This window comes from Hippopotamus amphibius, chromosome 5 (assembly GCF_030028045.1).
Source record: "Hippopotamus amphibius kiboko isolate mHipAmp2 chromosome 5, mHipAmp2.hap2, whole genome shotgun sequence".
Classification (NCBI taxonomy): domain Eukaryota; kingdom Metazoa; phylum Chordata; class Mammalia; order Artiodactyla; family Hippopotamidae; genus Hippopotamus; species Hippopotamus amphibius.
Window position 1 is genome coordinate 2,801,841 of NC_080190.1, and position 63,875 is coordinate 2,865,715.

Below are 63,875 nucleotides of genomic sequence, written 5' to 3' on the forward strand. Positions count from 1 at the left end.
AGGTGGACCCTGGTGCCTCTACCATCTTCTGCCCCCACCCTGGAAAGGGTGTCCCCAGCTATGAAGGGACAAGCTTGGTCCCCCAGCCATGGGCCTCCCCGGGACTCCAACTGCCCTTCAGGCGGACAGAGCCAGCTCACGTAAGGGCATCAGGTCTCCGCTGACACCCGGGAGATGGCTCTGTAAACTCTCCAGCCCAGCTAGGAGGGTCCCGAGGTCACCCTGGGCCAGCAGCCCCTTGTCAGGGAGACCTGAGTCCCTCTTGCCATGACCTCAGGCTGGCAGAGGGCGATTCCCAGAGAGGGCTGACCTGACTGCAGCAGCTGGGGGCATAAATCTTCGCACCCCAAGAGGAGCTGGGGCACATCCTGGCGTCGTCTATTAGGACGGCCTGCTAACGTCACCTGCACGAGGAGGCGCTTTGGAGGACGGCCAGAGCGCCCCACCAATCATTCTGCAGGCGTGAAGAGGGACGGGCAGCCCCGCTGGGACGGGCGTCACCCTAGTGACCATGGCCTCACCCTGGTATTTAGGGACCGAGAACAAACGCTCACCTGATGCAAGCACACTCACCGCTCAGGCCGTTCCCGCGTGCCCGTCCTCCCCCTGGACTTCTCCCCATCACAGAGGGAGGCCAGAGGCTACGGTCGAGGGATGTCAGCCCACCCAGACGTTGGCAGTAGCAGCTCTTCACGCCCGCACACTGCGGCTTGACCTGGGGTCCAGTGCTGGCTTATCACACATGCTGATGCATTTCCAGGTTAACTGGGGGCTCAAGGGTCAATGCCAAAGAGGATTCATTATTTCCCTTTTTTGTTTTTTCTTTTTTTTTTTTGGCTGTGCCTTGCAACATGTGGGTTCTTAGTTCCCTGACCAGGGACGGAAACCAGGCCTTGGCAGTGAAAGTGCTGAGTCCTAACCACGGCACCAACAGAGAATTCCCCCCTTATTTTTTAATTGTGGTAAAATACACAGACCATAAAACTTACCATTTCTGAATGCACACCGTATAAAGTACGCTCACAGGGCTGTATCACCATCACTGTAATAGGCGGGGAGCTTTGGATCCTATTACAAGTTCATCATTAAAGGGGTGCTGCCGATAGGCTTACGTTGTACATCATGGGCCACCTCTGGGAAGGAACCCTGCCTCCCAGGTCATGAGCACGGAGCTGAAATACCCTTAACTCACAGGAAACATCCTGACCAGGCCCACCTGTGAGGGCTGCTGGACGGAAGAGATTAACCCACCCCCTCCAGAGTCTGACCAGAACCAGGCTTTCCGCTCACCCCCTTGAGTCCCGAAGAAGCCTGCATCCTAACTCAGGGAAGACGGTTCTCGGGGACACAAGTCCACCATCTTCTCGGTCTGCTGGCTTCTGAGCACAGTCCCTGTTCCCACCCGGACAGCCGGTCTCTTGATTGACTGGCCTGTCGTGCGGCCAGCCGTACATGCCTGGACTTGGTAACAAAACCACTATCCATCTCGATAGCGTTCCCATCCTGCGAGCCTGACTCTCTGCCCCGTTAAACACAAACTCCCCACTCCCCTCCCCCAGGCCCCAGCACCAACCATCTACGTCCCGTCTCCATGAATGTGACCATGCTAGGTACTTCGCAGAAACGGACTCGTCTGGTTCTCGTCCTTCCGTGTCTGGCTCAGCTCCCTCAGCATCATGTCCTCCAGGTTCAGCCACGTGGTAGCCGGGTCACAACTTCCTTCCTTTTAACACTAGATAATATTCCACTGCGTGGAGACACATGGGTTTTTAAAACCAGAAAGCAGTCCTCAGCCTCCGAGCCTGCCTCAAGGCCAGGAGGGTCCGATGGGACAGGCCGGTATGCGGGCGGGGCCACAGGCCAGGGCGGCCGTGACCTTCGGCTGGATTTCCTCCTGCTGCGTGGCGAGCTGCCCTGTCCCCTGGGGCTGCGCCACACGGGGCCCTGAGAGCAGCTTTCACACTAATAAAAGCAAATGGAGCTTTCGACGGCTCCTGATGGAGTCAGGGAGCCTGGAGGGAGACGTTAACTCTGAAAGATGGTGCTCATCTCCCGTTATCCTCTCAAGGGGGGCCGCGTGGCTCTGGGCCCCGGCTGGCTCTGCTGATGGGCGCGGGGGTGCTGGCGCTGGCTCTCACCGGCTGGCCCCCCGCCCGTCGCCAAGGCCCGGCACCTCCTCTGGGGATGAGCTGCCCGGCTGCGGGAGGCTGCAGGACACCCACCCAGACAGAAGGGCACTGCGCCCATCACAGGCAGGCACGCCACGGGCTATGAGGGGAGCAGCCGGAGGCGGGACGCGGGGAGGACGGTTTACTCCTGGGGCCTCCACATTTTAAAAGCCCCACAAACCAGAGCCCCAAGTCCCCTGTGGTGCACTGAGTGTGAAACCCTTGAGTAAGACTATCTGCACACAAAAACTGAGCCTGAACGGCACGGGTCACTCAGACCCCGGCCCCACACAGATGCCACCCCGATCCTCCGCACACCGTTCGTGAGCACGGCTGAGGGTTCGGGGTGGGCGGGGACGACTCCCCTGCACCAGCCCGGGAGCCAGGCTGCCTTTCCCGCTCATGGCATGTGCAGACAAAGCTCTCGGCCTCAAGGAGACCGCAGTGTCATAAGAAGAGCCTCGCTGCTCCCTGTGCTCACTCCATCCATCCACGTGGACACGCTGGAGTCCACAATCCCCGTCCCCCAACCCCCACGCCATCCTGCCGCACAGGGCAGGGTGTCCGGTCCTGCCCAGCTCCCCGGACAGCCCTGGACAGGCCGCTCTCCTCCCTGGCATCAGTTTCCCCTACACACCCTGTCAAATCCAAGACCCTGTCCTCTGTGGCCCCACGCACAGACGCTCCCCTTCCCTCAGGCCAGCTCAGGCCACTGGGTGGTGAGTCTGACCTGGAAGGCGGGCCCCCCTCCCAGGGCTGAGTCCGGAAGGGCCACCGCCTTCGCGGGATGCTGCAAGCACCTCAGAGGGGGGAGTGCGGCTGCCCTCACGTTCCAGGCGAAGAATCACCACCCCCTCGGGGACATGGCCCTCTGCGGCCGAGAGCATCCCACCCAGCAGGCCACCTGCTCAGACTCCCTGCACTCTCAGCTCAACCCCCAAACAATCTGGAGGGGCCCCTCCGCGTGGGCTGCCCAGGTCTCCCTGCATGCAGAGCCGGACCCCCAAGTCTCCGCACACGCGGCAGCCACCAGGGAGCGAGTGACCTGTGCTCTGCCCGGCCAGCACCTGCCCGCCCAGGGACCCTCAGCCACCTCACCTGCAGGCTGGCACCTGCTCCTCCAGGTGGGACCCCTGCAGGCTGCTCTCTCTCGGTGAACAGCAGCTCTTACCCCAACCGACAAAACCCTTGGGCAGCTGCTCTCAGGGCCCTGGGTCCCGTCCCCCGGCCCCTCCACCCTGGACCCCAGAGCCCCCGTCATGGCTTTGATAGTATTTGCTCTGCCTAGGAGGCCCTGCCCGCCCCCCGTACTCCTCCCTGCGCCAGCCTACACCTCTCTGCCCACATCCCCGGCTCGGTGCCGGGCACGCTGCCACCCTGCCCCGTCTCAGCACCCCCCGCCCTCGCATGGGGGCCTCCACCGCACCCCTTCCTGCCAGCCCCATTTACAGCTGAGCAAACCGAGGAGGCAGGAGGCCGGCAGTGATGACCAGAGCGGCACAGGTAAGGACTCAGCTGTGCAGAGCACAGCTGGAGATGGGGGTTCAGGGTCGAAGCCCAGCTAATGCTAAACTCAGCCTCTCTCATCTTCATCCTGTATGTGGTCTCCCTTGGGGATGCACGTGGAGAGTAGCACGTCACGGGTAAGCAGGTTAATTCTCCCCACTTCACAATTTCCTGCAAATGGAGTTATACAGCGTGTACTCCCTCATATGAAGCATCTTTCACTCTGCATGTTTTTGATCCATATTGTCATGTCTATCAGAAGTTTGTTCCTTTTGTTCTGCCGTAGCTGGAGGGAATGGGGGGGGAGTCTCCCACATTCTAGAAACAGCACTGCTTGTCATTGCTTTGAATCATGGGAACGTTGGTGCAGAGGCAGGACGGCTCCTCCGTCCCTGGGGCCTCCCTGTGGCATGACGCCCAGACGTCGGGGGAGGGAGCCCCAGGGTCAGAGCCCCGCTAGGGGCTGCCCGCCCTGCACCAGGAGAGCCTCACATCCGGGGTCCAGCTGCCCCCACCTCCCCCCATCCCCGCTCCTTGGGGTCCTACTACCATCCCAGGAGGCCCTGGGTTCTCTCAGCTCCCCAAGCAGCGGAGGATCCCGTTTAGGAGACAGTTTCCTCCTCTCCCCTTCCCTGTCCCCTTTGTCATCCACCCCCCTCCAGAGCCCCCAACATGCCCCTTCCTCCCCCACCCCCAGCCTTAAAGGAGGGCGAGAGCCCAGGAAGCACAGACATTCCTGGAGGCCACTAGAGACAGACGCCTGCTGGACAGGGCCGGGAGCCACAGGGAGAGCGTCCACACGGCAATCGGCTGCTCAGAACGGCCAGCCACCCCGACACGCAAACACCTTGAAACCTGACATCCCTCTGGGCACAGCGCAACTAAGACGCGATTAGAGCAAAGTGTCACGGATCTCTACCTTCCAGGGACTGCTAAACCCTTCTGAGGCTGCGTGTGACTGTTAGAAAGCTCTGAAGTCTCACTTCTAAGTGACATCCAAACTGCAGAGCGGTGCACTTCACAGAGCAAGCGGCAAGGACGAAGCCTCCAGAGCTCTGCAAGCAGCCGTCAGGAGGAGGGCGGGCCTGCGGGACCACCTGGGCCACAGTCCAGGGTCACCCAGACCACAGGAGCCAGGGCCCCACCGGCAACCCAGTCCTGGGGCAGTGCTGCCTCACAGAAAATAGCAAGTACAAGTTAAAGGGTGTTTTAGGACAGGTTAGCCTTCTATTTTTATTTTTCTTTCTTTTAACTGGCTTCCTTCACTTTATTTTTCTCATATAAAACCATGTGGTGGCTACAGCTGAAGCCTGGGTTCTCTGCACGGAACCTCTGGTGTGGGCTTTTACAAGATGATCAGTGAATTCCCGATACAGAGACTTGGTGAGCACCCTCTCTTCCCAGAGGTCAGGAGTAAGACACCTGCGGGTCTTGGAAATGGCATCAAGGGTGGTCTTGGCGAAGCTGCCCAGGGTGGTGGTGCAGCCCTGGCAGGGACGTAGCAGCCCTCAGTTCTGGCCTTCATCAGTAGCTTCCTGGGCACAAGGGCTGCGACAAGGCCAGGGTCCCTAGGGCAGGGACGAGGCACACCAGCCCAGAGCCACCAGGGCCGGTCACCTGGGAGGGGACACTATGGGGCTTGCCGAGCTCGTTCCCCCAAGAGCCTTGCCGCACGGGCACGAGGGGGAGCTTGGCCAGAACGATGGCCCCACAGAGGGCAGTGGCTATCTGCTTAGAGCACTTGACACCCAAACCGACATGTCCCTTGTAATGCCCAATGGCAACGAGCGCCTTGAGCCTGGTCTGCTGGCCAGTGCAGGTCTGCCTTTGCACAGACAGGCATCATCTTCAAAACCTCGTCCTTGAGGGGTGCCCCCAGGAAAAAGTCAATGATCTCAGATTCCCTGAAGGGCAGAGAGAAGAAACAGATCTCCTCCAGGGACTTGATCTTCTTGTCTTTGACCAGGCGGCCCCGCTCAGTGGTGGGGAGCCACTCCTGTCCTCAGCCTTGCCTCCGCGAGCTCTCAGCCAGGCCCCAGCTCTGGCCCCGGATGCCGCTGCTGAAGCCTCCGAGGCAGCCGCCGCAGCCTCCCATTCCAGGGCCCCCCGGGGCCTCCGGGCCCTCCCACAGCACTGGTGTCATCCACCGTTTGGTGTTTTTACGAAGAAGCAAAATTAGGCTTTCATGTTGATGTTTATGAGAAGCGCGTGTGGGCCGTGTCCCTGACTGGGAAAGGGCACCCAGTGTGTCTTGTTTCTACGTAAACTGGTGATGCACCATCTACTGCAACGTGATGACACTGAAATACGTTCTCAGAGTCCTGCAACTCGGACCTCTGAGCGCCATGAGGCTTTTATGGAAACTTGACCGTGGCAAGCACCTCTGTGGGAGAGATGCTGTCATAGTGCACCCAGGTGTGCCCTGCAACCCCAGGTGGAATTTCCATCCCCACAGTTCTCGGAGAGATCCAAGGGCTGTTTCTAGCAAGAAAAGAACAAACTTCTACTGGCCAAAAATGTGGTTCTCTTTACATTTTCTATTTTGAGCTATATTTGAAATCAATCATCCACATTCCTGCACGGGCAGCGAAACACGTCCCCAGCAGCTTGTCCACCAGCAGCTTGCCGTGGTCACCGTGTTGACTTTGGTGCCGAGGGAGAAGGACGCCCCCGGCACAGGGCTACAAGGATGGAGCGCGCACCTGGTACCTGCACAGGTGATGCCTCTCCCGCGTCCGCTCCGCTGGGTAACACAACACTGAGAGGTAGCTCCCCGTCGTCAGGGTTTGTGGGGGAGCCGGGCGCACTGTTATCCCTTTCCCTGCTTTATATCAAGGGCCTCAGCCTAAACACTAAAAGCAATCCGCTCCCAGTTTTTATTTCCTAATAAAAGATTCTCTCTGCTCACCCTCCTTCTCTGTGCCCGGAGGAGAAAGCGTCATCACCCCCAGATGCCCCGTAGGCCTCCCTCAGCCTCCAGTGGGGTGGACGGGCCGGCTGGGTGATGACCTGGCCCAGGTCAGACAGCTCAGGGCTTGGTCTCCACCGCGGCCTGCAGCGTCCACGGGTCCTGGCATGGAGAAGGTCCCTCCGGAGCAGGCGCTGCACTAACATGTGCTCCAGCAACACTCTGCAGCTAAGAGTCGTGTGCGAGCATCCTCGGGGCTCCCCAAGGCAGCGGAGCTGGACCACGCTCCGTGCAGGGCTGCAGACCCCAGGCTGGAGCCCCCGCCCTGGCCACATCCGGACTCGCATGCTGGCTCCACGAGACGCCCCAGGCTGCGGCAGGAGCACTGACGAGGTGTGCAAGCGGGATGCGTCGTCCCACACAGGTGCCCGCGTACACGCATGGGCACGTGGACATGCACGTGGGCACCATGTACACCCACACACGCACCTGCCTGCACACCTGCACACACGCACGCCTTCTCTCCTCAGACTCTGCCTGGGACACCAGGCCTGTGGTCCGTCACCCCTGCAAGCTTAGCTGCCCCGGGTGAGGAGAGTGGACCCCGGCTCTGCTCCATCCCTGCAGCCGGGCCCCTCTCAGTGCACCTCTGCAGCCCCCACGAAGGGGCAGAGTCTCCCGCTGCCCCTGGAACCCGGGCTGGCTTTGCAGCTGCAGAGGAAAGGACGGGGTATCAGGACCAGCCCGGGCTACGGAGGCGCTGCACACGTCCGCCTGCTGTCTTGGACCCTGTGACCACCATGAGGACAAGCCCAGGTCAGTCGGGGGGAAGATGAGGGGCCCCACGGGGCCAGCCAGCCCCCAGCCGACCCCACACATCCCACGTCTGTGAGGCCCTTGACCCCCAGCCGGGAGGCAGGACCAGAGGCACTGAGCGCGGGTCGGGGAGTGGCGGGTTGCTCTTATGGTGGCAACAGTGCTGGCACAGGAGGTGACAGCAGCAACTGTCCTATTTATGTGAAAGCATAATTAACACCAAGCGCTCCCAGGAAGAAGGAGCCGTTATCAGATGGCCAGGCTGCACAGGGTGGTGTCACCCGGCTCCCCCGCTCTGGAAACCAGCGTCCTGCTGTGATCACCAGGTAAAGGCCGCCCGTCCAGGTGTCGAGGAGAGAATCACAAGGGAAACAGGACCCTGCTCTCCTCCTCTGAGCTGCACGGAGGCGCTCGCAGGGGTCCCGACCTGAGGCACGACACGCCCTTGGCCCGGAGTGGCTGTGAGGACTGCCCCCTGGGGTCTCCCCTGTGACCTGGGCTCACACGAAGCCTGGCCTTTACTCTTCCGTCGCCCCGTCCACAGCCGCGTCCAGCCCGCCTGCACCTGGACGCCTGCCGCAGCCTCCCAGAGGGCAGCCTCCCCGGCACAGTCCCCTGCCCCCCCTCCCAGGCCAGTCATCACGGAGCGGAGTGTTCGGTCCCATCGCTGCCGCTCAGGGGCCTGCTGGGGCTACCTGTGCCTCTGCGGGTCCCAGTCCAGCCCCACACGGGTGACGGGTGGGCCTTCAGCCGCTGCGCTGATGCCCCGAGGGGCCTGCAGGACGAGGGGCCTGCGTGGACGCCAGCCGTAGACCAGCCGGACACGCTCGTGCCTCCGTGGAGCCTGCGCGCGGGAGGAGGGGAGGCTGCAGGAGAGAAAAAGGGGGGACCCTGGAGGTGGGGGGAGAGCGGGCACCGCTGGAGCAAAGGCCCAGGGGTGGGGGCTGACTCGGGGACGCCCGTCTCATTCCTGTCCCGTCCTGCAGGCGGGGGGGGGGGGGGGGGGGGGGGGAGGGGGAGAGAGAGCCCCAGCCCGCCGGGCAGCTTGGACTCAGCAGCTGCACAGGGCATCACGACCCAGAGCCTGGAGGCTGAGCCGCGGAGGGTCCGGGGATGAGGGAGAGCGGGGAGCGCGAGGGATCTGGCTAGGAAAGCTGCCACTGGCCGGGTGCGGGGAGGGAGGCGGCCGCGGCCACAAAAGGGCAGCAGGGGGAGGCCTTGTGGTGACCAGGCTGCTCTGTGTCCCGACAGTGGAGGCGGGCACATGAGCTCACACACGTGGTCAAGCTGCAGAGAACTAGAGACACGCACGTGCCCGCACGCACACCCGGGGCACACACGAGGGCACACAGACTGGTAGGACTTGATGGAGGCTCGTGGACGGTGTGGCCGTCACTATGCCGGCTGTGACCCCACACGATGCTCCTGGGGGACCCGGCTGAGGGTGGCCAGGCCTCCTCTGCTATTTCTCACAACCGCATGTGAGCCTACAATTACCTCACGTTTTGTCACAGTCCCGCCGGCCGGCACAGGGACGAGAGGCTAGGAGGAGTCCCGACCCCATGAGGACGAGCCGATGGGGGCACATCAGGACCTGCGGGGGCTCAGGGCCGCAGGAGGGCGCGACCTGGGGAAGCGAGGACGGCACGGCTGCCGGGGCTCCGAAGGGAAGAGAGGGACCAGCTCCCCCAGGTGCCCCGCATCACCCCCAGGCTCTGGGCGGAACTCCCCCCAAACAGCAGAGGCTCAGATGGAAGTGAACCAAACTTATAACTTCGACAGGTCACCTGAGTTTGCAAACGAGGCTAGTTTGCCCAAACGATTCTTCCCTCTTTAATTAAAACCCTCTATTAACTGCCAAGCTAATACCTTCCCCCAAGACAGACAAGATAATGAGCTCACATCCTTCCGCCCAGGCGGGCAGCCCTCCAAGCAGGCGGGGCGGGCTCGGGACAGGGGCCAGGCCTCCACAGACATGCCCCCCGGGCTGAGGGTGTGGCCCAGACCGGGGTACGTTTCCCACCTGGAGCGTAAATCACACCTGACCGAAGACCCCTGCAGGGAACTGGGTCCAGCCCAGGGCTCTGCTAGGCCGCACTGTCCCCCAAGAGTTGCTCTGCAGGCCAGGGCGGGGCAGGGCCTGCGCCCAGTGGGGGCATCTGGAAGGGCAGGGCCCTGGTCCAGAAGGTCCCAGACGTGCTCTCCGTCGGTGCCGGCTGAGCACGGACCCTGAGTACCGCAGGTTCTGGATGCCACGGGATGTCCCGTCTGCACCCCAGGAGCCCTGGCTGTGACCACATACAGTGAGAAGGGGCGGGGACGGCCATCCTTGCCACGGGGGCACCACGGGGACAGTGACTGTCCAGCAGCCTGGCTCGGGCCCTGGATATAGGCCCTAAACTCACCTGCTATTCACTGCATTTGAAACGTTCCAAACAGACAAGGATAGGGTCCCACATTACAAAAGCCATGCACAGACCACAGCCTTACCCAATCTTAAACCACGCTCCCTCCTGCCCTTCACGTGTAAAATAAATACCCATGACTGCACACTGATATAAATATGTTATTGGAAAAATAAATAATAGGGAAAAGCGATAAATCCCCCCAAACCTCTACGTGTTGATAGAAGAACTCCAAGTAGTTTGTTCGATACTCTCCCTAAAGTTGCTCCTTTCGCATGGGCGGTGCAGTGACTTCCTCCCAAAGAGGACGCTATGAACGGGGGAGACGGGGACTGACAGTGGCCTGACAGGGGAGGCACCTGACAGACAGACCCCAGCAGGTGCCCACGGTCACCATCGGCAGGTGAGTCACGTGGCAAGTATGGCCCACCCCCCTGGGCAGGACGAGAGGAGAAGAGCCCTTTCCTCTGGTTAGCTTCCCCCAAAACCACTGCTCCCGTCTGGTCACAACAAAAAACACATCTTACAGAACACCTGGCCAGCACTCAAACTGCCGAGTTTATCACACACAAGCAGCGTCTGGGAAACGCCCCAGCCGGGAGGAGCCTCAGGAGACAGGGCCCCTAAGGGTCACGCACGGTCCGGGATGGGATCCCTGGGACAGAAGAAAAGACCTTAGGCAGACACTGAGCAAATACAGAGTGTGGACGTCAGCTGATGATAACGGATCAATATTGGTTCATTAATTACGATAAAAACCAGCCACCCTGGCGTGAGACGTTCAGGATATGGGAACCGGTGTTGTGGGGACATGGAGCTCTCCGGACTTTGTGCCCCACTTTCCTATAAATCTAACACTAGTCTGCAAAATCAAGTCTATTAATTTTTTTTAAAAAACTAACCCCTGATTTTCCCACTGTCCCCCAAGGTCCCTCAGCTCCCCGTTTTGGGGACACTGAAGGTTTACGGGGGTTAAAACGCAAAAGACGCGGGCGGGGAGAGGCCTGCGTGCGCCGGGGCGCGGGGGCACGGGCCGGGCGCTCGGGACCAGCAGGGCCAGACCGCCGCCCCGAGAGGCCGCAGGACCCACCGCGTGGGCCGCGCGCTGCACGCGGGCGCGGCCAGGGCGCCGGCTGGGCTCCCGGCCGCAGGTGTCCCCCCCGCAGAACCGCAGAGCCGGGCCGCGGGCTGCGCCCAAGCACGCAGCGGGGCACAGGTCTCGAGGCGCCCGCGCTGCGGGGGCCCCCTGCTCCGCAGACACGGCCGCCCGCGCCGGAGCGGCCTCCGAGGGCGCAGACGCCGGGAGGGAGCCCCCCCGGGCCGGCCTGCCGGGGCGCAGCGGGGCTGGGGGGTCCCGGGCTGCGAGTCCCAATCCCGGCGCCCTGGGCACCGCGGCCTCTGCGCCCTGCGCGGGAAAGGGAGGCCCAAGGTCGGGCCCAGGGCGGAACCGGGACTCGGGCCACGCCGTCCCCTGGCACCTGCCCAGGCGCGCCCGGCGCCCTCGGGAAGGCTCGGGCTCCCGGTCCTCCCCGCGCGCACGCGGCACGGCGCGCGCTCCCGCACCGCGGGCCGCCTGCCCGGCGCGCCCCGGTCTCGCGCGCCCCCTGGCGCCCGGCAGCCGGCCCTGCAGGCGGCGCGGGCCCGCCCGAGAGCGGCGAGCAGCGCCCCCGCGTGGACGCGCGCCGTGCCCGCCCGCCCCGAGGTCCGCGGCCTCCACGGCGCCGCAACGACCCGAGGGCGGGCGCCGCGGCCTGGCCCCTCCGAGGCCGCCCGGGCCTCTGCCGGGCCGGGGCCCTGGGCGTCGCCGGCCGTCACCCGGCCCTGCGGCTGCAGGCAGAGGGGCGCCGCTGCAGACCCCGCGACCGCGGCACGCAGGAGTCCACGGCAGGACCACAGGCGGCCAGGCAGGGCCGCCCACCGCTCCGACCGCGGCTTCCGGGGCGGGTCCTGCGCGCGTCCTCCCCGGCCGTGCAGCCCCGGCCCGGCTCGGGGGCGGCGCGTCTCCAGGGCGAGGCGACCCCGCGCCCGGCGCAGACGCGCCCAGGCAGGCTCTTCCAGAAGGGGGGGAAGCACGGGGACCCACGCCTCCAGAAGAGGGGCGCAGGGGGACCCACGCCTCCAGAAGGGGGGCGCAGGGGGACCCACGCCTCCAGAAGGGGGGCGCACGGGGACCCACGCCTCCAGAAGGGGGGCGCACGGGGACCCACGCCTCCAGAAGGGGGGCGCACGGGGACCCACGCCTCCAGAAGGGGGGCGCAGGGGGACCCACGCCTCCAGAAGAGGGGCGCACGGGGACCCACGCCTCCAGAAGGGGGGCGCACGGGGACCCACGCCTCCAGAAGGGGGGCGCAGGGGGACCCACGCCTCCAGAAGAGGGGCGCAGGGGGACCCACGCCTCCAGAAGGGGGGCGCACGGGGACCCACGCCTCCAGAAGAGGGGCGCACCGGGACGCAGGCCCTCCACAAGGGGGGCGCACGGGGACGCAGGCCCTCCAGAAGGGGGGGCGCGCCGGGACCCACGCCTCCAGAAGAGGGGCGCACCGGGACCCACGCCTCCACCGGGACTTACCTCGCCACAAGTGGGGTGTGCTGGGGTCGACCCCTCCAGAAGTTTCGGCGCATGGGCCCAGTCCTCCGGGAGGGGCGCGCGCGGATTCTGCGCTGCCCCTCCCCGCACGTGCTCGGCACGCCCCTCCCCCGCCTGGCCCCGGGAGCGCACACCTGCTGCCCGCACGGCGCTGGCTGGGCCTGCACACTTCCGGGCACCTGGGCCCCCGAGGAGGGCGAGGGGAACTGAGGGGGGTGTGGGGCGGGCCGGGAGGGCGAACTGCCGAGACCCAGACGCACTCCCAGGGGGCTGGGCGTGCTCAATTCAAATGCAGGCCTCCGGGCCATCAGCAGGGTGCAGGTCATGGTAAGAGGACACCACACATTGTAACGTTGTTCGCTTGATTTAGAAGGTCACTGCACAGAGAGTGGGAGGCTTGCTCCGTGAGCACCCCAGGCTGCCCCGGGGTTACAGCGCCCACCCGGGACCCACTGGGCCGGGAAAGGGCTCCCCCGCCCCGCCCCAGCAGAGGGGCCGCCCTGCCGACCGCACCCGCTGAGCGAGTCGAATGGCTGCTGTCCCCCCATCCCAGCCTGAGCGCAGCGCTCGCTAAGAATGACCGCTCGCTGGGATCGTCCAGGACATGCGGGGACTTGGAAGCTCAGCCACCTAGGTGAGTGAGTGACTTTGTCAAATTTCTGAACCTCTTCCCCCCAAGACGAAAAGGGCACCCCTGACACCCACTCTGCTGGGTCCTTAGCAATTTCTACACAAGAAGCACTGGGCTTCCAGCAGAGCCTGGCATTCAGCAGACGGCAGCTCCCCTGATGGGCAGGCTTCTCCCCATCGCCACCTGCTGCACCAGCCCTCTGCCCTGCGCTCAGTGCCCTCTGGCCACTGGAAACTTGAATGGCCTCCCTGCAAGTCACCAGGGAAGGTGCTGATTCAGTGACTCCACTATGTATAGGAGGAGCTCTGGAGCCAGGTAACCCAGGACCAAATCCCAGCTCCACCTGGTACTGTGTGACCTGGAGCAGGTGGCTTAACCTCCCTGTGCCTCTGTTTCCCCATCTATAAAATGGGGTTGATAATGCTCGCCTCATAGGGTTGCTGTGAGACGTGTGATCTACTGTGTCAAATACACAGGACAGTACTGACACGTCATCAGCACCGGGTAGGTAGGGGTTAGCTGTTCATCACTAACACAGGAGTGCGTGCAGAGCAAGGACTCGGGACACTGTGATTGTGCTGAGGGTACTGTGCACGTTTCCCTAGGGAACGGTTTTGGTCAAGTTCAAAGAGAAGACTCATTAGCAGGTCAGCAGTTACACTAAGCAGTTCTTCAACAGGACCTCTAGGAAAGGACACCAGACGGGGCTTGACCTCCCCGCCCCCTCAGGCCACACCCTCGAGGCTTCACGGGCCTGTGCAGTGCTGCTGGCAGGGCCCCCCCTCAGGGAACCCACGCTGTTCAACGCGCCGCTGTCACCTTGAAATTCATCACTGTATCTTTGGACTTGGGTTTGGTGAGGTCCTATGGGACAATGTGCGTGCCCACCTGTCCCCCACCTCCCCGTTCACACACAGCACAGACTCCCAGTGCCCCCTGCATGGGAGGCCCCCAAGGCCCAGGGCAGGCACAGGTGAGGTGTTACACCTGTGAGCCAGCAGCAGGGAGCCGGCAGCCCTGAGGGGCCGTGCTTTCCGTTCAAACCACAACTTGCTTCCTACACAGAAAGAAGGCAACAGTGTTTTAAGAGCCACACCAGAAACCTGGTGTGACCAGGAACCCTGTCTGTCCCTCTGCTTTTTGTCCCTCATGCTGGCCGGCCACCCACACTGAAATGACAGGAGGCAAAGATGGTCCCCAACCCCCCCCACCCCCATCCAAGAGAACCTGCACCCAACGAAGGGAAATACAAGGCTGGACTTTGTGTTTGGCATTTCCAGCGTTTGGTAACAAAATGCACAAGCTGTGAAAACGGTGTCATTTCACATCCTCCACCTACAAGTTAAATGCCCTTATATTTGCATTTAACGTTGTCATTGCACGATACAAAGAAAACTGGACTCCCGCTAATAATTTAAATTTTTAATTTTTCTTTACTTAGAGCATTAAATAGCAACATTTTAAAACCATGACATAGAGAATGTAGAGGAAAAATCTTTATGTTTTAGCACCTCTAAGGGCACTTTCTTCCTGCTCTTTGAACAAAGGGCTGGAGTTTTCATTCTGCACTGGGCTCAGCGCTCAGGCCCCATCCGGGTGATGCAGGAGGCTGCCTCCCAGGGGAGGGAAGTGCCCTGAGAAGCATTCTCTTCCTTCCAAACAGGCATGTGCAGAGCACACACACTAAGGGGACGGAGGGACCGGGTGTCAGACGCGGAGGCTGACCCAGAGAGCCCGGAACTGCACTCGGGGGCCACCTGCTGCACTGCCCCTCCTCCACAGAGCCTGACAGCCAGACCCACGCCCCCTGCCCAGCACGACGCACTGACTCTGGGGTGAGACCCTCAGGACACACGACGGACAGGAGCCCTGGACTGCTCCAATCCTGGACCAATCTCCACTGCAGGCCTGGAAACAGCTGGGGCCAGATGCCCTGGAACCTTCCTCTAGAGGGAAGAGGGAGGGAGGGAGGGGCTCTCTGAGGGCATCCAAGCTCCTGTTTGTCATCGTGGCCCCTTTTTAAAACACAAAACCAGAGCAATGGCATAAAAAACTCTGTTAACTCCTGTAAAAATACCACGCTTCTCTTCTTCCTGAATAGACTTCCATATCTAGGTTCAAGGCCTGGGTTTGAAGGCTGGGCTGTACCTGCGTGGAGCACAGGCTCCTGGAGACAGAAACCCAAACCCCAGGCCATGTCACATTCATCCCCCAGGCAGCCCTACAAAGGGTCAGGCTCTCCTGCTAGGGGTGTGTGTGGGACTTCCTAACTTACTCAAACGAAATGCGTTGTTTCAGGAGATGATTAAAAATTATCTACAAATGTTAACCATTTAGATGAAGGTGGAGGGGCACAGGAGAGGCCTTTTTGGTCCTAAACCCTGAGTCCTGGCACCTCATTTTTAAAAAGCCACAGTACTCCTGATGGATGTAAAACGCCTGTCATTCTGGAAGCCCGAGACCTCAGGCTGCAGCCGTCGTGGCGCAATGCCCAAAGCACAGTGCCCAGGGCTGGAGTCAGTGTCCCTCCCGGTTCAGACCCCCGCGGCTAGCCCTGGACCCCTGCAACGTGACTTAGATGCCTTCCTTGGAGGATGCTGCGGCCTGGGAGAGCCGGTGCGTGGCAAGCCTGGGCACGTGCCCAGCACACACCCTCCCGGTTGGGCCCCTGACTGCCCCAAAGCCGGCTGAACTCACAGCTTCCAGATCTGAATGTCTCTGAACACTGGACAAAAAAGCCCCTAGGATTCTGAAACCTGAGTGGGGTTACTAACTATAACAACCTGTCTTTGAACTTAACCATTTCGGTGAATGAGGCACCAACCCATACCCATTCCTACAACTCAACATCTGAAATGTGATATAAAAAATTAATTTATCTACAAAGAACCAAATTGCTTTTATTTAGGAAAAAAAAGTTTGTAACAAGTACCTATTGTCAAGTTTAAGAAAACTGATTTTAATTCGAACTTAAATCAAAAATCATGCTTCGTATTTGTCTTAAGCTTTGCACTTCTAACCTGGCGATGCCATGGGTCTTATTTCTGTAACTTCTTCCATGAGGCAGGTAATGATTACCCAGGTCAAGTCCTTCACACGAATTACAGCTGTTTCAGACGTCAGTTAAACTTTGCATGACTAGAATGTCGTTTTAAGTTAATACAATGAGATTTTCTATCAAAACATGCTTCCTATTTTAAAAAATTAGTCTCTATTTCAAACTCATCAGTAGGTTTTTTGTAAAGTTTGCAAATGGAAAACCATTTTTTCTTCCTTCTTGAGCAAATTAATGATGTCAAGATGGACAGGGCCTGAAGCTCCTGACAGAGGCCAAGACTGTCCTGCGAGGCTCAGCTGACCCGCAGAATGACACAAAGTCTCTGTCACCAGCAGGGCAAGGCCAGCCCCCCCATCCTTTTATCTTCCAAGGGCCATTTACATTATTTTAGCAAGTCTCAACATGGCTACCTACTAGGCCTTCTTCAAATCAGTCCTTGGAGTAACAGGTGGTGAGCAAGAAGGTAGGATGAAGTGCCCTCCCCGATGCTCAGGAGAGGGTCAGCCCTCAGCAAGAGCTGAGTCCTGGCCAGTCACCCCACATTCCCCTATATTACAGCCAAAAGGCAACTTACATCCACACACCGTGATGGGGCGGCCTTGTGGAAGGGCAAGCCTCAGGTCAGGGAGTCACGTAACCCTGGATAGAAACCCCAGCCCAGCTGCAGCTGCGCCCCGAGTTCCTCACCTGAGTTCCTAACTCCTTTCACTGGTTTCATTTTTTCTTTCCATTTCTGGTTACAAAGCAAAATCAGACTTTGGGTGGGGTTTTGTTTCTTTTTTTAAAGTCCATTCCTGCAAGCTACTTCCCCAAGTGGATACCAATCCCCTAAGAACACAATCCCCTAAGACTGGACGCACAGTCTTGAGGAGCTGCCCACCCTTCCTCTTGTGGAGCAGTCACTTCTGGAAGGATGACCCAGATGACGGGAGGTTGGTCCCGAGGGTTAAAAGCCAAGGTCATAATGGCAGCCGGTGCCAGCATCCCTGGCACCCTGCACGGTGACCTGCCGCTCCCCGCCCCAGGCCCACCCTGAGCCCAAGGTCACAAGCGAGCCCAAGCACAGGGAGCACGTAGGCAAGGAACTGGCACAGCTGGGCCGTGCTGGCCCCTGCCCCCCAAGAGACGACAGTGCTTCTCGGCCCTTCTACCCACACACACACCCCTACTCCCCCAAAACATCCGAACTCGCTAAAACCCTCACACGGCACCTGCCCCAAGGCTGCTCCCAACAAAGCTTGGGCTTAGGCACCATCCAAGTGACATCCTTCACCTTCCCTGCTGACCATCTCACAGGTGCCATGAACTACTTTGTCTCCAGGACTTGTGGATCACAGAGATTATAATCTTGATAAAACGTTATGACTAGGGCAGACTCGGCTGTTAGGAATTTGATCGGGGATTACCTATGGAATATGAAGTTCCACTGGGCACAAGAATCACCTGCCTTACTCGTAAAACAGCCAGAAAAGTCAGTGAGGAATGGCTAACAGTTTGCATGAAGGCCTCTTGGCCTTCCCAACGTCTAGCTGGAAACACCTGCAAGAGAAATCAGCCCCACTGTCACTCCAACATACCTGGGGCCAACGGAGCCAAAAACTGTCAGAATTCAAGAGGACAACCTCACGTTCAACACAGGGTCAGTTCCCGAACACTCTCAACATTCAGAATTCAAGAGGACAACCTCACATTCAACACAGGGTCAGTTCCCGAACACTCTCAACATTCATCCCAACTCAAACCGTGATGCCCAACCAATGACAATAACTGTCGGTTTCTCACCACGCAGAAGTCCCCTGAAGGAAAGGAAAGCTGTCCTAAAACACACGTAGCATCTTACGTGATCAGGGCAACACCTCTGGCCAGAAGGGTGGTTCCCAAACTGGAGGTCAGCATTTTTGTTAAAAGTTATGCATTCTGTTTGCTTGAATATGCAAGAGGGAAAAAAAAAAAAAAAAAAACTACTAAAGACACGGTTGTGATAGCAAAGATATTGTTGCTTGGGATAAGGTGAGGTTGAAATTTGACTTAGCAGAACATTTAACAGGGCAGGTAGCACTTGTGGAGAGAGCAGCGATCACGAAAGCGGCGTGCAGAGATTTAGGTTTGGGATAAGCACACAGGAAATCAGGGACCCCTCCATGGGCCACACACATCCCTGAAGCTTAATAAAATTTCAGTCAAAATTCCATTGCCATCTGCATCCTACAGGTTTGTTTACAGTTATTTTATTTTGAATGGAAAAATGTAGTTCATAGACTAACGCCCAGAAGAGCCGCATCTAATTACACGCAGTGGCCAGAAAACCCACCATGACGGGTGTCCTCTCCTGGCAGGAAGCAAGGCCACGTCCACCTTCACCATCTCGTGCAGATGCCCTCTGTAACACACACCAGGGCATCAGCTGTCTCCTCTCTACACACCCAAACAGCAGGGAAATGGCCTGTCGCTCAAGACACAGGACATGCCAGCATCCTGGTGAAGGGCGGACCCCTGCGAGAACCACCCGCATGTCCTCCTATTTCTCTTACCTAAACTGCTGGCTTTGGCACCCCTTTCCTTACAACCACCAGACCATTTTGTGGAGCCTCACCGGCCCAGATGAACAGGCTGGGAAAATTCAACAAGGATAACATCACCAGGTACCACAGCGACCAGAAACGTTTAAGTGCCCCGGCAGCGGGTTCCGCCTTCTGTTTAAGGCACGCCTGGCACAGGCCTAACGGAGCAACTGCTTCTTCAATATGTTAGATTCAGGATCAAAAACACGATTGACATGTTCATGGAATTTGGAATGTTGTCAGCACACTTAAGGGCTAAATCAATACTTGCAACACAATGGTAAAGTAAGCTGTGACGTCTACCACGACCCACCTGCAGCGTTCTGCTCTCTGCCAAGCTGCCCCTCCTCGTACCAGTTAGGAAAGAAGCCTTGCTGACACGCACGGAGAAGTCACCTTCCTCTCAAACGTCTCCTGGCACTGCGCTGCTAGGGCTTTCCGAGACAGGTCCTGAAGCTGCAGACGCCCATGCTGCCACTGCAAGCTCAGCAGGGCCCAGCTCAGTGCTGCTGTCAGAAACAGGACTGCAGCTGAATTTTCTGAGCTGTAAAGAGATCTTTGGCCAGTGAGGGGAGCCATTGCTTTGGTCTATGAGTGGCTCTAAATGCTGCTGTGGTTCACTCACAGTTCTCCACTCTCTGAAGACTGCCTATTCCTTAACTGCTTCAAGATGCCCACATATGATGAGAAAGAGGTGAAAAGTGGGTTAGTTACAGTAACTATATGTCTAACATCACTGTAAAGACACACTTTTTTACACAATTATTTTTAATTGAACTTGAAGGTGTTTATTGCATTCTATTTTTGGTGGAAAAAACGTCACATAGGTTTATTTAGCACAACCTTGTGAGATACACAAAGTGTAACTGGGAATGAGCATTTTCTACTCCTAGTCCGTTTCTGAGGACTAAATCATGAACTGCTCCACTGGAATGAAGTCCTTCTTGCAGCAGCTGGGCACCAAGTCTAACGTTTATTAATTTTCTCCTTTCAGTATAGGCAGCAACTCACCATTTTCTTTCAATTCCTAAAAATAAAAAAAAGAAACAATATCATGCATATATATATATACACGTGTGAAAAATGAAAACATCTAAACAACGACAGATCACATCTCTATCACAGAACCCAAAGAAACACCTTACTGGATGAAAACTGCAGTCCGCCTACACACTCGAACTACGGATCACACCATAAAAACTGCACACACTATCACTTACAAACTTAAAGTGAAAAGGTCTTCTAAAGCTAACAGATATTTTTAGCATTAGTGAACACAGCAGTCAGGGCAAAACAATGAAGCTTCCTATTTAAACAATAGTGATAAACTGGGAAAATTGACATTAATCAATAAAACCACTAAAATCCACTCGCACTGCTCTCTGGAGTAAACCCAAACAGGCGTGATCCTGTCACACACACACAGACAGCAAGGTCTGGGGATCTTCTACTCATTTAACAGGCAGCATCCGGCTACACCAAAAAGCCAAGCAGGGCCTCCATGAGCACACAGCTCAGAGGCAGCCGGCCACGCGGCACAGTGGGTGGGCCAGGTGGCCCTCAGGTGGAGTCTGGCCACGGCTGCCCGAACTCCTGTCTGTGTTTCCTCACCCACTGGGAGGATGACACGCAGTGACCTACGGGAAGCACCACAGTGGCCTGCCTGGCACAGCGCAGGCCCTTCAGACGCGGCTGTGCCCGTGAGCCAGTGGCTTAAACAGCAACCTCATGTAAATATTCTGACTCTCAACTGTTTCTGCGTCCAAACATTCTGCAGTGGTGAACTGTTCGCTCTTTACAGGTAACATTAATTCACTGTGTACACATCAAGTAATAGATATTTTTCTCAGGACAGCAGCTGGACAGAGTCCTTGAGTCGCCGACCAGTTCATTCAAGCACCCTTCCAACCAAAACAGCACTCACGGCTCCTGCTGAGGGCAGCCGGGGTGAACCTGTCGGCAGCGCGGCTGAGGCTTTAAGTGACCTACAGAGGAACAGCTGCCCGCTGCCAGAAATGCACCAAAATAGCAAAGTGGCAGCTATTCCCAGTTATCTTCTCAAAGAAAAATGTTAACAATATCACAACTTTCCAAATGTATAAGTTCTCAGCAGGCGAACACAAAAAGTCATATAGCAAACACCATTACATACCTAAAAAGAAACACCGTTACATACCTAAAAAGAAGCTGCCCAGTGCAGCTCAGCTTTAGAATTAAATGAGATTTATTGATTGTTTCTCCCTGAGAGCTACCAGTGGCTGAGGTACAGGCTATAAAACATTCAGACATGAACAGGCTCAAGAGTATTTGGGGTCTGAAGACTGCTTGTGTCTTACAAAAATAAAAAACAGATATAAAATAACAAATGCAGATCTATTTTTGTTGCTTCAAGGCTATGCAAAAGCCAGAATGCTAAACCTTTTTTTTCCCTCCAGGAATGTGACAGTTTATTGGGGAAATGCCTCACTGGCTTGCTCAAGAAGTGTGGTGTCAAACCTGAAACTCAGCAGGAGACAAAAACTGGGCGGACAACACCCAGGATCAGGGGCTCTGCGCCCAGAGGCGCTGGCCGTGAGTTCAGAAAACCTACCGGCACTCAGGACTGACGGCACTCAGGGCTGGGCCAGAGTTCTTTCACGGGACGAAAGCGTGAGTTAAAAACTTCCATTTTATAAGATAACTAGAGGCAGCAGTACTTACTCCTTGGCTTTCCACTTAAAACGTCAGGGATCTGCCCTCAGAGAAAATCCTCTAACCAGCGAGACCGAGGAGGGCCTGAGCCCCGGCAGCTCCACCGCCCGCCTTGCGGGAAGGCTGGCACCTCTGGGGCAGAGCGCCGCATTCCTGTCCAGGCCCCCTGTGCCCACCCACTGCCGCCCTCCTCCCACACCACCAGGCCCAGGGTGGGCCTGGGTCAGGGGGAGAGTCTGAGGATGTTAAAGCTGCGGCTGCCCCCTGGGGTCCTGGGTTAACCAGCAGAGCGCAGGAGCACACATGTGCTACCAGGTAGGGGTACCCGAAGTTCTGGACTTTAAATTCTATAAGAAAAGTCATGTCCGTTTATAATTCAGTTAGAACTTAGCTAAAGCAAACAAAGATGGCAATTTATCATCAAAGACAGATAAGAAACGGTGTCCTTTTAAAACACGCTTACAGTCTGACAGAGCTCTCCAATTTTCTAGCATCTGGGAACCAAAGGGGGACTTGGAGATGACCTCATGCGATCCTGAGGTCAGTGACCTCAGGCCTCGGTGGCACAGCCAGCAGGGCTGTGCCAGCACTGGGTCTCAGACCCCAGCCCTCAGCCTCGCACTCTTCACGCCATCACCACGTGCACGTAAGGCAAAAGAGAATGACACCAGAAAATACAATTATCATAATATAAATATAAAAGGACAGGAGAACTTTAGGATAGGAACAAAACAAACACTTCTGGCTGGAAAAAGAAATCTATGAATGATTCACAGACAAGAGGGGCCTTGAAGAATACAGAAAGCATTCTTAAATATGGGATATGCAAGGAAATCCAAAGCAGAGACAGGGTGAAAAAAAGCTGAAAACGTGGAAGAACATAGTACAGTGTGAGTAAATCAAGTTTTGAGTTTGACTACACCCAGAGCTGCTCTGAGTGCCAAGTCACACTTCAGACCCTGACCAGCAGTCCCACGAGAGCTGGAGGAGGTTCTGAAAGGACCCAACGTGGCAGGAAAGGCCGCAAAGTAAGGGGCTGATTTGACCGAGCCAGGTGAGAGGTAAGAGCACAACAAAAGACTATGGGCGTAGAGATGGTAACGCTGGTCTAGGAGTGAGCAGACACGGGGCCAGAAAAGAACAGCAAGGACAACCCCAATGAAATGGTAATTTTCAAACGTGCCCGGGTTTTCAGTTTTCTGGGCTCCCAGACGAATCCCGACCTCACCTTAACGATATCCAGTCCTCCAACAAGCTCCCCTTTCACATACAGCTGAGGGTATGTTGGCCAATTGGAGTAAGCTTTTAATCCTTGCCGAACCTACGGAAACAACATAAACCCTGAAACCTTCCTATCAAATCGGGATTAAATGATAAGACAAAGGACAAAACCCAAAATACAGAACTTACTTCTTCATCCTCCAATATATCAAATGTCTCATATTCAACACTACAAAAAGGAGAAAATTTTTGTTTTAGACAAAATTTATAAAAACGATTTGGTGTTTCAAAAACAGTCAAGAAAAGCAAAACTATTGTTGCTAACAAAATTTACTGTGGAAAAGTGCAAATGATTTTACCTCTTAATCTGTCAAGTACTACACAGAATAAGTCATCCCAAGATACAAATGAATCTGGATTTTCTCTACATGATATCAGGTTAGACACGGGTCAGCGACCTTTATTTGAAGGGTGAGGGAGTAAACATTTCAGCTCTGCAGCCCCAAAGTCTCTGCTCCCACCGCTCACCTCTGCTGTGAAGCACACAAGCAGCCAGAGGAGGTGAACAGGACAGTGTTTCAATAAAACTTTATTTACATAAGCAGGCGCCCAGCTGCAATCTGTCGAGCCCGGTTAGCCTCACCCTCAGTGTTCACGCAGGCCTGGCGTTAACACCCTCGCTCCATTTCCAGCCTTCTGGGCACCGCTGCTTCCTAACCTACTGGCAGCTGCTTAGGGCGCAGGAGGGAGCAGCCCTGCCAGCGCCCACGGATGGAGGCTGGAGGCTCACCAGCTGGGGGAACAACACTGCCAACCAGCTCCACCCTCTGCAGATGCACTTTCCACACAGCAACCGGCTTATTTCAGAACACACATGCTGTCTTCAATACGCATGAAGCCAGTGAAAGGGTTGTGGCTTTATGCTGTGTAATGAACACTACTTGTCTAGATGAATGAAAATTCAGCCACATCTACTCGGGAGGATTACATGACAAGGTCGTCAAGGAATGAGAAAATGCATGACCGAATCCCTGTAGGAAGACTGCAGGGATGTGTGCAATTCCAAAAACTGGCCAAAGAAAATGCCACATATAAAAAAACAAATTTTGTTTTCCATAAAACCAAAACCATCTTCATATAGAAATCTTGTTTACTTAGTAAATAAACAAGTTCCAAAGAAACTGTCCATGATGCAGGAAACAGTCAAAAAAATAACTTGACGGGATAAATCAGCAGCAAGTACCAAAAAAGGAATGTTTGAAAGAAGAGCAAAAAAGATTAAAACCACACACACACACACACACACACACACACACACACACACACACACACACACACACAGTGTGAGCCTCCCCCAAGCTGAGCTGAGGAGGCAGGTCTCCTCGCCGACACAGTATGAAGACAATAATGAGTTCTGGAACCATCTATAAGGGGTCTAGGAAGTGCGGGGCCAGGGCGTCCCTCGCAGTCCAATGGTTAGGATGCCACGCGTCCCCTGAAGAGGGCACAGGTTCAATCCCTGGTCGGGGAACTAAGATCCCGCAAGCTGCTGGGTGCGGCCAAAGAAACAAAAAGTGCTGGGCCTAAATGTGCAGAGGTACCTAGAGCCACAGCAGCCAGCACATCTCCTAAGAGTGCATCGTACAGGGTGCTTTCACACCTCCACACACGCCAGGTCCTCGGCCCCTCAGGGCACACATGCTCTGGCTAGGGAAGGAACACACAGGTACAAGAATGGAGGAACGGAATAAGGCGCCAGGAGCTTCCCCCACATTCTAAGGGCTCCCAGCAAGGTCAAGGTCCATGTAAGTTAACAGACCCTGGGAGGTATTCAGCCAGTCTGGAGACAGGAGGGCCTTCTCTCCCAAAGAAGGCCCTCTGCTCGGGGGTAACTGGTGCTTCCAGCCCAATCATAATTGGACAGACATAGGACAGAAGATAAAGGTATGGAGACTTTCTACTGAATACTTGAGCTGTGTTGGGCCCGGAGTTGTCCCATCCTGGCCTCAGGACCTGAGGGCACCCGCTGGCACTAGGGAGAGATGGCCTGAGCGTGACTCACCAGGAGCTGTGGCAGAGGGAAGACAGAGAAAGGGGCGTAAGAAAAGAGCAAAGCCAAGCCGGCCTCTCCTACATCCTGGGGCAGGTGAAGATGGGGCAGCTGGAGGCGAGAGGACAGGATCGACTAAACTCTCCCTCTGTGAAACGTCACAATCATTTGAAGAGAACAACAGAGCTGCTTCTTTTGTCCCTGAAGTTGTATTTGAAGCTGTGCTACTCCACCCTGCCCAAGAATGCCCAGACGCTTCAGAGATTACTGTCCCTGTCACTTCACAGGGTCGGCTAGTCTATTTAAAGCTACAATATTAAAAAGAAGCAGCTAAAAAATAACGAAGAAAAGTAAGCAAAAACGTTTGACAACCCCAAAGAACATGTGCTGGGTTTTGCGGCTTTTAACCACAAAAATCAATTACAATTTTCTTACCTGGCAGCTTCATCACTGAGAAGATGAAAAGCATGGTTTCACCCTACTTCTCAGACCCACATAATGGGTCTTAGTTTGTATCCTATCAGTCTCATAACTACTTGGAAATTAGAATTTTTTTTAAAGAAAATTAAAAACCTACAATACACCTTCCCTGAAATATCTTTATGCGTGGTAAGAACTCAGTTATTAACTTTCTTCCGGGAAAGTAGACACTTATTTTGATGGTTGTCAAAATACCTCCTTTATGTTACCGAGGGGTTGACATTGGCCAGAATATATGAACAGATACAACTGAAAAGCATCCGTGGCAGAACTGACACGTTAGAATTCCTTAAATGTACCATTTGAAAACAAAATTTACTTACCCAGTACTATTTAGTATTTCCAGAATCTGCCTGCTGAAGCCACACTTCGCTTCCTAAATTCAGAAAAGAACAAAGGTTAGGATGCATTGCACACCCACACAGCCCACTAGCCTGGTCCTAGCAGCGCCTTGTCAAGGGCGACAGCACCTGCAGCAGGCAGCCGCCTCCTGGGGCCTCTTCACATCAAGAGCCGTCAGAGGGATGAGACCTGCACCTTCGAGACGGACCCATCCACACATCGTCCCAGACACACAGCCCCAGACGTCCTTCACTTTGTAACCACTGGAGACGACGTGGGTTCTAACATGATAACCTCCGTGGTCAGAAAGGCCCCAGGTCAAACCCTGACGTTCCTGCTGCCCCTTCTCTATGGCGCTCAGACAGACAGTGGCGACTCCACCCTTGTGCAATGACTGGGACCATCGTTTTCCTAGTCCCAACCGGACTCCCACCCCCACTTTTTAAATGTATCTTTACATTAGAGAGTACCAAGCTTTTCTGAGGTTATGGGAAAACCTTACAGTTGTTTTCATGCCACAGGGTTCCAGATCCCAGTCCTGTGGAAAAGACTTGGCACCACATAAACAACCTTACCTGCACTCACAACTCTGTCCCCAGAATTTATGAACACTCCCTGGGCTTCCAGGAAAAAAATTTTTGAGGATAAAAATCTGCTTTAAATAATCACCAAGAATAAAAAAAAAAAAAAAGGTGACTGGGAATTATTAACTTCTCTACTTTGTTTTAATAAATACAGTGAAGCAGTCAGAGAATCCAGTGTTCCTGACCTGTTGAAACTCACGTTACCACATCTTCCCGGCTACCCTCACTTTCACTGTGGCTGTTACATTCACTAGCCACGGAAGCTGTGTTACTTACATCAGCGTTCACACCGGTTATGGTAAGCTCATTCTCAAAATGACCTTGTATCATGCAGTCCATTCACAAAGGGGGAAACAGAAGCTCTGGGGCGGCAAGTGGCCTGCCCAGCACAGCCGCTCAACAAGCGAGGCTGGCTGAACTGCAGTGTCGTTACTGAGTCAGCCTGGCCTCCCAGAGCCTTACTGCCCTCTGTCCAGCCTTGCCCGCTTCAACAACTGGTTGAGAATAAAGAAAAGTAACAGAGGGTGGCTTCTGGAGATCACCAATCTAATCTAAATGCAAAGGATAGTTCTGATCAAGCTATCAGTAGGGGTGATCTATCAAACTTGATTTTCAAAACGATGCACAACCAACACAACTTTCATCCATCAAAGCCACAAGCAGCCTCCCAATACAAATAAACTTGCCAAACCACTCCACTCATTCATCACACAAGTCCTGAGACCCAAGATGCAGCCCCAGTTTCTTTCTCCATCGTCCACACTTGGAAAGGAAGGTCTAGAGCTGCAAACCCAGAGCTAGGAGGGTTTCCAGACCTCGGGAGTTCAGAACCAAACTGCACGCTCCAGCAGTCGATGGCAGCTAACGGAACCCATCCGGTGTTCACAGTGCTGACCACGTCCGCTGACAACACTGGGCAGCACAAAGGAGTGCACCCCTGAGGTGCTGATGAGAAAGTCTAAGCGAAATGCACATGGTTCTGTCTGATCTCCACCAGCACCAATTAAGGCCTGGGTGGCTTCCTGCTACCACTGCAGCGTCATTAGCCAAACCAGATAAAAAAGAGTTCCGTGTTCCCTTGCTGCAGATGTTAGCATCAAAAGAAATTACAAATAAAACCACTTTTGAGTGCTTTACCTGTTTGTTTCCTTTCATAAAGAGCATCACAGACGCTTTATTTGTCAGTACTTTGAGCCTGAAGAGAGAAAAGCGATATAAAATGGCTCAGCTCAGTTATTAAACACCGCTCTCGCGCCGCTTCATGAGTAGCATGCATAGTTGAGGGACAGCAGGATGAGAGTGCACAGCTTCGAGTGGCATTAAACAAGCAAATGCACTGACATTTTCCTTTGTTTCACTGTCTCCCTAAGCCACTGTAAAACACAATATGGCTTTTTAAGGCAACGAATGTGCCTTCAAGTTGCAATTTAAGCCCATCAACTCACAGAACTAAAAAAATAATAAAAACCAACTCAGTAAGGAATTGTTCAGTAAGGGTCCTACAGACTGAACCCACCCAGAATTTCCAGAACTAGACATCTGCGTCCCTTTCCCATCCTGCGGCCCGCATGGCTCTGCACTCTTCATGCCCACAAGGTCCCACCTGGAGGGAGAAGCGCTACATCTTGGAGCCACCAACAAACACAAGCTGCCAAAATCAAATGCTCTCATCCCGACTCTATATTTGGTACTTTATACCATCTTTCCAACCTCATGAGCTAACGTGCTGTCATGACTGCCAACCATCTGTATACAGCCTAGAGTCCAGTAATGAATCTCAGGAACAGTCCACGTCAGGGTGACAGGCTGCCAAAGGGCCTCTGGGCCCCACAGTGGTCACAGCACCATGTTCTCCTTCTTCCACGTGCTCTGGATCATTCGTGGTTCAAAACCTCCTCAGAGAAAAATGGCACCACCGACGAAACACACAAACCATGCACAGAGCTACGCCACGTACACTGTCATGCGGTACAATCAGCTGATGCTCAGACCCCATCCCTCACCTGGAGACCCAACTACTGGGATCCAGGGAACCCAAACAGGTCCCTGCGACCCACCACAGAGACGTGGTCAAGCCCAGGAACTCAGGCTCCTGCACTTTGTTTGCCAGGAGCCCTGTAAAGTATTACTCAAAATACACTGAATATTACTTTCTATATAATTCTACCCAGTTATCTTCTGGTGTCTGAAACCACAGAAGATGCAAATGAAGCACATTAGGAAAAGAGAGAGAAGGTCTGATGAAGAACAGGGACAAAAACACCAACAAAAGTGTATTCAACACAGAGGAAAATAAACTGAAAACAAATACAAGCATATCTGTGAAAAGAAATTAGAGAAAGCACAGCAGCCTCCTGAGGCCACACAGCCTCCGTGAGCCACCCAGGCTATACAGCAAAATCCCGACTGAGGACACCAGAGTATCAAGGGGACCAGAAGCATCACTCTCTTATCAAAAAGACAGTCAAGGGTGTAAATCATTTGAGAAAATGTGGCACTTGAAGGTCAGCTCGACATACATGCAAACTATGAGGATTCCTTTATTAATCAAAAACAGATAAATGAGGTGTTTATTATTAAACACTTTTAGAAAATCTCAAAAGGTGAAATGATAAGAAAACACAAGAGGAAGTTTTACCTTACAAACTCAAGCCTCAACTATGAATGGCTGATATGCTGCTATATTTCAAAACAGTTTTTAATCCTCTACATTAATTAATATTTAGTACAATTAAATCCCAACTTTAAGTCTTCCTACAGGCCAAAGTCCAAACTTTCTATAAGATAAAATCTCCAAAAGCAGATTTAGATCCTTCATAAAACACAGAGATTCTGCAGCTCTGAAATCTCCCTGAATTTTAAGTTATCACGGTTCTTAGAAAGGCAATGAGAAATCCCTAAACTGTTTCCACGCGAACTCCACGCACGGCATCTGTTTCCCACACTGAACACTTTCCAGCGCGTTCTGCCGGCACAGTGACAGCAACAGGCATTAGGCCCCCACAGAAGAAAGCACAAGGAAGCCAGCTGTGTGCCACAGGCAGGAACCGTTACTAAAACCTGAACACCAAGACCACTGGCTCCCAGCTCTGAAATGCAGGGAGAGGACTAAACTTTGGTCGTTCCATGCTGACAGTGACATTTCTACAAAAACAAAGAATATCCTCCACATAATTGGTACCAAATCTTCTCCAGTCCAAGTTAGACCTTCCCAAGTTTGCACGACTAGTTTCCAAATGACACAATTATGACCTTGGCATACAAAAGAAAATCTCTGATTTCTATATAGAAAGAGGAATGCAAAAACAGAAAATTTAAAAATATTTTTAAAACAACAGCAGACTGAAACTTCTCAAACACTTACCTTTCCTCTAACTTGGGGGCTTTGGGACAAATTGTATCTAGTTCTTTAGATGCTTCTAGCTCCTAAAATAAATATACGTGTAAGTTTAAAAAAACATTTATTATAACATAAATCTCCTTGGTCATCCATAATACAAAATATCAGTGAATCACCTCATCAGAAACACTTAGTATTTATTCCAGATCCATATTCATAAAGGTAGGTTCTTAAGAAATTTACACTTTAGATATAATACAGCACTTATAAAAGTATGTTTAAATATAAAAATTCTTTACAAGGTACAGTCTTCTCAATTCTAACCTTAATTATATCAAGTCCTCCTATGAGCTCTCCAGAGACATACAGCTGGGGATAGGTGGGCCAGTTGGAATAGGTTTTGAGGCCCTGACGAACTTCTTCATCTGAGAAGATATCAAAACTGCTAAACTGAATATTATGTTTGTTAAGAATTTCCACCATCTGCTTGCTGAAACCTGCATACAGAAAAAGAAATTAAAGAACTTAATTTCTCTCTTACATACACACAATTTTAAATTAATTCAGAGTACATATTATCTACTGAACATAGATGCCTGCCTCTATTTTACCAATGATTTAACTTGCACAGCTGAACAGTACGTAAGGAGGAAAAGAATTCCAAGAACCCCTTCTCTGACCTTGAACCACACCACATGTTCAGGTATGGCTTAACTTTTTAACCTGTGAGTTTAAAAAAAAAAAAGTGTATGTTTATTTATCAAAGTTCTTCTTCAACATTAGGTACATTTTTGTTGTAGAAGAAACAGTACCGCCAAAAAGCAGAGGCCTCGAGTCCCGGCACTGGCTCCATTCACCAAGAGGAGGCACAGTTCAGGCCTAGACAACCACCGCCCCCTCCGGCACTCTCCCACCAATCAAGTGACGGACGTGGACACCCACACAGTCTCTCCCCGCTCTGCTCTTCTGTGCATCTATGAGAATCAACACTGGGTGGAGGAAAAAATTCTACCATTGTTATTTTTAACTACTACTTGACCATACTTGGAAACCCAACTGTTTGGTTCTACTGCTCTTTTACTACTTCCTGTATATCCATTTCAGTAGTTCTCAACTTTTACCATCCCTAAATAGAATAAATTAAAAATCAAGAAGCCATGTGCTCTCTTTTAGTCCAAAATGGATATAATACATTGAATTTCAAAGCCATCTTCTCTGTTGTTAATATATGAACTGTCAATAGACTGACGGTATTCTTTCTCATCTGGTGTCATAACTTGACAGTTTCTTTTCTAAAACTATTTACATTCCCCAAAGTATGTAATGTGATTTTTTTTTTACCGCACTGTAGTGACAATCTTATGTTCCATGATTTTATTATACTTTCATGACACATTTTTGTTCTGTACTTTTTTGACATCATTTTCTTATTATGACATTAGTACTGAAGAATAAGAGTGTGAATATCAGTCTTTTATAAACCTGTTAGTCTTGTCTGAAAAGAGGATATTTTTCTTTCTGTAAGCTAATATCTTCCCGATTGTTTTTCAATACTCTGTGCTCTACTCTTTCACATCATTCTTTTCAAACAGTCATAATCCATTGGAAAATAACCTACTCTTCAGATTCAAAATTCCTAGAAGATTTAACAGTGTCTGCAATTACTTTTAAATAAAATCAAATCATGAAATTCAGTATAAGATTAATTGTAAGAACAGGCTTTACCTGAAGTCATGCAAAAGCACCCACTATTAAAACATGGATCTATTACTGAGCTCGAGACATTTTTAGATCTGCCATTCATTGAGATGAAGCACCAGTATTTATTTGTAAAGCATATAAGTTGCTTTTCCTACAACCAAAGTGTTAAGTTCATGTACAGCCTGAAGTAAAACACTGATTCTGAAATTTTTTATTCATCTGGGAGTTCATTAGTAAACAGCTAACGGCTGATTGCTGGTGGTTATTCTGTTGCCAATATATTAACTCACTGCTACTGTAACTGGCTGAGAAAAAGCTTTATTTCTGCTTTAGGCAATTACATGCAGACTAGAAAGATTGATTGGTAGAGTTTCATTTTTAAGGGTTAAAGTGGCAGACTGGAAATGTTATGCTTAAGGATAAAATAGAAGGCTTTATTCTAATAACAAAGTATTTACACACACTTTCTTTTTTTTAAGAAAAACGCATGCATGCAATAAAAATATTTAAAAGTAGAAAAAGCATGTTTAACTGTCACAGAATCACCACTTCTGTCCTCAATCGTTTCTGCTCATGACAGAGACATGAATAAGGAGGCTAACTGCCACACTTCATCACTATCTAACAGCAACAAAACCCTGAAGAACACTTCAGAACCTGCAATGTTTTTTGTGTCTGATTTAAAAAGTAAAACCCAGTTAGATGATTCTTACTGCAGGAGAAATTTCTGCACTGTGGTTAAATACTTTTTGCTTTGTTAAAAGCTTTGTTAGCGGAAATAGATATAAGAATTCCCAAATAACTTATTTAACCTGCATGTTCAAAGATTTATCATTCTGTTTAAAAAGATGTACATCTCAGTGCTTCTTGAAAATCATCCTAAACATGAGAGCCCTCTCTTTCCTGTCCTCCTGAGCAGCACCGAATAAGGATCATCTAATTTTTTGACGACTGAGACCCTATTGACATATCAGGCTCCTAATACACTACACATTCTGTAGGTAGAGCCCAATGTGCAGGGGCTGGGCTGAGTCCAAGTAGATTCCAGGGCAGACCCTCAAATGGCTTTCAAGGTTTCCTTGATACAAAATTTAAATGTTATTCGTTCATGTTTTTCTGATTAACTGAAAGCAAGGTGGGGGCCCGCTAATCAAAAACCAAGTGTAGCTCTGCTCCACAGAGGGAGTCCAAAGGGAGTACTGCGCAGTGCTGATGGCAGTGCCTTCAAAGTGAATTCTGTGCAGAATACGGAAACACCAGCCACCTGAGTGCATGAGAGCGGGTGGCCGTTCTTTTGTCAAAGAGGCTCTGCCTGCGCCTCATCGTTAACATACCATCAGAAAAGCACAAATAATTTTCCACTGAAGAGGCTCAGAAAGGAAGAAGGTGAAAGCCGTGTATGTTCCTATAAGAGAACAGTTTCAAGATAAAGACAGTCTGGGTAGCAGTGCAGACAGAAAAGGACACACAGAACCAGGGTCGCGTCAATGAAGGAAGCCGCAGGGCACAGTCAAAATAAGACTTCCAATTCATCCTTAAGTAGATGCTTTTTTAAAGAATACCAGTACTCTAAAATAATCTATTTACTATACGTGATAGAAAGACGTTGTAACAGAAACCAAAATATTAGGAAACATAAAATCCTTTTATTAAAAGGTAGTTATAAAAATTATAAACAATAAAATAAGTACTCGTATGGAATAAAACTCTGTTTATCACATGTATCTAAAAATATTTTTTTACTTCCCCAAGTATTATCTAAATGTCTATAATATAGTGTTTTTCCTATCGCTCTAAAATGTTTAAAGCTTCTTGTTATTTGTACAGTCTTCTAAATGCCACTCATGTGGTTAACATGTCTAGAAATACACCATAAATCCAGTCTAATGAAGTAAAAGGTAAGCAGAAAAATGATTATTTCTAAGTATAATTCTAACTTATTTGAAAATCATACAACATCTGCATTGAAAAAACGTTCCAAGATTGGCTCCAACCCCCAACACTACCAAGGAAGAGCTGAAGGCACAAGGAAGGTGACTGACTTGTACCTCAAGTTATCAAGGCAGGTGGCATAGGAGCAGTTAGGACTGCAGCTCACCTGTCAGGACATCTAGTCTACGAGGTTTTCCAGTACATCACCATCCCCTCAGAATCCCTTCCCCGCGCCTCAGTTTTCACCACCCGCCCATTCCATTAGGTCATCATCATTCAGAAGAGAGGAAGAGAACGCTGCTGTTCATCCCCAGAGGAGACAAGGTTCTGCTGGTTTTACTGCAGGGTTACTGACTATAAGCCGTCCTGCAGGTGCATCCACATCGTACAGCCAGTGCTACAGCACTTCAAGCCTGAATGAAGGTATTGAATAAAATTCACTAGACTGATGTTGTAAGTCTTTGTTATTAGGTCACCACATAAAGTGCCAGAAATGATTTTCATGCCTGATGGGAGAAGGTGAACCAGTTGCAACATCCACTGAAAACAAACCAAAACACAGAGCCTATCTGCTGCCATCTGTGGTTAACTCTGGTTGAGACTAAGTGAACCGTTCGGTACAAAAACAGCAGGCATCCGACATGGAAACACTGGCATGGAAAATTTTCAAGCAGAACTGAGAGAGAAAGGAACCATTTCTTTACCTCTCTAAGATAGAATTCATCATGAAACTTTAAAACTAGGCTTTTTCGTAATTTAATATGTAATTTGCTAACTATATAAGAAAGAATTTACAATCAACTTTATATTGGAAGCTTGGCTGTATTTATAAAGTCACACTGGACATGCAGTAATCATATCAGTAACACACTCAATTTTCCTGCCACCTATCTTAATAAATCCCTGCTGTACAGTTCAACGAACACTCTTAGATTCTCAATAGCATCATCAAAAGGCATTAAATGCTCAACTATGCAGCCTAGTAATGTTGTACAAGGCACAGTAAAAGAAAACAACGTAAAAACCCAATACCAGAGGGGTCGAATAACTTGGAAACCTGCTTAAGGACAAAATTCCAAGTGTATCTGTGCTAAGACAATAAGAGTGACTATAAGACACAGAATTAGGAATCTTTACATCACGAGCAGCTATCAATTGGAAATGACAGCAGCGGGTGTGCAATACAGTCACCAGACACTGAGAGACAACAGGGAAGACAAAAGCACAGGGCAGACACAGGAGCACCATCGCACTCCTGTGTACTTTTAAACGCTAAATCTGGATGATGTGTGTAAACGGAGGTGCCAAGAAAACAGGGCAAGTGTAAGAGCAAAATTAACTCAACATGCCAATAGCCCATCAACAGAGACAGCAGCCTGGCAGCCAGGACCTAATCCCAACTCTGCTACCTGGTGACCCGAGCGAGTCTGGGACTTAGGCAGACAACAAAGATTTTGAATTAGATGATTTCCAAGATGCCTTTTGGTTCCCACATTCTCTGAGTCTACGCTACAAACGAGGTCTCACCACCCAGTTACAGCACCCCCTGGGAGTTATAACCTTGCCGCCCTGCTAAGGGTGTCTGAGCACGAGTCCTGGGTGTGTCTGCGGTACCCGCGGCAGAGCCCCTTACCACAGCGCGGCTCCTGAGGAGTCCCCTTCATGAACAACATGCAGGGCGCAGCATGAGTCAGCTTCTTCAGGCGAAGGCCCAGGTCTTCCTTTGGGTGCTCATTACCGCTGGGTGCGAAGGAGCCACTAGACGCATGTCGCTGAACTTTTTTTGTCAACTCTGGGGCATGGGCACCATCTAATCGGTCGATTTTCTGAGAATTCTAAAGTTAAAAAAGTCATTTAGAGTACGTGTGCATTCCTTCACCATCTCTATATTTTAGATTCCAAGATTATAACAAGCACAAATTCATAGTTCTAGCTAGTTCTTAAAGAGGTCAACATTATTATTGGAGAAGTTTTTTAAAACTCTGATTACAAACTGCCTGCTACCCATCTCAGTTTCAGAAATAATCATTTTCTTCTTTCCCTCTTTGGGAACATACTAGGAAAGCAGCGCTACATCTCAAACTCAAACCAGATCAGAGTCTAACCTAAAACAGAAAGGATTTCCCCACCCTTGCTGGGATCAATCTATTATTAAGTATAAATGAGGTATTTGGGGAACTACAGTAACACCCAGGGGTGCCCTGAAGCACAGGTTTGCACCCACTTCCTAAAGAGTCATCAATCAAATCAGAACCAGCCAAATGTTTCCTTACGTCCAAGCACATGCCCCAAACCACCAACTTCTGACCCAACTCAGGGAACATTTTGGGTTTACATCCACGTGTCTGATTTCTTTCCAGTTCTGGTGGGTGGACCTCCACAGTCCAGGCCCCTTCTCCAGGACCCCAGGGCAAGCAAACAATAAGACCACCAAAAGAAAGGGCGAAGCCAGGAGCAAACGAATGCCTACTGTTCAGGGATCAGGGGAGAGGGTAAAGGCACCAACACAGATAGCCCTGTGGCCCACTGCACACAGATAATCTCTTCCCATCTGTATCCTTACCTTGAAAAACAGAAAGGTGGGAACAGAACTAATTTCATATTTTTCAGATACTTCAGGAACAGCTTCAGCTTCCAACTTTAAAATAAAAGAATTTAAGCGTGATTATAAAAAGGTCCTTTTTCACTACTTCAATATGTAAATCAGTTTCACATGCATTATCCCTTCAAGTAGTTGACGTTTTTAAAGAGTACAAAAGTTTATGACACATTTACATTTAAATGAGACTCACTGGGCTGGCATGTCATCCACTGAGTCTGCGGTGTCAAAACAGGTTCAGAGGTTTTTATTTTGTTGCACATTTCAAAAGATGCCTGGAGGCTGTGAATAAAATTTTTGGTGCACTAGTGACCTAGTAAATTTTCAATCATATGCAGCTACTACTATATTGAAATCCATAAATCACTGACCCCAGTTATGTCATGATTACAGTGCTTATTTTCTGCCCACAGCCATTCTTGCTGTTTGCTCTACTGACTAATTTCAAGAGGCAGTACATCATGACTGACAGTTGCAGCCTTCTGCAAATTATGAAGCAAAAAGGAGTATTTCTTCAATAAACTACTGATGTCTGATAAATTTTACTTTTAACTCCTGCAAGGCTGCTGGACCCTAAGCAGATATCTTGCCAGGTTACTTGCTTCTGGGTCTATTCATACACTTAAATGCACGTTAAATACGATGGCCACATTCTATTGAGTAATTTCCTTGAAGCCCTTCAACAAGATATGATGTGGTATCTGATACATAAATCTAAACATATCTAGTAACACGATTCCTAAATAATTAGAACACAACTACTATAAGCTTTTTGTGTGGACTTTATAAACAGTATACTTTGAGAAAAACCAAGATACACTGTATCTTTCCCTTGCAGGACTGTCAATGTAATAATATAAACTTAAAACCAACAAAAATCTGTGTTCACACTATACCTGTAGGAAATAAAATTTATTGATAAATTATATCGTTAAGAGTTTTTAAAATATATACGCTGCATTTTTCCAAGAGTGAAAGATATCCACTGGGCTGGAGATACTATTTTTATCTGCAGCTTTAACCAGTCTGGTGTTTCTATCCAAATGAATGGTGATGATAAAGGGGGAGGTGGTCGTTTGTCTTTGGTCTGCACCTTCCATCTCATATATTCTTGGGCGCTCTTTTACCACCTTAATTCTTTTTTCTTTAGAACACCCTTTTGAAACAATATTTTAAATTATTTTCCTTTTTTAATGTGAAAAATTATATACATTTTAAAATCAACGTCAACTGTCCAAAAAAACTGAAAAAAAGAACAAAAAGAAGGTAAAGCATTCGATGGCAGCTATTTAGAAGAGGCTCTTTCTAAAGTCTAAGAAACTTCTGCGCCATATTCTTTCACACAGTTCCACACTCAGACCAAAGAAGAGCAGAAAGGTGATGACAAAGGCAGCGCACTGCTGTCTGTCTTTCGACTAACATCTGGTGAGTGCCCACCACACACTGGGCAGGGGCCAGGCTCAGTGAAGATCCCCATCGCTGGCACTCCTGGATTCTAACAGAAAAGTAACACAAATCAAAAAACAGGCAATACTAAGTAGAAACAAGATAACAGAGTCTTAAACCAGAACAAAACAAGTAGTACCCTGACTCATAATATCAGATTCCTATATGCTTTGACAAGCTGACCTCTTCTCACACTCCTGCTGGTTTCCAGTAGGGTCCCTTCCTGACAACTCTTCTGGGAAGCAAATGATGCTCTTGAAATTCCTGCTGAAGCCGGGAGGATCACTACACATGCCTCCCCTCAAATGAGCTCCCAGAAGACGAGATCTTAATAAGACAAAGGCAACGGTGACAGGCAAATCCTCCTGAGCCCGGGCCAGGAGCACCATTAAAGGCAAAGCCGTTCCCCAGAATATCAAGGGCATCTGAAGTCCGAAAACCTTCACAGCACTAAAACTCCTTGGAAATATTTCTGTTGGATGTAAGACAACATAAAGTTATAACAATGAAAGTAGAAGATAAATGTATAAACACTAAAATTTTTCATTTTAATTTTCTTCTGCATTCCGAAGAGACCAAAGGTGGCCAATAAGAGCTACCTTCCTTGGAGGCCTGCTCTGTGCCATAAGCCACGACAGGCCTTTACATGACTCGTCACAACCTGGAAGGTATGGGCATGCAGTCACCTCAGCTTCACAGAGGCAGGTAAAGAGGTCACTCCAGACACAGTAATAAGCAACAGAGATGAGGCACTACAAAGCCTGTCTGTGCTTTCTTCACCATACTATGGTTACCTTTTCCACTACAACAATCAAACAAGACATATCAAATTTCAAAGATAGGACTTATACATGACTTCAGGACTAAACACACATGAACATTTCCAGAATGGATTCCCAGCCAGAATGCCTTTGGGGGAACCATGTGCTTCCTACACAGTGAATCTCAAACTTGCAGCCTCCCCATGCAATCTGCTTTGTGTCTGTGGAGAAGGGGGAGGAGGGCAGGGAGGTGTTACTATGGGATGAAGCCAGAGGAAGGGAATTCTCCATCCTCTCCTTCAATTACCAGGGGTCACCAATGACCATCACGATGATAACGGCTAAAGCAGTGATGTATTCTAGGCCAGACACCATTCTGAGGGCGTTCATGTACTGAGTTCATTTAATCCTCATGAAAGGTGCTGTCATCACACCTGTCTTGAGGAAGAAACTGGACCTTAAAGAGGCGAGGCAACCTGGTCAGGAGTATAGCACTGCTGCGTGATGGAGCGAGGCGGCCTGGCTCCCGGGGCGCACCCCACCCCACGCGGCCCTGCTGCCACCTCCCCATACCCAGTGGGGGCTCCTTTCTCCTCATGTACTGACACTTCAGTACCATTCAGTAAGTGTGGCCACACCCACCTTCTCTGATACCCTTCCCTTGGCTTTTGTGTTTTCTTTTCCCCTAACTCTTCGACTAAGTCTCTGGCTTCTTCCTTCACCTCTGGCCAACCACTACCTGGCTGCACGTCCCAGGACATGGTTCTGCGTCAGCTTTTCTTATCTACACTCATTTTCCTAGAGTGTAGGTTTCTCATGTAACCCCCTGGCTCTAAGGAACACCAGTGTGGCACCACCACCCAAGTTCTATCCAGGCCAGACACTCGACATCTGCACTCAGATCCCTACTAGATATCTCCCACTAAATCTGTTCCGCCCCAGGGCATCTCTAGCTCATCTAATCCATCTAGCTGCTCAAATCAAAAAGGAGACAACCTTGACTAATCTATTTCCTTCACTCTTGGCATCAAATCCATCAACAGGTCTCCTGGGTCCCCCCTCCAAAATATAAGCCAACTCAGACCACAATATCATTTGGACCTTCTCCCCACTAGTGTCCAAGGCACCTCTCACCCGGCCTAGTGAAACAGCCTCTGAGCTGGTATACCTGCTTCTACTCTGCACCCTTACCCCCTTCAAACCATTCTCCACATGGCACCCACAGTAATTAACTTAAGAATCAGACGGTGTCACTTCCACTGCACTTGGAATAAAACCAGCACTCACCCACTGCCCACAAGGTCACGTGGCCCTTGCCTACTTCTGCAACTTCATATCAGAGCCTCTCCTGCTTTGCTACCCTCCAGCCCCACTGGCCACCTGCTGCTCCTCTAAAGTCTGCACTTGCTAAGCCTCTACCTAAAAGCTCTCTCCCAGCTCCTCCAGTGACTGTCACCTTTTCATTTTTTAACTCTCACTTAACTAGATACACCCTTTCAGCCCAACCTAAATCAAGCAAAGCACCCCACCCACCTAAGTCCCCATCTTTCACAGCCTGCCTGTGTCTTTCTTTTGCTGAACTTAATACCACCTGAAATTACCTTGGTACTGTGTGTTACCTATTTATTGCCTATATCCTTACTGTTCCGTATTCGCAGTAACTAGCACAATGTGTGGCATGTAATTAAGTGTTCAAGTAATAAATTTTGACATAATATTGAACGAACGGTGGTCACTATTCCTAAGCCAAAAATGGGAATGACTACTTGCCAGTGGTGCCACTGAGGCGCCCGGGTTAAGGCAGGAATGATGAAACTCAACATTCCAGTGTAAATCAACTATACATCAATAGGGACTTCCCTGGTGGTCCAGTGGTTAAGACTCTGCACTTCTGCTGCAGGGGGCAAGGGTTCAATTCCTGGTCAGGGAACTAAAATCCCACATGTCATGTGGTGCAGTCAAAAAAAACACACAAAAAAACAAAAAACTATACATCAATAAAACAAGCAAACAAACAAAAACACCAGCCGTTTCAGGACATTCTGTTATACCTCACACAGGGCTTCTTTCTATTCTGTGATGTGATACAAAAGGAAAATTTTTCAAAATTCAAATTCTTTATTTGTCAGATAATCAAATATAAATTTCAAAATAGTATTAAATTAACATTTCTGATAACTTTTTTTAAGACTTTGCCAAATTTAGCCCAGTAACAGCTAATAAACTATGTTAACTGTGGTATTTTTTAAACTACCAATACAACATAGATTAAAACTAGGATATTTATAAGATTTAACAATTCTACTAGAATTACCTGAGAGACATTTTTAGAGTTCGTAAAAAATGGAATCCTACATATGCTCTAAGATGCCAAATAAACGGAGCAATATTCTCTGACACGAAAAAACAAATTCAGCTAGTTAGTTGGTACCTAGTTATACAATTCAGCTAGCTAGCTGGTACCCTTCTGGAGACTGCCCTACATTTTCTGCTTAAACACACTAACTGCACAGATATTTAGAATTAAACAGCATAAGCTACAGAAATTATCTCTGCTAATTGTATAGACCTTTAGAAATTAAACAGTGTGAGCTGTATCTTTAAGATGACTGCACATTTAAGAATAAATCAAACAATAAAGATTCCTCCTTTTTAAGGAATCAAAAAAAAACCCCAAATTTAAGTATAAAATTCTTTATGTACCCTTGATTTCATATCCGAAGTTACAATGGGCATAAAATGCAACAGCAGCAGCCACCATACAAACAAGATTAATATTAAATGAAATACAATAATATAAAATCTCACCAACCAGGTGGCTGGTAAGTCTGACTTCAAGAATTGTACCAAAATGCATTACGTGGTAAAATGAATACCATGGCCTGGTAGGATCAAGGTATTAAGCTGGAATTAGGGGGAGAGGGGAGAGCAGGCTGGCATGGGAGGTGGGAGCCATCTGCACAAACAAAAACAAAAACAAAAACAAAACAAACAAACAAAAAAACATGGTAAGGTACAGTCCCTGCCTCAAGTATCCTACCATCTAGTCAAGAAACCAATAACAAAAATGGGAACGAAATGACAGAGCAGATGAAAGATACAAGATATTCCCTAACAATCCAACCAAAGGCACAGACTAAGTTCAGAGAGAGGAAAGGGGGAAAAAAAAAAAGAACAAGCCACAGAGGTACACAAGAAAGACTTCACACAAAATGGATTTGATTTAAATCATCATGTTGTATACCTTAAATATACACAATTTTTACTTAAAAAATAATAAAATCAAATATAACATTTTAAAAATAAATTGCCACTCCTATAAAAAACTGGATTTGATTTGGACCATGAATATGACTAGTGGCACCCAATGTCATGACCCAATACTATCCTCCCTCCTTCCCATCTTGAAAGAGTCTATCTACCAATTTGATTTAATGATAAATGTGTATTCCCATTTTAGTTAAAGTGCTAACAAACTGACTTTATACAAGCAAAGGCACTGGACATTTTAATTAGCTAATTTTATTCTGAATAAATGTAAGGTTTCTGTGAGACTTCTAGCAACAGAAATAACTCAGGTATCTCCTCCAAGCCCTTGGAAGAGTGAGAACGTCAGGGTGGGACACAGCCCTAGTACCTGACTGGATGTGGCAGCAGTGCAGGTAAGCACAACAGCACGTGGCCTAAACATGGCACCAGGAAGATGCACAGGTACTCTATTACCATGTCATCAGTCCATAAGTGAGGGGATTCAGATGCAATAAATGTGAAAACCCTGCCTTTCAGCAACCTATGCCAATGTGCACAAACTACTGGGACCAAAAACGTATTCTGGCTTTTCTCGGGTATTATTCTACCACCTTCTACAAAATAAGGAACTGTTGATGATCACAAAACTTTACAATCAAACTATTAAAAACATAGTGTTTAATATCACTTACATAATGATTCTGTAAATCTAAGTCACAAAATGAACTAACCTCTATACTTCAAGTCAAAAATGCCAAACGACTGCAGCCATTAAAAAAGAGACCAAGAAATCAAATTAAAAGAAGCGGAGGGTAGTAGAATATCAGTTCTATACCCTAGAAGCTTGACAAAGCGCTCATTGAGAAAAGTGTTTTGAAATGAACCACATGCCCCCCTCACTGGGAAATGCCAACGGATCTCAAATATCTTACTTCTCCTGGGCTGACTATTGTTCAGCATTGTGGCCTTTAAAATTACCTACCTTCCAAATTCCATGCGAATGATCTTTGCCTTTCAGGATGTCTCAGAAAGGAAAACTATGCCACAGAGTGATTTTCCAGAAAAGTAACAACACCTGGGCAAACTACCCACCTAGCCCCGTCACCCTCTCCGTGAATGGCAGGTGTAGTTGGGCTCAGGTATCCCCAACAGATAAGGGCTTCCCAACCCTTGGCTTGCTGAGACACTTAAGCACTGTTACTTAAAATCTCACTGCCAGGTTTGGTACCAATGTGAGAAGTAATTCTACGGTCACTTTAAATAAATCATTCAAATGGCAGCTGAGAACAACGTGTTACCTAAACCAGTAACATTATACACATAAAAGCAGACTGGCAACAATTACCATCATCTTGATTAATCTTATGATTGAAATGTTTAATCATTCATTTCACTTGCAATCGTTACCTTTTATCACTGACCAAGCCTGCAGTTTTAATGTCGCCTTCTATTATTTATACTGGACATTTTAGGGTTACAGTCTAAGGTTACATTACACATTTCATTGGAATTTTAAATAAGTCCTTAAATTTTAAAAAGCTAAGTATTATATTCATATTTGCTCTATGTGCATAAAGAAACACTGGAAGGATTCATACAAAATTAATACAAGCAACTACTTATAAGATGGGACAACCAGGCTGACGGGAAGGAGTGGGCTGGGCCTTCTCAATGTACATCTTTTTACATTGTTTTGATTTTTGAACCATTTAAGTGCAGTATCTATTCAAAACACACATTTCTATAGAAACTGTCTGAAAATTATATCACCCACTCTACAAATGAATTAATATGTCAGAATTCTGGGTCTTCAGTACACATAAAAAGCGGCATACAGACAAACACACTTGACATCACTTTTAACCCCAGATACAGGTATACTTGCCAACACATCCTTTGAACTCACAAACGCTGGTTTTAAAAAATAAGGCTTCGTGTTTTTTGTCTGTTTTTTTAAATCCTAAGGATTCAGCTTTTGAATACAGGGTGTGCCACTCTTCCGAAAAATTCATTTCTAAGATATTCAACTCATATTGTGGCCATGTTGCCTAAATCAGTACTAAGTCCTGATGGATAACATTAAATGTGCTTAAGCCAAGGGAGCTAATCCAGTCACAACTCTCACCTTCCTAGTACTACCTACCCAGGAAAGATACTAGTAACATAGAGCATGGAAAACAGTAAAAACAAAGGCAGCAAGGGAGAAAGCAGCTTTCTTTTCCCTCTGCTTCCTGAACAGGCCAGAAGAACACAGTTTCTCCTGCAGGTGTGCATTTACCGCAACCCCAGACAGCAACCTCTTCCTACTCCCCCGGTTTCTAGCATACCCTCTAGCATACCTTCACATACCCTTTCCTGAGTCACTTTCCACATCACACCTAGCTTTTCAATGAAGTAAGTCTTGTTAACATCATTCCTATATGAAAACCACAATTACCCACAAAGAATGACCTAGTCTGCTTCTGCTCACGAAAACATTCCCCCGACTGCCCTTCCTGTCTTCCCACCCAAGCATATGTTAGAGAAAGTGTGGTGAGTTTTACACCACTCAGTACTTGAGAAATGCAAAACCATTTTAAGATTTTTAAGAATAATCTCATGTGAAAATAACAGATCTCAACACCAACTATGAATCCCACGCCACCCCTCCCTTATATGTTAACAAAACGTAGTCTAGCCCATAAATCAGAATTAAATTCATAAAAGACATGACTGAAAGTATAGTACCTTCACAAATGAAACTTGGGGGTGTTCTTTGGCTAACTCTGCCATCACATCGTTCATCTGAGCACACTGGGGAGCCCATGGTGCCCAGAAATGGACCACAAGGAGGGACCTGTAAATCCACAAAAGGCAGTTGTTACAAATATAGTAACTTGAGAAATAAGCAAATACTCACACAGATTAAATTCTATTACCATAGAAACCTTTACAAGAACCACCTGAATTGTCTTTGTGCTGCTAGAATTGTTATATTAAAACACAGGCTGAAATATAATGATTTGATAGGTCTTGAGACTCCTTCGGATAAATTTTCAAGTTAATGGTATTTCTTGAGTCAATACTTAGCTCTCATGAAGTGGTTCTGAACATTCATCTACCTCAACCACTAGCACAACTATATTCAGAGACCTCAGGAAAGATGGAAACGAGATTGCTGTAGTTAAGGCACAATGTTTGTGAAAAATGACTGTACGTGCATTACTATTATTAATGCTAGTATTTATTTTTTAACATGGTACTGTGATGAAGTGACCATAGGATTAGGAATAAAATGCTGTAAATGAAGGTATGTAAGCAAAAAACAAGGGAAAAATGGAAGCCCTTTTTTACAAACATACTTTTTTATATCATGCTACAAAAGATTTTCTAAAAATTGATAGTTTGAACAGACAAAATAGTGGATTAATAACTTGATGAAATAGGAAGGAAGGGAGGGAGGGAGGGAAATTCTTAATTGAAGGCAGGGAGCCAGATCCTCCAGGTCCCTGCAGGCACTACAGGGACGGAGAAGAGGCTGGCTGGGGGGCCTCGGGACCGCGAGTGCCCGTCTGCCTCCCGGACAGGCTAGGGAAGGGTGCAAGGCTCCATGCACTGAACCACAGGAAAGACTCACAACCAGCAGCCACATCTCCCAGGTAGGACTATCCTAGAAATACGTGCGTGTGACACGGAGAAACTGCTCAGAGTAGGTTTCCTCCACAGTCGTTTTAGGATTGCACATTTTAGACCAATCTTGTCCAGTATTTTTTCTGTCTTTTGTATTTTTCTGTTACGCCAACAAGCTGAGAATTTGGCCCCGGGGGGATCCATGTGGTAGGCAACGGCTGCTCTCTGGCCAAGGCCTTCCTAAAGGATTCAGTCATCCCACTGTCTGTTCCCCAGCCCCACCCCCAGATGAAACCCATGATAAGGGAAGAGTTCTGAGGTCAGTACAAACCAAGTAAGTCTGTAAATTAAAGCTGTCAGTTTTCCTCTGAGAGGGCACTTTGCCTCAGGCCTGGGCTATGTGCAGAATTAAACCTGGCTGTGAGTTAGAAGAGGCACCATTAACTTTGGGGCCCGGAACACCGGGGGAGAAAGGTTTGTGTGGTGTGTCATAAAGGTCTTGAGTGCGTTCGGCCGCACCTCACTACTTCTGGGCCAGCCTGACTGCTGATGTCCACATTAGCACACACCTGAACCCCTCTGCTAAACTCTAGCCCTGCTCCCCTATGTAGGTCAGATGTTCAGCCTCTGGGTTTCTCTGCCATGGCGAGAATCCCCAGGCCATGGAGTTGGGTATTAGCTCTTTTAGCCAGCTTTTGTGGAAACTGCCTTTGACTGAACCACTAAAGAGACAAAGGGGGTATGAGTTCCCAGTTACCCAAGAGAGATCAGATGTCCCTCAAGAACAGCCTGGGTTCCCACCTACAGACCTTAGGAAGGTGAATCCAACCTTTTTCCTCACTGGTTTTTCTTTCCAAATTTATTTGCTTTTAAGAACTATAAACTCTGGTTGTTGTTTTCCATGTTCTCAGGGCCCCTGGGTAGACAAAACTTGATGATTTCAGAGCAGATATAGGCCAAGAAACCATGGCGTTGAGTGTGCTGAGTCCAGACAAATGATATTTATATACACATCCAAATTTGAAGAGAAAATGTATTTCTTTAGGTTTCAAACACTGTAACAGATATAAAGCAAAAATAAAAACCTGTTGCAAAGGTTAAAAAAAAAATTCTTAGGAATCTCAGTATATATCTCTCAACTGTTTTCACATAAAATTATCTTGGCAAAGATATCTTTAAGTCTATTTTCATACCCAACTGAAAAACCCTTTAGTTTTACAGAATTCTAAATTCAAATATAATTCCCCTCTCCCACAAAAAAATCTGAAAACTCTGGAAGAAAACAGTTGAAAAATAAGTTACAAGGAGAAAGGAAACCAGGACAACTAACCTTGGGCAAGGAAAGAAGTAACCAACTGTAAAACCATGAAAACAATACAGGTGAGCAGAGGAGCCTACCATGTAGTGTGGGGGAGTGGAAGCTGAGGGAGGCACTGGGGACCTCATGGCGGGGGGCGGGCAGAATTGGGTGACACTGGAGCACAGTCTAAGTTTCAGTACCTCCAAGTTTCTGGCTTAGTGACTGATGGCTAGTGGTGGCACTAGCCAGGAACCATAGTATAGAAGCTACCAACCTGAGAGGAAAGGAAGTCTAGTGGGCTGTTAGTGACAGTCTGGAGCTCAGGAAAGAAGTCCATGCTTGATCTGCAGATGTGGGAATCAAGAAATAGACAGCACTGGCCCCATGTTCACCCAAGCAGGATACAGAGGAGGCAGAGTGCACAGCTTCTGGGGCTCTTCAACACTGAGCTAGGACAGATGGCAGGAAAGAAGCCCTGGTAGTAGACCAGAGAAGGGACCTAAGAGGCACATAGCAAGGTTCGATAGTCTCGCAGGAGTCAAGAAGGAAGGAGAGACAATCCCCAATGCAGCAGGAAGGGCAGCCAGCAACGATGAGCATAACTGCAGTGGATGCCAGAAGAGGCGCCTGGACCCCTGAGCTGAGGATGAGGAAGCAGAGACTGCTGGAAACCTGCTCTGTAAGAGACCAGGCTGTAAACAGAGAGCAAGGATCAAGACAGGATCAAAGGATGGGCTTTTTTCAATACAAGAAAATTTCCACAGTTTATTTTGTGAAGGGACAGTGCAAATGGAGAGGGAGATGCTGAAGACACAAGAGATAGCAGCTAAGGATTCAAGGTCTCAGAGGCGGCAGGAGAGGGAACTCTAGAGCAGAGGAGAATTCGCCTTAAGAAGAGGGACAGTCCCCTTTGGGTCAGGAGCAAAGGAATCAAGGATGGGTAAAGCTACAAGTAAATGTGTAGGTGCTGGGGGAAGGGCAAGGAGAAGAGCTCTGGAAGATGCTTCTGGAAGTCCTGTTTTCCCTGGTAGGAAGAAGGCCATATGCTGAAACAAAGGAAAATGGAGGACAGGGGTCACAGATAGGACCAAGGAAGAAGGGAGAGCTGCCCTGGGGCACACAAGAGGAAGGCGGGAGGCTCTAAAGGAAGAGCCACCTGAGGTGGGGAAGGACACATGGTAGGGCCCCCTCCATGGGTTCTGTACGTGTAGCCAGCAGAACTCAGGAGCTTCAGCATGTGCGTAGGTGGGCAGACTGTGGAGGAAGCATGTCACCAATCACTGCTTCCGCTTCCTGTCAGGCATGCATCTCAGTCTCCCTTGCGTCCCTGGCTGGGGCCCTGGAACTGAGCTGTGGCCGGTGGGATACAGGCCAGAACTGAGCTACCGGGCCCCTCAAAAACCCTCCCGCGTGAGCCTCGGCCTACTCTCGCCTCATCTCGCAGAGCTTCTGCAGAGGACGCAGGGGAGGCTGTGAGGCCCTGAAGGATGATGAGAAGGAAAACAGGCCCACGAAAGGGCTGTACAAGAATGTTCACAGCAGCCCGGGACAGAAGAGTCAAACCTGCAAACACCCCAAATGTCCACAAACTGAAGAAACCGTTGTGTGTTAACACAGTGGAACACCACTCAGCAATAAAAAAGGAACCAACTGCAGAGACATGCAACATGGATGAACCCCAAAAACACACTGAGCAGAACAGGCCAGAGATGAAAGTGACGCCACTTACACAAAGTCCAAGAGGAGGCAAGACGAATCACAGTGACAGAAAGCAGATCACTGGTTGGCGATTACTAGCAAGAGCCTAAAGAACATTCTGGGGCTCTATATTCTTGTTCTGAATGATGGTTACTTGTGTTAATATACATGTCAAAATTCATCACATCCAACAATTACGATCTGTGCATTTTATTATGGTATACAAGACAGTCAAAAATCAACCGCGCTCCGGTTATAGTAAAACTTCCGTTGGCCACACACTGTCTTATCAGCACTTTCCATTCAAGGCTGCTGTCTCCCCAGTCACTGCTGTGCAGGTGTGAACATGTTACATCAGTTCATTCGTAATTGTGGTGCAAGCAAAAATGGATGCCCCAATTGTGATTTGCATGAAAAAAGAACAGGGTGCAGTGATTCATTTTTTGTGGTCCGAGGGTGTGCACGTCTGCACACTTCTGGCCACACTGTTGACACTCCGCAAAAACTTCGTTTTGAGGTTTACAGCATCTTCCCTATAGTCCTGATCTTGCTCCATCGGACTTTCACCTGTTTGGTCCCCTGAAAGCAGCCCTACGAGGACGAAGATTCACTTCTGATGAAGAAGTGAAGACAGTGGTGCATTCGTGGCTTACAGCTCAACCTAAAACTTTTCTTAATGAAGGGATACAAAAGCTTGTTGACAGATGGACAAAGTATTGAAAAGCAAGGCGATTATGTCGAAAAAATGATGTGTTTGTCTTTTCTAAAAGTTAATTAAAATCTGCCAGAGTGCAGATATTTTTGACTCACCCTCATATAAGTTAATACCGCAATCTTTTAAAAGTAGGATACCACTTTTTAACAAACCAAAAAAAAAAGATTTTTTAAATCATAATACTCAATGATAAAAAGGATAAAGTGAGACAGCACTTTCATATCCTACTGGTAAAAACTAAATTGGAACCTTTCAGAATTTCTTACACACTTTCAAATATCTACCCTATGAAAGTCATTAAAGAGACAAATATGTATGTGTATGAATACTTACCCAGTATTTTATAATACATAGCAAAGGGTTGTAACAAATATATTATTAGTTTTCTTACCAGTCATACAATAAAATATTATAAAGCCATTAAAAACACATTTCAAGGAATGTTTAATGACATGGGAATATGCTCACGAGTCCATTTTTAAAAAATTAAAACAGGTTACCAAACTTAAATTCCATTACTACTAATATGGCTTTGAAGAGCAATTTAACTTAACTTCCACATCTGTAAAATAGCAGTAACACACACGGAGGCTTGGAAGATCAAACAAAAATATATAAGCACTTTGAAAATATTAAAGAATGATATTAATGTTGTTATTTTAAGTTATCCACAATATTCTCATATTTAGATGCTTAACTTGCACTTTCAATTAAGTACACGATGCCTAATACCATAAGGACATAAACTTGAAACAAATATAAACACTGTCACCCTCTCTTGATGACTCACTGATGAAAGGTGATTCTCCATAAAGATGGAAAGCGTATTCTCTCCATCCTCATGGACAGCCCAATATGCAGGGTGCATTGTTTAACGAAAACCTTTAGAGAAAGATGAGGTTCAAATCCTAAGCAATGTGATTTTAAACAATGTAACAAACCTCGGTTCTTTATCAGTAAAATAATTAGTGATCAATAAATGGTTGTTTCCCTGTTATTACAGGTGTTCCACTCCTACAGTTATTCCTCTGCAGATAACACCAGCTACCACTTATTAAAATCATATAGTATTAGCAAAATATTTTACAAATGGGCAAGACCTTAATTCTCTGCAAATGGGTATTAATAACCCCATTGTCTAGACCAACTGAGGTTTCAGTAACATATAAACATCTGATTAGATGTCTTAAGCAGATTTCAATTCACCTGAAATTTTAAAATTAAGAAGTGACCATTCATAAAGTAGACATTCAATGACTACATTAACAAGTACTATTTAATATTCTGAAATGCTACCATTTTCACCAAAAGTAGCAGAGATTTGTTCCTTCCCCAGATAGCAAGTATCACTTCCCATGTGCCCAATTAATCACCACGGAAAAGGTATATTGTTTTCTGGGGTCATTTCAAGTACTGGCCTGTAGCAAGAATACATCCAAATGGTATTAACATTTAAACTTTCACCAATGGTGATATTTTAAGGGCTTTTATGTTTAAAAAATGAAACACAAAATCAAAAATGCGAAACACAAAAAGCAAATAGTCTTCCACGTGACAGCGAACTGAACATTTACGAAGGGCAGGCCTCACAAGCCCTGCTCCCTTCCAGAGGCCGCCTCTGTGGCCGCCTAAGATGCGGGCAGTGCCGGAGGAACCCCCTTTCACCGACAAGCCACTGTCATGCCCCCCGCCCCGCCCCGCCCCGCTTTTTCTTCCTTAACAATTTCCCAGGCAGACCCGACGAGCCAGAGGAGCGCTTTCGGCGAACACGTGTAACCCCGGCCCCGCAGGGAAGTACCACGCGCGCTCCCCCGCCGCGCCCGCGCTCCGCATCCCCGCCGCTCGCCCGGCGCGCGCGCCGCCCGCCTCTCACGCACGCTCGGGGCTGCCCCTGGGCCACCGCGCGGCTACCGCCCGCGGGCCGCGCCGCCGAAGGGCTGAGACTGCGCGAGGCCCCGGCCAGCCAGGCGCCGCCCACGCCTCGCCCTTCCGCGTGGGCGCCGTCGCGAGCCCCCTCGCCGCAGAGGGCCCCGGGGCCTGGCGACGTCACGGGCGCAGGGGTTCCGGGACGGCTCCCGGGCCATCGGCTGCAGCTCCGCCGCGCCCGCGGCTGACGCCCCCCGAGGGCTCGCCCGGCGGAGGCGGCCAGGTCGCGGCGGAGCCCGGGCGCGCGCCCGCCGGCTCGGGGCCTCCTCGCATCCCCCGAGCCGGGCCTCCGCATCCCCGCGGGCCTGCTGCGGGTGCCCGCCCAAGGGGAGAGGCGCGTGCGCCCGCCCAGAAGCGGGCGGCGGGGCCGGCTCGGGACACGGGGACCCCGGGCGCGCGGCGCGCCACCCGCCCCCGCCCCCGCCCCGCGGACAGGCGGCAGGCCCACCCGCCCGGCCGGGCCGGGACGCGGCGCCGGGGGCCGTGGCGGGGCCGGGGCTCTGCGGCGGCCCCCGCGGCCCTTCCGGGGCGGGGACCCGGGCTCGGGGTCCGCGCCGGCCGCTCCGCCCAGGCCGGGCCGGCGAGAGGGAGCCAGGCCGCCCGCCGCCGCCGCCGCCCGCGAGGCCGGCCCGCGCCGCGTCCCCTCACCCGCGCCGCCCGCCGTCCCTCTTACTTGGCTCTGAGGCGCAGCAGCTCCTCAAACTGCCCGGCCGAGCCGACCTCCACCACCGCCGCCGCCGCCTCAGCCGCCCCCGCCGCCATGCTGCCGCCGCCGCCGCCAGACGGGAGCAATCGAGCGCGGGCGTCCGATGGGGGCGGGGCTCCGGGGCTGCGCGCGGAAGCCCCGCCCCGCCCCCGGCCCGCGCGGAAGCCCCGCCCCCGGCCCCCGGTGTGACCCCGGGCGCGGCCCCAGGGCCCTTCCCCTCGGGGCCTCCAGGGCCCTTCGCGCCCTCATCGCGGGCCTTCCCGCGGGCCTCGCCCGGCTGCCCTTGGCAGAGCCTCGCGCGGACGCCGCGGGCCGCGTGTCCGCGCCGCCGTCCCACCGCGGCTCCCGCTGCGCCCGGGCAGCCCCGTTCGCGGTACCGGACCCTCGGTCACCAGGGCGCCCTGGGCCGCCCGCCGAGCGCCCCCGCCTCCGGAGCCCGGCGTCCGTCGGCCCCGGAGGGCCGGGGGGTGGGGGGCGCCCCTGTGGTCCCCCTGTGGTCCCGCGCAGACCGCGCCCGGCCTTCTCCCCGAGGCGCCCCCCGCCCCACGGACACCGTCGCTTCCGCGCGGACACGCGGGGCTCCGCCGGCGGGGCTCGGGCCCCGTGGAGCCTGCCCCCGGGTGTTCGGGGCACACCTCGCGGGAGAACCGTGCCCTGCTCCCCGCCGGCCCCGTTCTCATCCCGGGCGGAAGCGGCGTCTCTGTCCCGGGCCCGGGCTGGAGCCAAGCGCATGGCAGGTGCCCGGTGCACGCGGTCAGCCTGCAGCCCGTGAAGCAGTGGGCTTGCGGAGGCTCAGACACGTATCACCCAAAGAAAATCATGAGATATACCTCGTTTAACTTGATTGCATGTTAAAATACTACTTCTGGTAGACCAGATTTTATGAAATGTATTAGTAACATTAAATTTACCTCTTGCTACCTTTTAAATGTGGTTACTAGAAATTTTTAAAGTACATAAGTGACTTTTGTATTTTCTCTTGGGCAGCACTGCTCCAGTGATGGAAAGTGGCCTTTAGCTGCATATGTGCCTCCCCCTGAGAAGCAGATGTTACTGAAGATGGTAAACTACATTATTTGAAATGTAATAAGAGAGTAGTGAGGAACTGTTTTGTAGCCTGTCCGTGGTGGTAGATACACAAACCTAAAAAAGGTCAGAATTGCCTAGAAGGAAATACACACAAAGAGTACAGAGCTGGGGAGATGGGAGAAGATGGACAGATTGTATGACTTTTAACATCCTAGTTGTGATATTGTACTAGTTTTTCAAGATGCTATCTTTGGGGGAAAACATACACGGAATCTCTCTATGTTACTTCTATGACTGCCTGTGACCCTACAATTATTTTAAAATAACAGGTTAGTTTTTAAGAGAAAATAAAAGTAAATAAAATCTAGAGATTACTATAAAAAATGCAGCAGGAGAGGAGAACACTGAATGTTGCAAGACAAGATGTATGCTCTGATGACCATTTTTTAACAGAATTATATGTAAATAAAACATATAGCTCTGTATGGCTAAATGTAGCATAACGAAAAGTCTTCAGAAGGGTGTGCTGCAGAGTGTTAGGAGAGCTTGTGCCGGGAGAGTGAAAATAGGGACGTTTTAAAGGGAGGAACATCACCTTTTCCACTCTATGCTTCCTAGTGTCACTTGCATGTTTTCAGAGAACATGGATGGGCTTTGTAATTTTAAAATAATGAAATTAATCTTTTTTCCAAAAATGCAAGAATCACCCATCTAACGTAACTTTTAAAACTCCTGATTTTTCCTTCTTTAAATGGAAGTTGCTGAAAGCAGGATATACCAGCTAGAGAGCACACTCCCTACCTTAAAAAAAAAAAAATGGGGGGAAACTCCCTGAAAACCTTTCCAGTTCTGCCTCCTGTCCTTTTTGCAGTTATCACTGTTGATGTCAACAGGCCTAACGTCCAGCAGGTAAATCTCTGAGCTTTAAAACGCTCTGATTTGGCAACAAAGACCACTCTATTCAGCCCTGAGCCCAAGCCACGTCCTGGGGGCTGTCACCGGAGTTACAGGTAGATAACGGTATACACAGCTACATAGTACTTTTCAGCCTTCCAAAGTCCTTGCTGCTTTCAACTCACGATGCAGAAACATCACTGCCTGTGTTACCAAATCACACTTGGGTCCACTCGCCCGCCCCGCAGTAAAGCCAATCTACTGAACCCAGATTGTGGGGAAGGAAAGTGCAGCGTTTATTGCAGGACCAAGCAAGGAGTCCCAGCAGCTAGTGCTCAGAAGACCCGAACTCCCAGAAGGCTTTCAGGAAAAGGCTTTCAGAGACAGGGAGAGGGAGGCGGGCTGTGGGGTTGTGGTCAGCTTGTGGACTTTCTTCTGATTGGTGGGTGGTGAGGTCATCGGGAGTCAACATCACCTACCTTCTGGTTCCAACTGGTTTGGGGTCTGCGTGCTTGTGGGCAGCACACAGTTAACTTCTTCCACCTGGTGGGGGTTTCGGTCTCTGCAAAACGGCTCTAAGGACATGGCTCAGGATATTACCTATAGCCCTTGAGGAGGAACTAATGGCCCTGGACTTTGTTTAATGACTGAACTATTAGTATTTTGTCTTGCTTGACTATCTTTCTTTCTGCATTTTCTCACTTCTCTGATTAAATGTATTCTTTGGAACTAGGGGAAGACCTAGGAGGCTAAAATTTTTCTACAGACAAGAGACAGGTGGAGGACATTGTGGGGGGCAGTTCTGTCCCAGGAAGGCCCCATAGATAGGGTCCTGCTCGGTTACACCTGCCCTACTCGATAGCTAAGGAAACTGCCCAGAGCCACAGCAGGGAAGGGTCAGTGCTGGGACTCACTCCGCGGCCTTCCCTGTACCACCCCGAGCTCCCCGCCTGCTCCCCACCGCACCCCAACCTGCAAGCTGCTCATACTCTGGAGAGCACAGCCCGCTGTTCTCTGCACGTTCAGGCACAGAGGGAGGAGCTCGCCATTGTCACATAGAACTTAGTGCACAAAGACTCAAAACCACAGGAAAGCAAGATGCTGGGGCTGGTTTTGGCCTTTGTCCCCAGTGTGTGTTAATCCCCGACGCTGACATTCTGCTGAGCCATATGTAAGCATCGTCTGGCTACATCCTGTGCCCCCTGGGGTGGGAGCTCCCCCTGGGGAACCCAGTTACACTTCATGGCCTCTGGGCAGGGGCCTCTCCTGGGCTCCCAGGCCTGCTTGGTCAGGAAGGATGGGACAATTAGGTTTCACTGAGGGTGCTGTGTGCCACTTCAGGGGCTGAGAGCATGGGGACCAGGAAGCTGAGGCTCTGGGTCCTGGAGGCTGAAATCCAGCCTGGCAGGGCTGAAGCTCCAGAGAGGGCTGCAGGGGGCCTTCCTGGCAGCAAAGGTGCTGCACCCTGTGTCTGTGAATTGACCCCATTTCAAAGAGGGGTGTGTGTGTGTGTGTGTAGCCGAGGTGTTATTATTTTTGATGACAGCAAACATTTTCCCACTTGTGAATAGGTGAGGAAATAGTGTAGCCACCCCTCTTTTGATGACACGTCATTCTCTCCTGGGGCCCAAATGTTACTCCCCAACAGGGCACAGTGCTGAGTACTAGGTGGGCACAAATAACCCAGGTGGAGAAAAACACCTGGTTGTTATAGAGAAGGGCCTGGTATTGAATTCCCACCTGGCTAGGTCTTTGTAAACTCTCCCTCAAGGAGCTGAGAGATGCATGGGGTTTTTCATGGGCAAAGCACGGCATTAAAAAGTGTTGTTACTCAAGGAAAACGGCCAATGCTTCCTTTCTTTCAAGAGAGACTCCTAAATCCCAATCACTCTGCCCCCAAAGACCGGTTGAGAATAACCCCAACTGGAGGGAATTAATTTCCTCAGGAATTTCAGTTACAAGATTAATGGAGCCCCCCTGCAGAGAAACAGTAAAACTGTAAGTACAGTAGATTTGCACCTGAAAGATACATATTTCAATTTCTGTTCTCAAGCTGCGATAACATCTTCTTGAGCTACTATAAAAGGCATAAATGAGCACCCGCATGTCTGCTGAGAACCTGGCAACATGGAGCTCCCGGTGAGGAGTCTGTGCGCGGCTGGGGTTGCCCGGAGCCCCCACGCTGCGGGCTCCATCCACGCGGGTGGTCCAGAGTGGGGTTGTGGTCACATGACCATGGCTAGGCGCAGGTCGGGAAGGGCTGAAAAAAAGGCCCTTCCCTGGGAGCCCCAGTGGGTTGACCAGAAGCCTGGAGCAGAATCCCTGGACCAAATTCTCTGAAGTGGATCCCCATTGGTCCACCCCAGCCCTGCCACCCACCCGGGCACAGCCCTGCTGAGGGACCACCAGCCTGGACCGAGAAAGGGGTATTGAGGTAGATGGTCTGTGTTCTGCCCCTGGGGAGCCCTCCAGGAAATTTCACCCCGCTGTCCGTCAGCTTTGGTGGCCCCAAGAATGGCCCTTGGGAAGATTGTCTCACTAACCATGTTGCGATAAACTGGACACTGGGTCCAGCCAGGCAACCAGCCCCATTCTCTTTGGCCCAGGGGTCTCCCTGGCAACTGAGATGCTATAACTGTCACCCTGATAACCAAGAGCTAGTCTGGGATAGGGAGGTGGGAATGGGCTGTGAGGTTTCTTCTGTCAACCTTTAGCAGCGCTGCACTTGATCTTGGCAAAGTCTGGCCAATTTTCCATTCTCTTCCTTACCAGGAACTGCTTTTATTGGAAGAACTCTATGTATATGCTGGCTATAAATGTTGTTTATGCTGCCATAGCGAGATTTTTATTGGTTGTATTTTTGCTGCACTTGCTTGAAAAATAATTATTTTCAAAGAAAAGAAGAATTACATATCCAGTAAACTAAATAAGACTCATGTTTATTAGGGACCTCTGACAGCTCCTCAAATGTGAAGACAGATTTCGAAGCAGTGAATGGACAATTTATGAGCAAGTTTATTTGTAAAACAGATTTCAAGACATCATCCTGGCTCTGCCAATAAAAATACATTTCATTTCTTTTCAGAATTGTGTTGTTGGATGGTTTCACAGGAATCCCATTTCCCCTAAGAAGATAAAACAGTGTGGATAAGCATGTACCCACTAACCTAACTTAGCATTAGGTTGAACGTTTTGGGGTTGCTATAGGCCAAAAAAAAAAAGATGTGACCACCTCCCATAAAGTGCTGTCTAGAAGAAATGGATAAGAAATGTAGTTCACAGACCTCAATCTAACTGCTACAATCTTCAAAAACTCTTTAGTCAAAATAATTTTTAAACACATTTCTAGTTGTTGACAATTTATCAGGGAAAATTCACCTAGAGAGACGACTGCCCATCTTCCAGTTCCTGCATCAATTCTAACCTCCCTTCCACGAAGGACCAGCCAGGGCAGCAGGTGCGGGTTGCAGAGCCGGTTTCCAGGCTGTAGGTGGCACCAGCCTCTTCTTCAGGCTGGTGAAGAAGCCTCCTTTGTGGAGCGGTTTCTTTATTCAACCTGGAGACGCCACAATTCAGAATTAACACAAACTGATGCTGTACCTGTAGAGGCTCTGCTGATTCACCAAAAATGTGCTTTACCCCTGACCTGACAATTTTTAATAACTTCTCCCGCCTTCTCAGTTCAACCTGCAGTGTATCTGAGGTCCTATAAAACATACCAAGTCTGTACTGTACATATGAAAGCTGCTAGTATGTGCAGAGAGAGAGAAGGAAAAACGTGCACACACACTGCCCTGAGCATCTCTGTCCTCCCGAGGTTTCAGTTTTTCTTGTGATCCCCAGATGCAGAGTCCACGGTGCTTTATTGACCACGAGTGAGCACAGTCACTGTGTGTGTTGTATGCAGCTCTGTGTTGTCTTGAGTCAACATTTTACACATATACAGTGGTGAGTGTGGGGGGGGGGGCGGTGTCTGTGTGTCTGTGTCTGTGTGTCTGTGTGTCTGTATATTTATTCTCCAGGTCCACTTGGAGTTACTCTTCTGCTCCTGTTTGTAATTCTTGTTTCAAATTTGAGAAACTAAGGATACAAATGTTTGCCTTGATGTCACAAACAAGAGCACTTGCAAAATGAGAGGTAATTCTTAAGAGAGCTAAGAAGTTCTAACCAGGCAAGCTCCTTTGCCTGTGTCGTTCCAAGATGTCACGTCTCAAATAGGACCCTTCCACCCACACTTGAGTTCAGAGGCCCTCCATCCCACTGTCCTTGGCACTCTCATAGGCTGCTTCTGCTTGGACAGAGTGGATGTCTGGAGGGTCCAGCAAGCACCGTGAGCAGAGCTGGCCCTTCCTACCTGTGGAAGGAATTCAGGGTACGCTGAGAACACACCCCTTAAAAATACACCCTCGTATTTCTGGGGGCCAAGCTATGGCCAATCGGTGGTTCTCTCACATGAGGCAGAAGCCATCCCAATCTGGAGAGCTAATTGGTTTAACTTTAGTGAAATCAGTGACCACCACCGTCTTATGCTTGACAAAATGCCTCAAAAGCCTGCCATACCTACAACAGCTTCCTTCTCAGCCTCTGCAGCATCTAAAAGACAACAGCGGCATTTTCACCCAGCGGTAAGGCAGAGGAACACCAAGTATTTTTTTTTTTTAATCATCTGCAGTTTGTATTCTTGGAGCCCTTCCAGAGCTGTCCAGCCTGGGCTGTGTGAGCCTTGGTGGCCACAGTGGCCCCCGCTGGAGGCCAGCGGGCAGGACGGGGCAGGCAGGCTGGTGCTCTCCCACTCGGCCAGCTGTGCGAGCCCCCCGTCCCACGGGGAGGCAACAGCTGCTCCCGGTGAAGCTCGGGCAAGTCCAGGAAGGTGGTGAAATGATAAAGTAACGCTGGATGACGTGAAGACTTGGATCTGCTTCGAATTCTGAATGCATTTCCAGTTCCCATGGTCTCCAAACTGGCTCGCCCACCTCGGATTTCAACGGCTAGAATGATTTTTCTTAAAAAAAAATATTGCCAACTTTAAATTCCTTACTCTAGAACCAAACAGACAAGAAATGAAAACAGCAAACCACTGATTTTTAAATGATGCATAGGCACTGTTGCCCTGTGGTACGTATAGAGAGTCAATGGAGAACGGACTTGAGGATGGGGGCGGGGGTGGGGGTGGTGAAGGGGAAGCTGGGACAAAGTGAGAGAGTAGCATTGACATATATACACCACCAAATGTAAAATAGATGGCTAGTGGGAAGCTGCTGCAGAACACAGGGAGATCAACGCAATGATGGGTGATGACCTACAGGGGTGGGATAAGGAGGGTGGGAGGGAGGCTCAAGAGGGAGGGGATATGGAGATATATGTATGAGTACAGCTGATTCACTTTGTTGTACAGCAGAAGCTGGCACAACAGTGTAAAGCAATTATACTCCAATAAAGAGCTGGAAAAAAAAGAATAAATGGGCCAATATTTCATGTTCTGTTGATAAAGTAACGAAACCTCCATGGTTATGTCTCTTCACCAGAGTAAAGCAAAAACTTGGTGGTGACTCCATGATTAGCCTAAGTGTAAGTTAGAATCCATTATTCGCTCGTTTGTATGAAATATGCTCCACTATTTTAATTAGAAAAAATACCTCATGTAAAAAGTCGATGCCAACGTGACCGTTAGACTTTCCAGCTATGACATACATTCTTTTCTCAGTTCCTATCTGTTGAGCCAAGAAACAAATAGCAGGAGATACGGGGGTGGGGGGAAGTCTCCTTCCTATGAGAAGAGGCGGAGTGGGGGCCCTAAAATGGGCACCCTTTATGGCGTGGTCCTGAGGGAGGAAACAGCACATCTAGCCATTCTGCACGGACGCGACACACCAGCTCTGCAGACATGGAGCCGTCAGAAGGCAGGCTGCAGCTGCCCTAAGGGCCAAAATGGAAGAGGCAAAGCTCCCTGGGAGTCAGGGTCTCCAGTCACAGCCTGCTACCTTCACACCCCAGCCCTTCCACGTGGGGAGCCCCAGCTGCTAACCCAGACGCTCAGGCCTTTCTCCCCTGCGGGTGAGGACCAGAAGGATGCACTTGCCCATTTGAATGAAATGTAGATTTTCTGGTTTCCCCACATTCTCAGTCACTGCATCACAGCTACAAATGACTAGATGCACTTCACATGGATTCTGGGCCACCCAGGTTTTTTTCTCCCCTTGAATCAGGTTGTTATATCATTTCTTACCCAGGACCGAGTTATTATTGGGCATAACTGTATTTACCCTACAGAAATATGTCCTTTTATGATGGGACATAAATATTAAATAACAGTGTTCAGGAATTCCTGTCCACTAACACAGCAGGGGTGAGCGGGATTCAGGAGAAACCCAAGGCTACTCTGATCCTTAAATGAAATGTTCCGTTTTAAGGGATGGCTGTAAAAATCTTTACCACTATTTAGCAATCTCTTTGGAGGGGTTTGTTTCTTATTTACCTCAGGATGTAGTATATGAGTTTGTGTGCCTTTGCTTTTGTTTCATAATTTCAAATAGTCAGAAAATATGGCATCCACTGGCAATTTATTTTGATTGATAAAAAGGGGTTAATAAAACCCCTTAGAAATAAAAAGAAGGTGACTAGTAATATATCTTTCATGGTGCCTTCTTTCGGCTGCACATAAAGAGAGCAAGCTTTTTTACTTCTCCCCAGTAAGTCTTCTCCCCTTATTTTCTCCACCTACTGAGTCATTTATAATCCTTATTATTTCCAACGCACATGCTAACGCAGCCTCAGTTATATTTCCACATGCTGGGCGTTTCTCCTTACTATGCTGTGAAAGCTGAGAGGCAAAAACACCCTATAATTTATATGAAAATATATGCCCAAAACGCCAAATGCCAAAAGTGGATTGTCAGACATAGCCAATGTGACTTCATACACTTGCAAATAAAAAAAAATTTAGGATGAAATATAAAACATCATGCTTAAAATTTTAATCTCTTGTCGAAACATAGCATACCGTAGAAAGTACATTGGTGTCAGACTTCCCTGGTTGCTGCAGTGGTTAAGAATCCACCTGCCAATGCGGGGGACACGGGTTTGATTCCTGGTCAGGGAAGATCCCACATGTTGCAGAGTAACTAAGCCTGTGAGCCACAACTACTGAGCCTATGTGCTGCAACTACTGAAGCCCATGCACCTAGAGCCCTTGCTCTGCAACAAGAGAGAGGTCACTGCACTGAGAAGCCCACACACTGCAACACAGAGTAGCCCCTGCTCACCACAACTAGAGAGAAAGCCTGTGAGCAGTAACGAAGACCCAACACAGCAAAAATAAGTACATAGATAAATCAGAATTCTTAAAAAAAAAAAAGTACACTGGTGTCTGGCATTTAACAATCATTACCCAGCGATTAGAAGCAGGCATAAGTTAAAATAAGATACAATTAACACTTTCTGCTCAAACCTAAAACTATTGCTTTTAGAAGGCACATTTGTGGTTTATTAATATTTCAGTTTTTCTACAGCACCTATGTAGAAAATGCAAAATGACAGACTATAAAATCCTTGCCTACTGTTTGTAGCAAGTGTTTACAGTTCCATTATGGGATGGATGGGGGCACATGTGTTATACAGTATCACACAAATCTCTAATTTGCACTGGTCATAAAGTCTTTCAAATAATTATCTGATTTTTGATCATCCCTGAAGAGCATATTTACATTGTCAGGAAATAAAATGTAGGGAAATGGCTTAGATCACAAAGGTCTCCATGTAGAGATATTATTTTGAAAGTGGAAAATGGTAGGTTATTATTATTGTTATTATTTGCCTTAATGAAATATTCCTGGATCATTATAAGGATTGCATTTAGAACCAGGCAAAGATGTTACAAAAAAAGAAAATTACAGGCCAATATCACTGATGAATATAGATGCAAAAATCCTCAACAAAATACTAGCAAACAGAATCCAACAACACATTAAAAAGATCATACATCATGATCAAGTGGGGTTCATCCCTGGAATGCAAGGATTCTTCAATATATGCAAATAAATCAATATGATACATCATATTAACAAACTGAAGGATAAAAACCTTATGCTCATCTCAATCGATGAAGAAAAAGTTTTTGACAAAATTCAACATCCATTTATGACAAAAAACTCTCCAGAAAATGGGCATAGAAGGAAATTACCTCAACATAATAAAAGCCATATATGACAAACCAACAGCCAACATCGTCCTAAATGGTGAAAAACTGAAAGCATTCCCTCTAAGAACAGAAAAAAGACAAGGGTGCCCACTCTCACCTTTATTATTCAACATAGTTTTGGAAGTTTTAGCCACAGCAATCAGAGAGGAAACGAAATAAAAGGAATCCACATTGGAAAAAAAGAAGTAAAATCGTCACTCTTTGCAGATGACATGATATTATACTTAGAAAACCCTAAAGATGCTACCAGAAAACTGCTAGCACTAATTGATGAGTTTAGTAAAGTAGCAGGATACAAAATTAATGCACAGAAATCTCTTGCATTCCTATACACTAACAACAAAAGAGCAGAAAGAGAAATTAAGGAAACACTCCCATTTACCATTGCAACAAAAACACCCAGGAATAAACCTGCCTAAGGAGGCAAAAGACCTGTATGCAGAAAACTATAAGACCCTGATGAAAGAAATCAAAGACGATACAAACAGACGGAGGAACATATCATGTTCTTGGATTGGAAGAATCAACATTGTGAAAACGACTATAATACCCAAAGCAATTTACAGATTCAATGCAATCCCAATCAAATCACCAATGGCATTTTTCACAGAACTAGAACAAGAAATTTTACAATTTGTATGGAAACGCAAAAGACCCCAAATAGCCAAAGCAATCTTGAGAAGGAAAGATGGAGTTGGTGGAATTAGGCTTCCTGACTTCAGACTATACTACAAGGCTACAGTGATCAAGACAGTATGGTACTGGCACAAAAACAGAAATATAGATCAATGGAACAGAGCAGAGAGCCCAGAGATAAACCCATGCACATATGGGCAGCTTATCTTTGACAAAGGAGGCAAGAATATGCAATGGAAAAAAGACAGCCTCTTCAATAAGTGGTGCTGGGAAAACTGGACAGCTACATGTAAAAGAATGAAATTAGAACACTTCCTAACACCATACACAAAAATAAACTCAAAATGGATTAAAGACCTACATGTAAGGCCAGACACTATAAAACTCCTAGAGGAAAACATAGGCAGAACACTCTATGACATACATCAAAGCAAGATCCTTTTTGACCCACCTCCTAGAATAATGGAAATAAAATCAAAAATAAAAACATGAGACCTAATGAAACTTAAAAGTTTTTGCACAGTGAAAGAAATCATAAACAAGACAACCCTCAGGATGGGAATAAATATTTGCCAACAAAGCAACTGACAAAGGATTAATCTCCAAAATATACAAGCAGCTCATGCAGCTTAATACAAAAAAAGTAAATAACCCAATCCAAAAATAGGTGGCAGACCTAAATAGACATTTCTCCAAAGAAGACATGCAGATGGCTAACAAACACATGAAAAGATGCTCAACATCACTAATCATTAGAGAAATGCAAGTCAAAGCCACAATGAGGTATCACCTCACACCAGTCAGAATGGCCATCATCAAAACATCTAGAAACAATAAATGTTGGAGAGGGTGTGGAGAAAAGGGAACCCTCCTGCACTGTTGGTGGGAATGTAAGCTGGTACAGCCACTATGGAAAACAGTATGGAGGTTCCTTAAAAAGCTGAAAATGGAACTACCATATGACCCAGCAATTCCACTGCTGGGCATATACCCTGAGAAAACCATAATCCAAAAAGAAACATGTACCATAATGTTTATTGCAGCACTATTTACAATAGCCAGGACAAGGAAACAACTTAAATGCCCATCAACAGATGAATGGATAAAGAAGATGTGGCATATATATACAATGGAATATCACTCAGCCATGAAAAGGAATGAAACAGAGTTATTTGTAATGAGGTGGATGGACCTAGAGTCTGTCATACAGAGAGGAGAAAGCTAGAAAGAGAAAAACAAATACCTTATGCTAACTCATATATATGGAATCTAAAAAAAATGGTACAGATGAACCCAGTGACAGCACAAGAGTAAAGATGCAGATGTAGAAAACAGACTTGAGGACACGGGGTTGGGGGATGAAGGGGAAGCTGGGATGAAGTGAAAGAGAAGCGATAACATACATACACGACCAAATGTAAAACAGAGAGCTAGTGGGAAGTTGCTGCATAACACAGGGACGTCAACTCAATGATTGGTGATGACTTAGAGGGCTGGGATGGGGGGCTGGGAGGAAGGGAATATGGGGATATATGTAAATAAATAGATGATTCACTTTGTTGTACAGCAAAAACTGACACAACAGTGTAAAGCAATTGTTTTCCAATAAAGAGCTAAAAAAAAAAGGATTGCTTTTAGAAAAATCTTATCCTGAGTCTTGCCATAAAAAAAAATAATAACCTGAACTAAAATGACGTGGGAACAAAACCGTTGCCCTTAGGAAGACAAACATGCACTGACTTTGGAGAGAGGTGGCATCCTTCAGATTACCCCTCGGGGATGGAGCAGCTGTCCACGGTGAGTGGACCCTCAAGCCCTGGGTGCTGTTGAGCTGAAGACCAAGGCAGAAGATGCGGGCCAAGCGTGGTGCCCAACAGGCAGTCCTGACCCGTCACTTTAATAACACTTTGACTGCGGCACGGAAATGTAAAATGTAATCCCAGAGACAAGAAGTGGACTAGTGGATGGCTTGAGCATTCTCATTGTTTCATTGTTCCATTTATTTGCTTTTTTTAAAGGGATTTTTTAAATTTATTTTTTGGCTGCGTTTGGTCTTGGTTGCTGTGCGCTGGCTTTCTCTAGTTGTGGCGAGTGACAGCTACTCCTTGTTGAGGTGCGCAGACTTCTCG

General features: G+C 49.0%; 1 protein-coding gene, 1 non-coding gene and 1 pseudogene across 4 annotated transcripts; 1 reads left to right on the top strand and 2 right to left on the bottom strand.

The window, feature by feature from the left end:
* Positions 1-4,936: 4,936 nt before the first annotated feature.
* On the bottom strand, positions 4,937-6,788 carry LOC130853393 (40S ribosomal protein S2-like; annotated as a pseudogene).
* Positions 6,789-19,403: 12,615 nt separating this feature from the next.
* Positions 19,404-51,097, bottom strand: GLRX3 (glutaredoxin 3). 3 transcript variants are annotated; one of them, XM_057734952.1, is made up of 12 exons: positions 50,958-50,972; positions 43,764-43,872; positions 35,774-35,862; positions 35,545-35,619; positions 34,615-34,816; positions 29,673-29,845; positions 29,373-29,434; positions 27,146-27,203; positions 25,406-25,458; positions 22,742-22,781; positions 22,560-22,652; positions 19,404-19,667 (listed from the first exon to the last, which is right to left on the bottom strand). In XM_057734952.1, the coding sequence occupies exons 5-12, from the start codon at positions 34,652-34,654 to the stop codon at positions 19,617-19,619; spliced, it is 570 nt and encodes a 189-aa protein (XP_057590935.1). In that variant the 5' UTR covers positions 34,655-34,816; positions 35,545-35,619; positions 35,774-35,862; positions 43,764-43,872; positions 50,958-50,972; the 3' UTR covers positions 19,404-19,616. The 3 variants fall into 3 exon arrangements, 2 of the variants coding, with proteins under 2 accessions (XP_057590935.1, XP_057590934.1); XM_057734951.1 differs by lacking the exon at positions 35,774-35,862 and having other exon boundaries at positions 50,958-51,097; XR_009053715.1 differs by lacking the exons at positions 19,404-19,667; positions 35,774-35,862 and adding an exon at positions 24,521-24,620 and having other exon boundaries at positions 22,562-22,652; positions 50,958-51,097.
* On the top strand, positions 39,645-39,717 carry TRNAR-UCU (transfer RNA arginine (anticodon UCU)). The gene has a single exon. It is a non-coding gene; the product is annotated as a tRNA-Arg (tRNA).
* Positions 51,098-63,875: the final 12,778 nt, after the last annotated feature.

Excerpts from the sequence above, each read along its gene's own strand:
- GLRX3 (XM_057734951.1), bottom strand. The coding sequence starts at position 51,046 with ATGGCGGCGGGGGCGGCTGAGGCGGCGGCGGCGGTGGTGGAGGTCGGC. Across the intron at positions 35,620-43,763 it reads CCCAAGTTTCATTTGTGAAG|TTGGAAGCTGAAGCTGTTCC; the intron begins GTACTATACTTT and ends TTTATTTTAAAG. Across the intron at positions 22,653-22,741 it reads ATATATTGGAGGATGAAGAA|GTTCGGCAAGGATTAAAAGC; the intron begins GTAAGTTCTGTA and ends TTGTTTCCGTAG.